This window comes from Juglans microcarpa x Juglans regia, chromosome 8S, assembly GCF_004785595.1.
Source record: "Juglans microcarpa x Juglans regia isolate MS1-56 chromosome 8S, Jm3101_v1.0, whole genome shotgun sequence".
NCBI lineage: Eukaryota > Viridiplantae > Streptophyta > Magnoliopsida > Fagales > Juglandaceae > Juglans > Juglans microcarpa x Juglans regia.
In genome coordinates, this window is record NC_054609.1 from 12,103,007 (window position 1) to 12,175,095 (window position 72,089).

Consider the following 72,089-nt stretch of genomic DNA (forward strand, 5'->3'; position numbering starts at 1 on the left):
GCAATTTTTGTTGGTTAGTAGGGAGGTAACTTAGATTTAGGCATCGTTTGTTTTTTGAGATGAAAATTGAAAGTTGAATAAAATATTGATAGAATATATTTTTTTAATATTATTTTTATTTTGGGATTTGAAAAAGTTGAATTGAGATTTGAAAAAATTGAATTGTTTATTATATTTTCCATGGAAATTTGATAAAGTTATAATAATTAGATGAGTTGAGATGAACTGTGAAAACAAACGAGACCTTAATTTTCTATTTTGCCTCATTAGTTGGTTAATGATTGATTAGTCAGCTTGCTTTATAATTTGGTGTTTAACTAGTTTCGGAGTTAATGTTTAATGTGCTGTTAATTAAATTAGTCTTTTAATTTACTTCTTGGTTAATTAATTTCAGTGAGCTTAGTTTAGTTATTAGTTTACTGCTTTGCATCATGGTCTTTTACTTTTCGTTGCAACACTAAAAAATTTAGAAATATGAATCTAGTCCACAACTAGTGCCATTTTCATTTCTTTTGCACTCTTCAATTCATTGCTCATATCACCACTTTTATTTTCTCTTTATTAATATTTTCACTATTTTACACGAGTTTGATTTTAAACAACTTTTCTCGAGGAGACGATTTACAAATTTTATTCCTAATTATTATGCGACACTTTCCTGCACTTGGAATAACCTTTGTGTGGCTCATTTTTTAGTGAGTCAAGTTTTTGGCGCCGTTGCCCGGAGTAGTTGCTTAACGTAGATTTAAATTCGTTATTTTTATTTTTATTTTTTTTATCTCAATTGTTTCTCCCACTATCTTTATCTCTAATTACACATTTCACTTGTCACCTACTACCTAGTCACTTGAACCTTACTTTTACAATTTGGACTAATGTTTCATGTCTTGGGTAGGAGACAGTTCCAATAGGTTGCTTAGAATTACATCAAGCACTGAGAGTAGTATGCACAGCTCAGAGATAGATACCTCTTCTATCTCTTCTACATGTGAGGACATTGAAATTGAACAAACCATGGCTGCACCTGCACCACGCACTCTTAGGGATTATTTGTAGCCCACTCGCACCACTACACCTTCATGCATTGTTTTACTTGATGATACACCTAATTTTTCTATTAAGCATGGCATGATGTCAGTGATACCTTAGTTCCTTGGGATGGATTCTGAGTGTCCTTACCAATAGAGCCATTGAGCCATTACTAATGAATTTATTAGACTTTGTTTGTTTCCTTTCTCTTTAAATGATAAAGCGAAAATTTGGTTTAATTATTTTAGGTCTAATTCCATCTCTAGTTGGTCCGATATGCAGCGTGAATTCTTACAGAAACTAGTTCAATCAGAGACCTGATGAGATTTTTCTGGTCAGTTGGGCAAGGTTTAAGGATTTGGTAAATATCTATCTGCATCACGGTTTCGAATCATGGAGGCTGGTGAACTATTTTTACACTGGTTTCACTCAGAATGCAAGTAGTTTATTCAGATTATGTGCAACGAGGAATTCTTTAGCAAGGAACTTCAGGAAGCATTACCATTTTTTGACTATCTTGTCAAGAGCGCACATCAATGGAAAACTCGGACTGATCGAGTCACTAAGGGTAATTACTTGTGGGGGCAAATATGAGCTTAAAGAGGACACTAATGTTCAATCCCGAATAGCTGCACAGACTAGAAGATTGGAGGTTATGGACATGGAAAAAGTGAAGGCCGTGAAAGCAGTAAAAGGCATGTTCTTTATGCTCTGATTCGATGCACAAGACTCAGAACTACCCAATTATGCCAGTATTTTAGGAGAATGGATCTGAGCAGATGCAATCAGTGAACTGGGTTAACAAAGCACAAAGTCAGCCTTTCTCCAACACATATAATTTGGGGTGGAGGAATCACTCGAATTTCTCATGGAGGAATGATCAGTTTGGCCGGTCTCCGCCACCTTTTTAGCAGTCATTTCATCAGGCTGCTCCTCAGCACCAGTATCAGCCATATCAGACTTCTTAGAGCTATCCTTTGGTAGCATCTCTAAGATTTCAATCTAATGTAGCTGCATAGAGTTCTCGACCTCAACCATCTGCTCCACCAAAGAAGTCTCTTGACGACAACATGGCACAAATGGCCAATACACTTCAACATTCCATGCAGATTCAGGCCACCACAAATAATCATCACACTCAGGTCATAAATGAATTGCAGGGTACCATTAATAAGATGAGCACGACATTGAGCACTCTAAAGAGAAAGAAATTTCTAACACAGCCTCAACCTAATCCTCAAGTATACTGGCAACGACCATAATAAGTGAATAATGTCTTAAGGGAGGTTATAGATTGTTGTTCTTACTTTGAGAAGTGGAAATGAAGTTTCCCAACCTGAAATGACCATGGACAGACAGGTAGTTGCTCCTACACCTAAAGATGTAATAGAGACTGATAAAGCTGAAAAAGAACAATAGGAGGTGAGACCAGAGCCAAAGAAACCTATGAGTGCAGCGGCCAAATCTAGTGGGGTATCAACTTGCAGCACCATACCCTCAGAGATTGTTGTCAGCTACCAAAAGTATGTAGCAAAGAGAGATTTTGGAGGTGCTCAAGCAAGTAAAAATTAATATTCCGCTGTTGGAGGCCATTCAACAAATTCTCTCCTATGCCAAGTTTTTGAAAGAATTGTGTACAGTGAAAAGACAACTGAATGTGATGAAGAAGGTCTTTTAACGGAACAAGTCAGTGCGATCATTCAGTGTGAGACTTCTGGCCATCAAGAAATTTAGAGACTTTGTGCTGAGGAGCAACTTGATGATGTGACTGCTGAGAAGGTGGAGGAGACCGGCCAGGCTAATCATTCCTCCATTAGAAATTCGGGTGATTCCTCCACCCTAGATTATATGTGTTGGAGAAAGGCTGATTTTGTGCTCTATTAACCCAGTTCGCTGATTGCTTCTACTCAGATCCATTATCCTGAAATACTGGCATAATTGAGCAGTCTTGAGTCTTGTGGTTTGAATCAGTGCATAAAGAACATGCCTCTACTGCTTTCATGGCCTTCACTTTTTTCACATCCATAACCTCTAATCTTTTAGTTAGTGCAGCTATTCGGGTTTGAACATCAGTGTCCTCCTTAAGCTCATATTTGCCCCCACTAGTAATATCCCTCAATGGCTACGCTGTCAACAAAACTCGATCAGTTTGAGCTTTCCATTGATGTTCGCACTCGGCAAGATAGTCAAAAAATGGTAATGCATCAGCAAGTTCCTTGCTAAAGAATTCACCATTACACATATTCTGAACAAACTGTTTGCATTCTGGAGTGAAACTAGTGTAAAAATAATTCATCAACCTCCAAGATTAGAAACCATGGTGCGGACAAATGTTTGCCAAGTCCTTAAACCTTGCCCAACTGGTTTGAAGAGTCTTATCAGGTCTTTGATTGAACTGGTTGATTTGCTTTTGTAAAAACTGAGCTCTCTTAAAAGGAAAAAATTTCTAGAAGAATTCACGCTACATCTCAGACCAACTAGAGATGGAATTAGGCCTCAAAGAATTAAACAAAAATTTTGCTTTATCCTTTAAAGAGAAAAAAAAAAACCGAAATCTAATAAATTTATTAGTAATGGCACTATTGATAAAAGTAGTGCAACCCAATCAAAGTCCGTTAGATGTTGGTAAGGACTCTCAGAATCCATCCCGTGGAACTGAGGTATCACTAACATCATGCCATGCTTAGTAGAAAAATTAGGTGCATCATTAGGTAAAACAATGCATGAAGGTGTAGTGGTACGAGTGGGATGCAAATAATCCCTAAGAGTGTGTGGTGCAGGTGTAGCCATGGTTTGTTCAGTTTCAGTGTCTTCGCCAGTAGAAGAGACAGAAAAGGTATCTATCTTTAAGTTGTGTATACTACTCTCAATGCTTGATGTAACTCTAAGAAACCTATTTGAACTGTCTCTCACTCAAGACATGAAACATCATTCCAAATTGTAAAAGTAAGGTTCAAGTGACTGAGTAGTAGGTGACAAGTGAAATGTGTAATCTGAGATAAAGATAGTGAGAGAAACAATTGAGATAAAAAAATAAAGATACAAATAAAAATAACGAGTTTAAATTTACTTAAGCAACTATTCCCCGGCAACGGCGCCAAAAACTTGATTAACTGAAAAATGAGCAATAGAAAGGATGTCCCAAGTATAGGAGGGTGTCGGGTAATAATTAGGAATAAAATTCCTAGGTCGTCTCCTTGGGAAAAGTTGCTTAAAATCAAACTTGTGTAAAATGGTAAAAATATTAACAAAAAAAATAAAAGTGGTGATATGTGCAATGAATGGAAGAGTGCAACAGAAATGAAAATAGCACTAGTTGTGGACTAAATCCACATTTCTAGATTTTTGAGTGTTGCAAAGAAAAGTAAAAGACCAAGATGAAAAGCAGTGAAGTAATAACTAAACTATACTAAACTCACTGAAATTAATTAACCAAGAAGCAAATTAATAGACTAATTTAATTAACAACACATTAAAAATAAACTCTGGAACTAGTTATACACCAAATTATAAATCAAGCTAACTAATCAAACATTAACCAACTAATGAGGCAAAATAGAAAATTAAATCTAAGTTACCTCCCTACTAACCAACAAAAATTGCCAAACTAATTGCAAGACTTAAAACTAACAATTAAATCTAGCAAATTGAAGTTAAACAATCAAGAAACCGACTAAGCTAAACAATCTTAATTAACAAAAAATTAATTATCAAAATCGAATCTAATTAAGCCCTAATTAACCCTTAATCAATCTAATGTCTAATGTAACTAAGAGATTAACAAAACTAAGCCAAGAATTAAGCTAGATTAGAAAATAATTGTTGTAATACGAGCTGGAAATTAAAAAGTCTCAAAATCAAGTTTCTAGGGTTCATCTTTGTACTCAAATCACAAAGTTCTCAAAATCAATTCATAACCATTGTAATACCTATCTAATGGAAGTTTAAAGGAGCAAGATAAATAACTAAAATCAAGTTAAACAAGCAGAAAATAAAATGGTTCTAAGCCAAAGATCTAAAAAATACACCATGAACTTCAAGCTAAAATTAAATAAAAAGTTAGGGAATGGAGAGAGCAAGCGAGATGGCTAGAGATGGAGGCAGCAAGCAATGGAGGAGGGCTGGGGCAGCAACAATTTGGACCCGTCGAGGAGCTCTTCAAACTGGCAACACTTGGACTCTGCATGCGTTGTTGTGTCAAAACCAAAAGAAAACTTTTTGTCCTTAAAGGTTCTTGATCTTTCCCTGCCACTCTACCTAGAAAATAGAATGCAACTAACAAGAAATCACAAAGCTATCGAACCAGAGTATTCCACATGAACAAGATTTCATTATAGACCTTGTAGAGAATTTTCAAGGATTTCTCAACCTCCAAGAAACTCCAAGAATGATCTACACAGAATAAATCTTCAAGGATCACCACCTTTGCTTAAAAACATGCAGAGATGAACCCAAGAGCATCATAACACATCGTTTCAATACAAAACAGTAACTACCACAACCAAAATGCATGGCTCATACAATTTATAACAAAACTCACCGTTTCATTGAAGCCCCTCAGAATGAAAGAATCTACAAAACGCTCACTCTCTTTTCCCTACAAAGCTCACTGTTTTACTAACCCTCTTCATTACTGTTGTTCTGTTACTTCTTTCCTTTAACAGCAACCCAACAACCACCTTTAACAGCTACCTAGCAACCACCCATCTTCTTCAAGGCCTTGCCCCAAAGCACCTGTGACAATCTCCACCACTTCAAGTCCTTGCATACCCACCAAATGAGGATACAAAGCTCTCAGCTTCCGTAGTAGCTCACAAGAACTATCTTCAATAGAGCACCCACCTACTTTAATCAGCACTTCAGTGGAGGCATGATTACCCACCTTCCTCATTCTTCGATCAAGATTTTTTTAGGCTAAAGCTGCACATTTCCTTCACTATCTATTGGAGGTAAGGTAGGCAATGGTGAAATCTCATCACCAAGCTTCTTCTTTAAGAAGGAAACATGAAAAATAGGATGAATTTTGGATGAGGAAGGTAAATTCAACTTATAAGCAACTGTGCCTATCCTTTCAATAACCTGAAAAGGTCCAAAATATCTAGGGGCCAATTTCATATTATGTCGCATGGCTATAGATTTTTTCCTATAAGGCTGTAGCTTAAGAAAAACCCAATCTCCTACTTCAAAAACTCTTTCAGATATCCTCCTATCAACATACATCTTCATTCTACTCTGGGCCTTCTTCAGGTTGTCTTTCAAAAGTGACAAGACTTCATCTCTGGATCTTAACTATTGATCTGCTGCTGCATTGGCGGGGGTTCCTAGAACATATGTCAAAAGCCTGGGAGGTTGAATCCCATACAATGCTTGAAATGGTGACATACTTGTTGATGAGTGGACAGTAGTGTTATAATACCACTATGCCATTGGCAACCAACTACTCCAATTCCTTGGTTTAGATCCGATGAAAGATCTCCAAGTATCCCTCCACACATTTATTCAAGTCTTTTGCTTGACCATTAGACTGATGGTGATAAGCTGAGATAAAAGCTAAGTGGTACCTTGCACCTTGAATAATTCCCTCCAAAATAGATTGGTAAACACTACATCTCGATCAGATACAATTGTCTTAGGTAACCCATGGAGTTTGAAAACTTCAGCAAAGAAAACCTCAGCTACATTGCTGGCTATGAAAGGATGAGCCATTGGAAAAAAAATGACCAAACTTAGTTAGTCTGTCTACCAAAGTAAGAATCACTGTCATGCCCCCTGAGCTCGGAAGACCATCAATAAAATCCATGGCTATGTGAAGCCAAGGAGTTTAAGGAACGGGCAAAGGTTGAAGTAACCCTGCTGGCACTGCAAATTCATGCTTATTTCTCTAGAAAATTTGACATTCTCTCACCAAATTCTTGATATCTCTTCTCATACCATGCCAATAAAAACCAAGCCTAGCCTTCTATAAAGTCTTGCGATATACAACATGGCCTATTTCTTGGCTATGATGGATGTGCTTTAATACTTTCTGTTGAAATGATGATAAAGGAACGATCACCAATTTTCCCTTTCTAAAGAGAAGACCCTGCTGGAGAGATAGTCTTTAGGAGCTTGCTTCCCTTGCTGTAATGCAACAACAATATTACTGATGTCCTCAAAAGAAACATAATTCTGCTTCAATTCTTCCAACCACAAAGGTGTAGGAAATGATATGAGGACCAATGTAGTTGAATCATCTTCCATCTTCCTTGAAAGTGCATAAGCTACCTTATTATCTCTACCCCTCCTATACTTAACTCGAAAATCATATTCCTTTAGCTTGGAAATCCACTTCTACTGAGCTTTAGTAGCAACTTTCTGTTTTAACAAATACTTCAATGTCTGCTAGTCAGTTTTGATCTTAAAAGTCTAACCCAATAGGTATGGTCTCCACTTCCCAACTGCACAAACCAGTGCTGAAAATTCCTTCTCATATGTTGACAAAGGCAATGTCTTTCCTTTAAGAGCCTTACTAAAGAAGGCTATAGGTTGACCTTCTTGCATCGATACAACCCCTAGCTCCACTCATGATGCATCACACTCTATTGTGAATTCCTTAGAAAAATCTGGTTTCCTCAATACAGGAGGCTGAACCACAACAACTTTTAAATGTTTAGAGGCTTCATCAACTTCACTAGACCACAAAAAAGACTACTTCTTCAACAACAAAGTTAATGGGGCAACTATAGAGCCATAGTTTTTTATGAACTTACGATAGTAACTAGTAAGGCCTAAAATCCCTTAGGGCCTTTACTATTTTAGGCACAGGCCAAACAAGCATGGATGCAATCTTTGTTGGATCTGCCCTTACTCCACACCAGAGATAATATGGCTCAAATAATCCACCTTAGTCACCCAAATCTGCATTTGGATCTTTTTGCAAACAATGTATGTTGCTGTAAAACAGTTAAAACTATCCTCAAATGTGTAAGATGCTCAACAAAATCTTGACTATAAACCAGGATATCATCAAAGAAAACTAATACAAATTTTCTGACATAAGGCTTGAAGACATGATTCATCAACCTTGGAAAGTGGCAGGTACATTGGTAAGCCCAAATGGCATAACCAAGGCATGAGAGAAATACACTATCAGATTAACTTGGTGGGAAGATTTAGTTTACCCAATAGAGTAGCATATTGCCTCAGCCCCAAGGAGTCAGAAGAATTGCAGCACCAAGTGTTGGAATTGTTGGAGAAGGGCTACGTTCGTGAGAGTATGAGCCCGCGTGTAGTTCCCCGCTTGGAACCCAAGAAAGATGGGTCATGGCGTATGTGTGTGGATAGTCGAGCCATTAACAGAATCACCATGAAGTATAGATTCCCAATCCCTCGCCTGGATGACATGCTAGATCAATTGTCAGGTTCTGAGGTCATTTCAAAAATTGATCTTAAAAGCGGGTATCACCAGATCCAAATATGCCCTGGCGACTAGTGGAAGATAGCGTTTAAGATGTAACATGGTCTCTATGAGTGGTTGGTCATGCCCTTTGGACTATACAATGCACCCAGTACATTTATGAGATTTATGCATCAGGTATTGCGGCTATTTTTGGGAAAGTTTTTGGTTGTCTACTTTGATGATATCCTTATCTACAGTCTAACATGTGAGACACATGCAAAGCACCTCTGAGTTGTTTTCGAGACGTTACGAAAGGAGTGTTTGTTCGTCAACCCAAAGAAGTGCTCATTTTTTGCCACTTCTATTACATTCCTTGAATTTGTTGTCTCTACAATTGGTGCCCACATAAATCAATCCAAAGTACAAGCAATTTTTGAGTGGCCAACCCTTAAGGTCCTACATAATGTGTGGAGCTTCCATGGATTGGCCTCCTTTTGTTAGCGATTTATCCTTAATTTTAGCACTCTAATCACTCCCATCACAGAGTGCTTGAAAGGGGGCAGTCATTCTAGTGATCTGAGGAAGTAGAGACCAGTTTTTGGCTGGTCAAGCGAAAGATGATTGAAGCACCAATTGTACCACTTCCTGACCTTGAGAAGATTTTCACAGTGAATTGTGATGCTTTCGGGGTGGGTATTGGTGGCATCTTGGGTTAAGAAGGATGACCTGTTGCATTTTTCAGTGAGAACCTATCAGGATCGGAGAAAAACTACTCTACGTACGACTTGGAGTTTTACGCCATTGTATAGTCCCCGAAACACTAGCGACACTATTTGGTGCAAAAGGTGTTCATTGTAATTACTGACCATGATGCATTGAAGTACATCAACGGGTAACACAAGCTGAGCAGACGACATGCCAAGTGGGTCGCCTATCTGCAAGAGTTCACGTTCTCGCTTAGATACCAATCGGGGAGCTTGAACTAGGTTGTTCTTTGAGAGAGCGCATTATATGGGAACTACATGGCAAGGGGCACTTTGGGCAAGAAAAGACTTTGGCTTTGATTGCTGCAAATTACTACTGGCCCAAATTGACTAGTAACGTGGCACGATACAATGCGAGATATTTAGTGTGCCAAAGATCGAAGGGAACCCTCACCAATGCTGGCCTTTACACTCCGTTACATGTACCTGATGGTCCACGGCTTGAGTTCAGTATGGATTTTGCCTTGGATTTACCCAAGACCCAATACGCCATGGATTCCATCTTCATTGTGGTCGACTGATTTTCTATGATGACCCATTTTGTAGTTTGTAGAATGACCATGGACGCCACCTGGATTGCTTATCTCCCATCCTTATTTCAAGGAGATTGCTTGCCAGGATGGTGTTCCTTGGTCTATCACCTTAGATCGGAATACGAAGTTTATGAGTAATTTCTGGAAGAGTTTGTGGGAGAAATTTGGAATGAAGCTGAACTTTAGTAGTGCCTGCCGCCACTATACGAACAGGCAAATCTAGGTGGTGAATCGAAATTTGGGCATCCTCCTGAGAAGTTTGGCAGGTACTAAGCCAAAATAATGGGACCTTGCCTTATCGCAGGCAGATTTTGCTTACGATCGATCCAAGAATAGGGTAGCTTGGTTGAGTCCTTTTGAAGTTGTGTACGGTTAGAATCCACCAAGCATCCTTGATTTAGCCCCTATCCAGCAGATTGGTCGCCTAAATGTTAAGGCGAAGGAGATGGTAGAGCACCTTCATGGAGTACAAGACCAAGCCAAACAAGTAATTCAGTCGAGCAATGCAAAGTACAAAGTTCATGCCGACAATTGTTGACGCGAGGTACTTTTTGATTGTGGAGAGTATGTTTGGTTTGTGCTAACCCGTGATTGTTTTTCTGTTGGCGAGTAAATAAGTTGAAAGATAGGAAGATTGGACCTAGTGAAGTTCTCTAAAAGATCAACTATAATACATGTAGACTACGTCTTCCCATGCATATGAGGACTTTGGATGTCTTCAACGTCAAACACCTTAGCACATCCTTTGTTGACGCTGGCGTGAACTCGAGGGTGAGTTCTTTCCAACCCGGGGAGGTTGATGCACGGGGATCTGAGTCCAATGAGACTTAGCTGACAAATGCGATGTTAAAAGCACTAGACTACTTCTAGAAGGTGGACCAGTGTAAAATTGGTGGCAAGAGATAAGTATTCCTAGGATTTGGACGAGAAGTAGCAAATTTGGGCGATAAGTAGTATTCGTCAGATTTTGGCAAGGAACGACTTATTACTCGATTAGGCGAGGAATGACTTATTTCTCGGTTGGGTGAGAAGGTGTTAGCATTTCACCCATAATTTTGGATACAAGTGTTAGAATAATGCTCATGACCTTGAATTCGGAAAGCTCTCTTCAGCACGCATGTCGTGGTCACCACGCTTTGTCTGGGGGGCCATTGTCGACCCCAAAATTAATTGTTTTTCCTTCTGAATCATCACTTTTAATTAAATCTTTCATTTTTGGTCAATTTTCTTTTATGGTAATGTTTATTTTTGGTAACTATGTTATTCCGGATTATTAGGCTAGATTTTACCCATAGTTATCTTATTTTGTATCCTATAGTTTGGCCTTAATTACAATTTTGTCATTTTTCGTTAGCTATTTAAGCCCGGCTTGTGGGCTTGAGAATGATATTCGACTTATTAACTCATAAAATCCTAATCTCAAAGTTCATCTCATAGTTTCCTCTGTTTGTGATTTTTCTCAATTTCAATCTCTACCTTTCGTTGTTTAACTAGCCGTCAGAATAATCTCCTATTATGCCCTGACATTATGATAGGTAAGAGAGAGAGAGAGAGAGAGAGAGAGAGAGAGAGAGATATAGAGAAAGAGAGAGAGCTAAGATGACTTTGTGAAGACGAAGAGAAATTTAGTGAAGACGAGGGATTGGGATCAAATCAAGATGTAACTTTGTGTTTGCTATCATAGATCAATTGTTTTACAGATCACTAGAGTAAATTTAAAGATTAAAACTCAATACGTTATATTTATTTTACAATAAAAATAATTTAATAATTTGACGTATCATATCGGACTATGTTAATTTATAAATTTAATTTTATAAAATCTATTTGTCGATCTAGAACATGTCTTGCTATAAATTTTACACACTGACATTAAATTAGCGGCTTAAAAATATTAAATGCTAAATGACCCATATTAGAATTTCTCATCATTTACTTAAATGCTACTAGAATTAGTGTAAGTAAACACGACTGACCTACTAGATTGGAGGATGTGTTGATCTGTTGCCTTACAGCCACCAAACTGCCACACATGCCTCATTGTAGGCATGTTGTGCTCGCCCTCCGCTAATCTTCAAATCCGGTTGAATTTCAAAACCGTTTTCATAGAGGTTCCTTCCTTGACTAGCCAATAAGAAAGGGCTCGAGTCCAATTTATTGATCTATATTTTATTCTGTTTGTATGCACTATAAAAAAAAAAAAAAAAAAACTAATAAAAACATATATATTTTCATTAAATTTATTAAAGAAATTCAAATTTATAAAGGAATGTGAAACACATTAGAGAAGCTAGTGATCTCCTGCTTCTTACGAGGCCGCACATATCCTTTGCTATTGGCATATAAAGTGTGGCTAAAAAATTAAATAAAATATTATAAAAATATTATTTTTTAATATTATTATTTTGAGATTTAAAAATATTAAATTATTTATTATATTTTATATAAGAATTTAAAAAAATTATAATGATGAAAAAAGATTAATCCAACTCTGAATCTAAACTAGCAAACCGGGCCTACATCCTTCTCTCTCTCCTTTTTATTTTATTTTATTTTTTATTTTATTTTATTTTATTTTTTAAAACGGTTTGAATACAAAAGTATGAGAATATATATTTGACTTTGAGGGCCCATCACTGATATCAAGTATCAAGCATATTCTAGGAAACAAAATTTTCCAAAGTAGTAGTCTTCATTTGAGATTGAATATATTATCTGGAAGTTTTCCACCAAGAAAGCTCTTAGTCCCGGTTTGGTTAGTTCATACAGATCAAAACATCTCATCTAGAATTTTACCGTACAATAGTTTTGGCTATTTAAATATAATATTTTATCTCTTAAGTTTTGAAAACATTCATTTAATAAATAATAAATAAAACAGTAAAAATTGATATGAACAATACCAAACTGATGTAAACGGTACATGAACAGTCGTGAACAGTATATAAACAGTACACAGTTTGGATACTCTGTAAAATCTTTTTTCAAATCTTAAAAATTAAAATCCATCTCATCAGATCCCACGCTCCAGGGTATAAAAAAATGAATTAAAACAAAAGAAAAAAAATCGCCACCCGTCTCGTGCACTGTTCTGTAATGGTGGGTGTAGCACTGCTATTAAATTAAATAATTTACTGGTTAGTTCCACTTTGTAATGGGGGCAAGGTCAATCCACTGAAGATGATTCCGGGTCAATATATCAACTAAATTGACCACTGCTGGTCAAATCCAGAGCAAAACATTTGAAAGACTATGGTCTCTTTGTAGAAGTAGATCAGTAGGATCAAGAACATAAAAATAACAACCAGAACTTCTAATGGAATAAGAACCCTTCAATAATTAAATTTGTAATTATTGTCAGCTACACTTGAACGGCAAGAAACTCGTAATTTTACCGAATTTCTTCGGCAATCCGCTATTATTTTTCAATATATTTTAGTTAAGAAAGGTTTTCTTATAAGCAAGTTCACACACCAAACTGTACACTGATACTGACATGACCATACATTTCATATTTGTGTATTAATCAAAGTATTTAGCTAGCTTTCTTGAACATAACCTTGAACGGTACATTACTCATAGCCAAATTCGTTTTCCCGTCCACGATATAAATCCCAATATCTCTGCACAAAACCTTGCAGAAACTGCACACTGTAGGACAGAAAACAAGCTTGTAATCATCATCGTATTTCTCGATCTTAAACCAGTTGCTGGTCGTTTCTGGATCAGGGTTGCAATGTTAGTATTTTTAATATTTACTTTTCTTTCCGTTGGCTTTTGTAGCCGTTGGTTAACGGGCTTATTTTTTATAGCCTCAATTTTCACTTTATTGGTTTTACTTTATTATGGCTTTATTACATTTGGACGTTGGCCTTTAATTCTTTTTCGTTATGTCCATTTCGTCCAGATTTATTCTTTGTTCCGTCTATATATATTTGTTTTATCTTTTGGTACGGGTGTGGCATATATTTGAGGAAAAGTGAGATAAGAAAAATAAGCTTAGCGAGTATATATATTTTTTAGAGTATTTTTCAGATAAAAGAAAGGTGTTCTTTTGGTGGAGGTTTGAGCTCAACCACTTGTGCAGAGTTGGTTCGGGCTATACGACGATCAGTTGGGCTATTGTATCCTGGAGGAGTCAAGTCAAGAAAAAGTTCTGTTGCACCGGTTAATTTGAGACTTTGTACACCGCAAAGGGCTTGAATCTCCTTAAAGAGAGCGATATTTCCGTGCCTCAGTCCAAATTGATTTCGTCTGAATGTTAATTTTATTGTAATTTTTATTACATTATTGTATATTTCACTAACAATTTTAAGGAGAGTTCAGATGGAGCCTATAATTGAAAAGTGCACGGAAAGCAATGGACGTCTCAATAAGCCCTTTCAATTTGTTGAAGGGTGGTGGACAGATTCTGGTGCCAATAGGCATATCTACTATGATAAATGTATGTTTAAAAGTTATACTCCTTTTAAAATAGAGAAAAATATTACACTTGGTGATTCTAGTAAAACCAAGGTTGTTGGGAGTGGTAAGGTTGAACTGAAATTTACCTCTGGGTGTATTTTGATGCTTAAAGATGTGCTTTATACACCATATATGAGGAAAAATTTGATGTCAAGTTTTTTACTCAACAAAGCGGGTTTCAAACAAACTATTGAATCCGATAATTTTGTTATAACGAAAAATGAAGTTTTTGTGGGCAATGGCTATCTTTGTGATGATATGTTTAAATTGAATGTTGAGCATAATGCATCGAATGTTTCTATTTACATGCTTTCTTCTTTAGATTTTTGGCATGCATGTTTATGTCATATCAATAGTAGATATGTTGCTATCATAAGTAGTTTAGGATTAATTCCCAAACTGACAAAGGATTTTCAAAAATGTGAAGTTTGTAGTCAAGCAAAAATTACAAAACGGCCTCATAGAAGTGTTGAAAAAAAATACTAAATTGTTAGATTTACTTCACACCGATCTTTGTGAATTTGAAGAAATTTTAACTCATGGAGGAAATAGATATTTTATCACTTTTATTGATGATTTTTCAAAATATACGTATGTTTATTTATTAAAAAATAAAAGTGATGCTTTTGAAAAATTCAAAGAATTTCTCCATGAAGTTGAAAATCAATTTGGTAGAAAAATTAAAAGATTTAGAAGTGATAGAGGCCGAGAGTATGATTCGAATGAGTTTAATACTTTTGTTCAGTTCTTGGGAATTATTCATGAAACTACTGCACCATATTCACCTGCATCTAACGGTGTAGCTGAGAGAAAAACTAGAACATTAATTGAGTTGACGAATGCTATACTTATTGATTCAGGCATTCCTTTAAGTTTTTGGGGTGAAGCAGTTTTGACTGTTTGTCATGTTTTAAATAGGGTGCCTTACAAAAATTCAAAAACTACACCTTTTGAATTATGGAGAGGGTATAAGCCAAATTTGGGATATTTTAAAGTTTGGGGTTGTTTGGCTTTTGTAAGGCTAACTGATCCTAAAAGGCTCAAATTGGGTGTTAGAACTACCACTTGTGTTGTTTTTTGGATATGCAAAAATAGCACAACCTATAGATTTTTTGATGTTGAATCTGGTGATGCAATTTTTCATGAATAAAAATTTCCTTTTAAATCAAAAAATAGTGGGGGACAAGAATTTAGGAAAAATATTTTTCCTGAAGCTAGTTCTTCTACTCCTTTAGAAAGTGAAGAAATTTTTGAATTAAGGAGTAAGAGAGCTAGAATTGAAAAAGATTTTGGTCCAGACTATTATACTTACAATATTAAGGAAAATCCAAAGAATTTATAAGAAGCCTTTGCATCACCTGATTTTGTATTTTGGAAAGAGGTTGTGGATGATGAGATGGATTCACTAATTTCTAATAAAACTTGGAAATTAGTTGAATTACCACTGGGTTGCAAATCCATAAGGTGTAAATGGGTCCTTAAAAAAAAATTTAGACCAGATGGAACAGTTGAAAAATTCAAGGCCAAGCTAGTTGCAAAAGGTTTTAAACAAAAAGCCAACCTGGATTTTTTTGACACTTTTTCTCCAATTACAAGAATAACATCCATTAGATTATTGATTGCCATTGCAACAATTTTTAATTTAAGGATTTATCAAATGGATGTTAAAACAACTTTTTTAAATGGAGACCTAGATGAAGAAATTTATATGGACCAACCCGAAGGCTTTGTAGAACCTGGCCAAGAAAGCAAAATGTGTAAGTTGAAAAAATCTCTATATAGCTTAAAACAAGCTCCTAAACAATGGCATGAGAAATTTGACTCTTGCATAATTGAAAATGGCTATAAGTCCAATGAATGTGATAAATGTATTTATCATCAATCTTAGAAAAATTCACATATTATTATTAGCCTATATGTTGATGATTTATTGATATTTGGTTCTAATTTGCATGTCATAGATGAAACAAAAAGCATGCTTAGTAACCATTTTGATATGAAAGATCTTGGTGAGGCTAATTTTATTTTGGGTATGAAAATCACCAAACCATGTGATGGTATTTTCCTTGATCAATCGCATTGCGTAGAAAAATTATTGAAGAAATATAATTATGTTGGATGCAAGCATGTTGTTACTCCTTTTGATTCTAGTGTTCATTTATTTTCTATTGAAAATGATGATGATGTGATTAATCTAGAGAAATATGCTAGCATGATTGAGAGTTTACGTTATGCGACTGATTGTACTAAACCTAACATTGGTTATGCGGTAGGAGTACTTAGTAGATTTACTACCAAGCCTGGAAGAGACCATTGGTATGCAATGGATTGGATAATGAAATATTTATCCGGTACAAAAAATTATGCCTTGTTTTATAAAAAGTATCCTGTTGTACTTGAAGGTTTTAGTGATGCTGATTAGAATTCCTTGTCAAGTGATTCTCTTTCAACTACTGATTATATTTTCACATTGGGTGGTGAGGCTATATGTTGGAAGTCTAAAAAACAAACGATTATTGCTAACTCAACCATGGAAGCTGAGCTTATAGCTTCAACAAGTGAGGAAGCAAACTGGTTGAAGGATTTATTACATGAGATTCCCTTATGGGAAAAACCAGTTCCACCTATTTTAATTCATTGTGATAGTACTGCTACTATTGGTAGAGTACAAAACCATTACTATAATGGTAAATCCAAATCTATAAGAAGAAAACACAGTACTGTGAGATCTTATTTAACTGATGGTGTTATTAATATGGATTATGTTAAGTCTTGTGATAATCTTGTAGATCCACTTACAAAAGCTTTGACAAGAGAAAGAGTCTGGAATACATCGAGGGGAATGAGATTAAAACCCATAAATTCATGAGCCATATATGAGGATACCCAACCTGGGGACTAGAGATCCTGAGAACCGGGTTCAATGGGAAAAACGAATCATATGATGGTCGTAAGAAATGCACTATTTATTTTATTTCTCATTCCTATGATGTGGGTGCATTATCTTGTAATGTTGTGGAGGATGAGTTTTTGGAGAAACTCTTAATGAAATTTTATAGCTCTTATGAGTAGGGTGTAAGAATTACAGGAACACCCTTGACAGATTTCACCTATGTGAGTGTGAGAGTGGAGCCGCTTTCTATGAGATTTGGGTTTATTCTCAAATACACTCATGAAATCGGGATTAGCACAAGGTCGTAATGTGCTAGCTAATAAAGCTCATGTCAACACCTGGGTTATTGTGTGTGAGTAATAATTATTTATTTCCCTTAAGCAATCATAGTTCAAGTCTGAGACTACTACTGACTCTAGAGTAAAGGTTTTTATTTCACTAAGTGAGGGTTCAATGCAGAACATACCTTCATGATGCATAATTCTTTGTCTGGAAGTATCTCTTATTTAATTTTTTATTATTATTAAAAATAGGGGGGAAATGTTAGTATTCTTAATATTTACTTTTCTTTCTGTTGGCTTTTGTAGCCGTTGGTTAATGGGCTTATTTTTTATGGCCTCAAATTTCACTTTATTGGTTTTACTTTATTATGGCTTTATTACATTTGGACGTTGGCCTTTAATTCTTTTTCGTTATGTCCATTTCGTCCAAATTTGTTCTTTGTTCCGTTTATATATATTTGTTTTATCTTTTGGTACGGGTGTGGCATATATTTGAGGAAAAGTGAGATAAGAAAAATAAGCTTAGAGAGTATATATATATTTTAGAGTATTTTTCAGATAAAAGAAATGTGTTCTTTTGGTGGAGCTTTGAGCTCAAGCACTTATGCAGAGTTGGTTCGGGCTATATGACGATCAGTTGGGCTGTTATATTCTGGAGGAGTTAAGTTAAGAAAAAGTTTTATTATACCGATTAATTTGAGACTTTGTACACCGCATGTTTCTCCCCACTTTAAGAGTTTAGAAATATAGTAACTTGAGTCAACGTTTTCGGCCTTAGATCACATCTGATGTGCATGCATTAAAGCGGATGAGAACATGACATGACAACCATAGTTCACAAGGGAAAAGTTACGCGAAGGTTAAGGGAGGAGCTATGCATGATGCGCAATGCAAGGGGCTTTACTTTTCAATCAATTAATAAGATATTAAATGTTAAAATTAGTAAAATTTCATCGTTTCCAACCATCCTCATATTTAAATTCTTTTGACTGAATAAGTACCTGAGACTTTTATGGTCAATATAAATTTTGCAAGTTGTGCCATACAAATAGTGCCTCCAAATCTTCAAGGCAAAAACTACAGCAGCTAGTTCTGCTGGAATCACCTTTCAGTCTTGATAGTATAACAACTCATCATCTCTAAGGGTGAAACCTTCATGCCCTTCCTTCCTTTCAACCTTCTGCATGATTCCTAGCCATTTGGGATCTTTCATTTGTTGCTTCTTCACTTCCTCACATTCTATAGGTACAATTTCTTGTACTGTAGTGAGAGATGCATCAGGTTGGAGATCTTTAATTAATAAACTCCTTATACTACACAGGAGTGACTCCATTTTTGGGGTAGAATCTGAACGATCATCCTTTTGCTTTTTACGACTTAGTGTGTATGCTACGATGTTAGTTTTCCCAAGGTGATACTTGATTTCACACTAGTAATTTTTTAATTTGCAAGTATGTGTGTTGTAAGAGAAATTTAAGTAAATTTAAATCTTGGATGTACGGTAGCTTTTTTACCTTTGAAATATCTTGTATTACCTTTAGGTGCTCCTCACAAATCAATTTCTATATAGGATGGGGTTATTGAGAAGATTGGGAGGCGGCTAGTTGGTTGGAAAAAACTCAATTTGTCAAAAGGGGGAAGAGTTACATTAATTAAGAGTAGTTTTTCTAATCTCTCCGCATATTTCCTTTCTCCTTTTCCCTTACCTACGGGGGTTGCCAAAAAAAAAATAGAGGATTTTTCAGAATTTCTTGTGAGATGGTAATGGGGAGCAAAAGAAAATTTAATTTGGTGAGTTGGTACAAGGTTTGTTAACCGGTTTCATGTGGAGGTTTGGGTGTGAGTAACTTAAAGCTTTTTAATAAAGTTCTAAGTGGGAAATGGCTTTGGTGGTACCATTTTGAGACTAATGCATTATGGAGACAAATTGTGGAGAATAAACATGAGAGGATGTGGGGAGCTGGTGCACAAATGAAGTTAAAGGGATGTATGGGGTGGGCTTGTGGAAGTAAATTGAAAATGTTTTTACATTTTTAATAAGTAATTGAAAATGTTTCTGATAATTCAATGCAAAATGTGTTATTCCCTATAGATTTTGAGATGAAAACAAAATTGAGTTATTCTAATTTTCACTCAGTGGGTAGAACACGCCATTTACATTATTTAAATAGTAAGATTTGATTTGTAAAATTCAAATTTTAAAATTTATTTTTCAAATCAAATTATGTCATGTAAACATTTATTAAGTGTGCTTTATACACATTTGCTTAATAATAAAATTTTTCTTTAGGGTTTAATCTGGAAATCAAGGCTAAAAGTTTGAGGGAAGCATATCAGACTCCATACACGGCTCATTCGGGAAGTACAAGGATGTATCAAGATTTGAAGCAACATTTATAATGGGAAGGTATGAAGAAGGAAGTGGCGGATTTTGTAAATAAATGTTCTATCTGTACAGTAGTCAAGGCCTCTTCAGAGACCCATTGGTGGGTTGGATCCACTTCCAATCCCAGAATGGAAATGGGAGGACGTCTCATTGTACTTTGTGGTCAGACTACCATGTACATTTGATTGAGCTGAATTATTGCCTATCTTATACAACTAGAACCAAATACATTTCAATTATTTCATAATATTATTATTAGTTTTAGATAGAAAAATGGTTAAGAGGCATATATCCAAGTTGTGATTTAAATTGATTGATAGCATGGTTTATGCTTAATTTTATAACTTGTGATTTAATTGGGCAATCTTTCTTCACATGCACAACACATTTTAATATTTTATTATTCCCTTTAATTTTTCTGATTTCTACTTTTTTATATAGACCAAGACATGGACTGAGACAAGAGGGGAGGTAACTTAGATTTAATTTTCTGTTTTGCCTCATTAGTTGGTTAATGTTTGATTAGTTAGCTTGCTTTATAATTTGGTGTTTAACTAGTTCCGGAGTTAATGTTTAATGTACTGTTAATTAAATTAGTCTATTAATTTGCTTCTTGGTTAATTAATTTCAACGAGTTTAGTTTAGTTTAGTTATTAGTTTACTGCTTTGCATCTTGGTCTTTTACATTTTCTTGCAACACTTGAAAATCTAGAAGTATGAATCTAGTCCACAACTAGTGCCATTTTTCATTTGAGAAAAACTTTGAACCGGTCGAACTGTTTTTTCTTCAAATAACAGCCCTTTAATAAAAAAGTGCCACGTATGAGTTCTATTTTATCAACATTGTAAATGCACCACAGAGGATTCAAAAATCTTCTCCCCCTCTCGAAATTCTTCTCCGCCTCCTCCCTCCTCTTGCAACCACCTTGCACTGGCGTCGGTCCCTTCCCCCACCATCTTGCGCCGGTGTAGAGCCCTTCCCCCACCCTCTCTCAAAAACCCTCACCCACGAAACCCCTTGAGGCAAACCCATCACACCACCCCCCTAGGTGAAATATGCTACTCGAACCCTCCTCCTTTTTGCAACGCCGTCGTCGAGCCCTCCCCCCACCACCTCGCACCAGCGCGAGCCCTCCCCCCACCCGTTCTCATAACCCCCCCAAAAGAGGCGAACTGGTTCTTCTTTTCTCATCCTAACGAAGGCGAATATGGCATCGTTTAATGAACATGTTTGATTCCCTCCCCGTCTCTCCTGACCATATCCAGAAACCCAAGCAGCGGTGTTCGAATTTGTAGATTCGCTACCAGCCGCCGCCGCCGACAATGTAACCCTAGAAGTCGTGACACTCCGTGGACGGATTTGGTGTCATTAGCCCTCTAGCAGCCACGAATTCCCCAACTATTGTACTGACCTATGAATTCTTCTGTAATTTTTGCTTTTATTTTTGAATTAATCTAATTTTGTTTCTCTAGTGGTAATATGGCTATCAATTTTGACTATGGCATAAGATTGTGGTGTGAGGTTTACAAGAGGAGGGCCACTTGGAAATGTTGGTTCTGTTTGCTTCCGTGTTGGCGTGAGATTGTTGTATGAGGACCATAAAATGGTGTGTGGAAATGTTGGTTTTGTTTGCTTCTTTACGAGGAACATAAAATGGCGACGGAGATGGTATTCAAAAACTAATGATTTTTTTTATTTTTTTTTTCAAAAATTTCAAGAATGAAATAAGGATCACAAGAAGCACAAAAATCAACTAGAAAACCTCCCCGACAACGGCGCCAAAATTTGATGTGCTGTCTCAAGCAACTAAAAATAAAACCTATACTCCTAAAAATACATGTAGTAGTGCAAGTAAGGATTGTTCCCACGGAGAGTATTTAGCCTAGTTTTATGCTACGTGAATAAGGATTGGGAGGGGGAGTTTGAGTATAACGAAAATAATTTTAGGAAGAACAACTAAGAAACAATTCAAATTAAAGTATCGAAATCAATCAAAAGAACAAACCTTGGTCTAAGTCAACATCCACCATCGAAATTTTACAACTAATCATTGATGCAAATATATATTAATTCATACTTTGAATATTCACCATTGGAATTATTTTCCTATCTCTCCTTAGTCGCAGTTAATTAGAAAACAAGCGATCTAATTAACCCTAACTACTAAATAATCCAAGACAAGCGCTAAAGGTTTAATCTAGTAGCCGCCTTAAGAATTAGAGAGATCAATGAAGCTAAACAATACAAGCACAAGCGGTTGCATTTAATTTCGTCGAGCGTTATTCATAAGATCTAATAATTTCTGACACAGCAAATTATCAAATCTTAGTTGCTTCACAAATTAGAGGGATCAAACAATTACGGATTTGATATCTAATCTAGCAATAGATTGCAACGAATAATAAACTAGTAGGCCTCCCAGTAATTAAACGAGACAATCATAAAAATAGGCATAGAAAAACATTCGATACTCAAAGCATAAATTGAACACTAAAAACAAATCAGATCTCACAGTTTTATTGATTCCGAGGTTTCCGTTTCCTTCGACCAATTATGAAAGTTTAGCCACACAAAGCCATCATGAAAACTGGAAGGAAAAGTTAGAGAATAGGGGAGAGAGATGCCCTAGTATGATGATTTTTTCCTTTTACACATTCATGCCCCCCTTTTTAGAATCCTACAAAATCTCCTAAAATATTCTAAACATTATTCTCAAATAACCATATCCAAATCTGATTTAATTAAGAGAAATATTAAAAATAAAATAGAGTCCTAATATAACTAGGAAAGTGGTGTTTTCCAGCTGTAACTTTCGTGCACCAGATCTCCAAAACATATGCAATTAAATCGCATAAAGCCGAACGTTCTGAAACGTCAGCAGTGCAGGTGCGTCAACTTCAAGCCCAATTTCGACCTTTATGCAACAAGTATCTTTCAAAACTCAAAACATGAAAGTTGTAGATCTTTGTATTGGGGTTCTATAGCATCTTGAATCATCTCAATCGGAGCTAGGATGAGAGAGAGTTATGCCCAGATTACGAAGAAGTGTCGAAATTGTCCAGAACCACCCAATTAACTTCGTTTTGCATTAAACGACTCTGTTTGCTTCCTAAATAAAAATATAAGAATAACGATTACATTTAGGCACCAATTAAGTATAAAAGACTAAACATTAAGGGAGAAAAATATGACACTTTGCATTCTCATCATAGATGGTATTCAAAATTACGGGTGGGCAACGGATATGGTGTTTGAGATTACTTGTGGGCGAAGAACTGGTGGTGATGGAACTGGTTGGTAATGGAACATGTGTCGTGCAGCGATGGGAGACGAAGATGGTGTTCTTCGACGGTCTGAAATTTTGAGTGAGGCTGAAACTATCGATTATCCAGTGTTGTAACCCTATTGTGATTTGTGTGGAATCGTTAACGTGGTGGATTACTATTGAGGGCTGTTAAAACCTTACCAACAGATGGACTAGTGAAAAGCGGCTCTTTTTTCATTTCCGTTGCACTCTTCCATTCATTGCACATATCACCACTTTTATTTTCTCTTTGTGAATATTTTCACAATTTTACACGAGTTTGATTTTAAGCGACTTTCCCCTAGGAGACGATCTTGGAATTTTATTTCTAATTATTACACGACACCCTCTTGCACTTGGAACAGCCTTTGTACTGCTCATTTTTGAGTGAGTCAAGTTTTTGGTACTGTTGCCAGAGAGTAGTAGCTTGACGTAAATTTAAACTCGTTATTTTTATTTTTACCTTTATTTTTATTTATTTTTATCTCATTTTTTTTTCTTACTATCTTTATCTTTGATTACTCATTTCACTTGTTATCTACCACTCAGTCGCTTGAACCTTACTTTTGCAATTTGGACCGATGTTTCAAGTCTTAGGTGAGAGACAGTTCAAATAGATTGCTTAGAGTTACATGAGCGCTTAGAGTAGCTACACAGCTCAGAGATAGATACCTCTTCTATCTCTTCTACAAGCGAGGACACTAAAACTGGACAAACCATGGCTGCACCTGTACCACATGCTCTTAGGGTTTATTTACAGGCCACTCACACAACTACAACTTCATGCATTGTTTTACCTGATGATGCACCCAATTTTTCTATTAAGCATGGCATGATGTCAGTGATACCTCAATTCCACGAGATGGATTTTGAGAGTCCTTACCAGCATCTGACGGACTTTGAGTTGGTCTGCACTACTTTTATCAATAGAGCCATTACTGATGAATTTATTAGACTTCGTTTATTTCCTTTCTCTTTAAAAGATAAAGCGAAAATCTGGTTTAATTCTTTGAGGCCTAATTTCATCTCTGGTTGGTTTGATATGCAGCATGAATTCTTACATAAATTTGTTCATTTTCAGAGAACTCAGTTTTTACAAGAGCAAAAAGCTAGTTCAATTAAAGACCTGAAGAGACTTTCTAGGCCAGTTGGGAAAGGTTTAAGGATTTGGTAAGCATCTGTCCACATCACGGTTTCGAATCTTGGAGACAAGTGAACTATTTTTACACTGGTCTCACTCTAGAATGCAAGCAGTTTGTTTAGACTATGTGCAGTGGGGAATTCTTGTTGTCAGCTACCAAGAGTAAGCAGCAAAGAGAGAATTTGGAGGTGCAAATTGAGTTCCTGTAAAAATTGAGTTCCCCATTGCACATAGTTTAAACAAACTACTTGCATTCTGGAGTGAGATCAGTGTAAAGATAGTTCACCAGCCTCCAAGATTCGAAATCGTGATGTGGACAGATGTTTACCAAATCCTTAAACCTTTCCCAATTGATCTGGAAAGTCTCTTCAGGTCTCTAATTGAACTGGCTGATTTGCTCTTGTAAAAACTGAGTTCTCTGAAAAGAAAAAATTTTCTGTAAGAATTCATGCTACATATCAGACTAACTAGAGATGGAATTAGGCCTCAAAGAATTAAACCAAATTTTTGCTTTATCCTTTAAAGAGAAAGAAAATAAACGAAATCTAATAAATTCATCAATAACGGCTCTATTGATAAAAGTAGTGCAGGCCAACTCAAAGTCTGTTAGATGTTGGTACAGACTCTCAGAATCCATCTCGTGGAACTGAGGTATCACTGACATCATGGCATGTTTAATAGAAAATTTAGGTGCATCATCAGGTAAAACAATGCATGAAGGTGAAGTGGTGCGAATGGGCTGCAAAAAATCACTAAGAGTGCGTGGTGCAAGTGTAGCCATGGTTTGTTCAGTTTTAGTGTCCTTGCTCGTAGAAAAGATAGAAGAGGTATCTATCTCTGAGTTGTGTATACTACTCTCAGTGCTCGATGTAACTCTAAGCAACCTAGCGGCCTTTCTCCCAGCTTCAGTCATCAGATGACAATCATGAAGAAACAGAGGCTTGTCGTCCAAGATGCTGGGTCCCGCAAGTTTTCCCTTTCTTTTAATTTCTTCCCCGCGTGCTTCTTTGTGTGTTTCATTTCTTTTCCGCATGGGTTGCGTCCTTTGAATTTTTCCCAGCCACCGAATGAAATGCCAGCCTCTTCCTACTTTTTATTAATTTGTTTTGTCTTTTGCGTGCAGGTTTTGTCGAGAACGTGCGTGAGTGCTCTTCTTTTCTTTCTTCGGTTTCCTCTTCTCTTCATTTGTTTTATTTCTTCACACCTCTTCGTTTGGCGTCCGTAGCTTCCTTCCATCCTCTTGTGTGTCCGTAGCTTTTTAGCCTTTTCGTGTGCTTGAGTTTGGCCTAGTAGAAGCCAGAAAAATTAAATAGAAGAATAGAATATTAAAAATGTGTTGTGCATCTTAAGAATATATTACCCAATTAAATCACAAATTATAAAATTATGCATAAACCATGCTAGTAATCAATTTAAATCACAGATTTATAGTTCTTGACTATTTATCCATCCAAAAACCAATAATAATGTTATGAAATAATTGAAATATATTGGTTCTAGATGTATAAAATATGCAATAATGCAGCTCAATTAGAGGCTAGATACGAAAAACTAGGTTTTTATTGCTCTAAGTGTTGCAGACAAGGGCATACATAGGTGGTTTGTCGTATGGGGGAGTCTCAGCGTTTTACGGAGGGGAAAGGGAACCGAGTTTCTCAAAAGAAAGTGTGGAAAGAAAAAACAAGTGAGGAAAAGGTGGAGAAGGGACACGATGAGGAATTTTCGAGTTCAAAAAAGAACTCTCAACCTTCGTCTTCAGAAGGTATACCGGCTCGAAAGGAAGAGGATGGCAAGATGCTGGTTTTGGTTGATGCAGATGGGAGTTTGAAGAAACAAGATAGGGACCAGTCTTATTTTGCAAGAAGAGAAAAACTCTACCGATCTTGTTATTAGACTTGTTGTGGTTGATTCGAGGAATGCGTTAAGCCTTGTTTTACTGGGTGCGGGACATGATGCATGTTTCTATGTCATTGTAGGAGAGGGTGGATACACTTGAAAAGGAAGGAGGGGTAGTGAAGTTCATCTTGCATTGGGAGTCCAACTGTAGAATTGTTACCTTTGGAAGATGTCCCTTCAAGAGGTGATTTTGAAGGGGGGCAAACTGCACTGATATTTGAGATTTTGGACTTGGAATGTAGGTCCAATACAGTGGTCGATGACAATGCCGCAATAGGAGAGGACCAGCCAGTCTCTCATTTGGAACCTGAGGATGGAGGCAAATCTGAAGCACTTGCTCGGGAGAAGAGTTATGACTCTAATCCTGAGCCAATAATCATGACTTCTGATACCAAGAAACTCATGGTGAGACAATCACAACGGGTTTTATCCGGACCCTCTAAACTGAATTTATGATTGACAACATTTTGGTTTGGAACTTGAGAGGGTTAGACAGTTCTAGAAAAAGATTAAAATGTTTAATTAAGAAGCATGGAGTGACTATTGTAGGGATTTTGGAACCTTTTGCTGCGGTTGATAAAATGCCTCACTTGGCTTGTTTGTTGGGGCTCCCACATTATTGTAGTAATGAGGCTATGGATGGAAAATTTTGGATTTTCTGGAGTGATATATGTGAATGGGAAGTGCTGTCCATGACTAATCAGATTATCACTAGGTGGTTTCGGATTGGTGAGGACAAGCTACTAATCTTATTTGTCTATGCGAAGTGTAGTCGTCTGGAGCGAAGAGATTTGTGGCAAAGTCTAGAGGAAGTAGTAATCGAGGCTTGTTGTGGGGGACTTCAATATCATTTAGGAAGATGGTGAAAGAATTGGTGGTAATCCGAGGCCTATCTCTTCTATGGAGGAGTTTAATACTTGTCTTGATAACTGCGGTTTATTGGACCTCCAGGCCGTTGTGGGATGTCGACTCTTATGGTGTAATGGCCAAAAGGGTAATTCAAGATGTTGGGTTCAGCATGATAAAGCGCTCATTAATATCCCTTTCGCGACTCATTTTCCTACCACTTTCTTTGAATATCAGGAGAGGAAGTATTCGGATCACAGCCATATGCTCATTCAGTTTCAAAAATCGATGTTAAGCTACGACCCTCACCCTTTTTGCTTTCAAAATATGTGGTGCTCTCGTGCAGATTTTAAGAGTTGTGTGGAGGATGTTTGGAAGGAACCTACTCAAGCAAGGGGCCTCTTACGGTTGGAAGAAAAATTGAAGAAAACAAAACTGGCTCTCCGAGCTTGGCTTTCTAAGACCTCCAGCCTCTCTTCCAAATCCTTAATTGTCTGCTCAACATGCCCGAAAACATGTCTAGGTGATCAGCAAAATTTTTCCATGCTGTGGCTAATCAATGGAGGAAAAATAAAGCTATTTCAAACATGAGGCTAGAGGATGGCACACACCTGCAGTCTCCGGAACAGGTTCACCAAGGAGCTCTCAATTATTTTCAAAATTACTTTTCGGCTCATTCTTTTGTTGAACAGGTTGATCTCTTGCCTCTCATTCAGAGTTCTATCTCCAAAGAAGAAAATTTGTCGATTGGCATTGCTTCGACTAAGGAAGAGGTTTTTGCATCCTTGAAGTCGATTTCGAAAGAGAGTTCACTTGGATCGAGTGGGTTCGGCTCGGGTTTCTACCTTAGATGGTCGAGGTAGCAAATGATTTCTTCTGAGGCTGTCCTTTATGTAGTTTCTATATGGCTTCTGATATTGTTTTGATCCCAAAGGTAGAAGATCTCAAGAGTTTTGATAAATTTCGACCTATCAGCCTATGCTCAGTGGCGTATAAAATTTTTTCTAAGATATTTGTACGATGAATGACTCATCTTTTACCTCAATTGATCTCTCATGAGCAAGGGGCTTTTATTCCAGGCCACAATATTTTTGAAAATATCATTTTGGCACAGGAACTGGTACATTCTTTGAATAACAAAACGAAGGGCGGAAATATTATGGTGAAAATTGATATGGCCAAAGCATATGATCAAGTGGGTTGGAATTTTTTGTTGAAGGTGCTAGAGTGCTTTGGGTTTTCTTCTCAGTTTTGTAATTTAGTGAAGGAATGTGTTAAGCCTTCATGGTTCTCCATTACGATGAATGGAACTTTCAAGGGTTCCTTCCAACCACTCGAGGCCTAAGGCAAGGTGATCTGCTTCCACCTTATTTGTTTATTATTATGGAGGAAGTGTTGTCAAGATTACTTTGAAAGAATTTTGAAGAGGGCATAATTGATTGTTTTTCACATCCCATGGGTGCGTCGTTAGTCTCACACCTACTATATGCTAATGACTTCTTAGTTTTTGTGAATGGTGGCAAGCGCTCGGTACATAGGTTGATAAAAACGTTGGAAGTTTATGAGAAGTGGTTCGGCTAACTCATTAATAAGGATAAATCAGCTTTGTTCTTCTCAAAGTCCATTACCTCTTCTAGACATCTAAATTAATGAGATTAACTGTTTTTGTTGAAGGCAAGTTTCCTATCATTTACTTGGGCATCCCTCTTGTCTCAGTTCATCTCATATCAAGGGATTTAGAACCTCTTATTGAGAAGATTCGGAACAAAGTGGTAGGCTGGAAATTGAAGCTACTTTCCCAAGGTGGCAGACTCACTCTTCTTAAACATGTTCTATCAAGTATGGCAACCCATCTCTTGACAGTTTTGAATGTCTCGTTGAAGGTTTTCAAAAAAATCAACTATTTGCTTTCAACATTTTTGTTTGGGAGAATTTAATGGGAAACCGAGGATGAAATGGTGTGCTTGGGATAAAATGTGCAAATCGCACAAGGAATGGGGTATTGGCTTGCAGAATTTTCATGAGGTTCAAAGGTCACTCCACATGAAATTTGCATGGTGACTTTTATCAGTAAACAATCTATGGACACAATTCTTTCGAGCTAAATATGTAAAGAAGGGTCACATTTTATTTGCCGAGGTTCGTCGAAATGCATCCCATTTATGGAAATCAGTTATGAATGTTCTTCCTGATGTGTTCGGTAACATAAAAGTGAAGGTGGAATAGGGTGGGTCTTCATTTTGGTTTGATAGTTGGTTGGCGAGTGGACCTCTCAATGCTAGTGGGGATGCTATACCTGCTGATATTCAAATACAAGATGTTTGGGTGGATGGATCATAGGATGAAAATTATCTGGTTGAACTGGTAAGTACAGAAATCGTGGCAGGTAGAGAAGGCAAGGATATTACAATTTGGAAATTGATAGGGGATGGACTTTTTATGTCTTTAACTGCATGGGATATAATTCACATCAAAGGCATGAAACAATTGAGCATGGATTGGATTTGGCACCATCTTCTTCCAAAAAAGATTTTCATGTGTATGTGGAAAGCCAGGTTTAATGAACTAGCTGTAGACTCACGGGTGCAATCTCTGGGCATTCCGTTGGCCTCTCGATGTGATTGTTGTCTACAAGGCCAAGTCGAAACTTTGAACCATGTTTTATGTTGTGGAAGGTTTGCATTCGAAGTCTAGAAGATGGCTGCAACTACGTTGGGCATACCACATTTAGCAAAGAAATCGAGTCACAGGAGTATTTTATTTGGCATTTTACCTTCTATTATAACATGGCGCCTCTGGTTGTGCCGTTGCAAGGCTCAAATGGAAAACTCCTAGGAATTGGTGCCAAGAGTTTGGTTGGCAGTTAAGGTTTGGCTAACGAAGATCTCATCTCTTATGGTTAAATACTGGCCTCTTTCTAAAAGAGATGAAGGGATTCTTCGGGTTCTAGACATCCATTGTATGTCTTGTACAAGTGTACGTCATGGTACTTATGGGATTTTTTGGATGATCTTTTGCTTTTACTAAAAGATGTGCAATTCACCGTTGAACATCAATTTAGAGAAGGGAATAGTGTCGTGGATTTACTTGCATGCCGGAAACTTAAGGTTTGTTAAGCCAGTTCGAAGTTCATCTAGGATTCTTAGCAAGCCCTCTCGGCTGAACTTATGATGTGTAATCCTTTATTTTGGAATATATGTGGGTTGGGTACGTCAAAGAGGAGATTACGAAATTTAATGAAGAGAAGGAAATTGAATTTCATCATGCTAGCAAAGCCTTTTGCGAATGAATCAAAGCTGATGTTGTTGAGGAGTTTGTTGCAATTTGAGTGTTGTTTTTCAAACTAGAGCCATGGAGGTAAATTATGGTTGCTTTGGGGAATTGGTTTACAGCTTTCAATCCTGAATGCAAGTACACAACTTTTCACTGTGTCGTTGCCATTTGAGAATAAGAGGCTTTTTTTATTTCGGTAGTTTATGCAAAATGCTGCTATCAAGAGCGTAGGGAGTTGTGGTGGAATTTAAAACAAGATATTCTGAGTGATGAAGCTTGGCTAGGCCTTGGTGATTTTAACGTGATTCGTGGGGATGAAGAGCATCGTGGAGGAAGGCCTCGGTGAGGGTAGCAATGGAGGAGTTTAATGAATTTATTGAGCATCGCATTATGTCGAATGGTGCTCGGATTCTTCTGTTGTGACATGTTGTTGCTAGTATACCCATTCATCTATTTTTGGTGGTACATGCGCCTAAGTCAGTTTTGACTAAATTAAATCGGCTTATGAGTAGTTTCTTTTGGGGGTCTTCTGAGGGCAAGCCGTAAAGGAAATGGAAATCTTGGAATTTTCTTTGTAAACCGACAAGGGAGGGGGTTGTGGGTCTGCATAGTTTGGAGGAAGTTCAAACGTCACTCTTCATGAAGTTTGCTTGGAAAATTTTGACTTAAAATTCTTTATTGTCTCAAATTTTCAAAGCTAAGTACATTAAAGGCAAACATATTTCTTTGGTTGAGGCTCATAAAGGAACTCAATTCTGGAAAGACATCATGCTTTGTGTACCAAAATTCGGGATGGAAATGTTTCTTTCAAGTGAGATAAGTGGCTGGAGAGTGGTCCTCTTGTGAATAAGTTTCATGTTATTGATCGACCATTGCTAAAAGTGTGCGGGTGCAGGATCAAAAGTGGATGTGATGTGGAGTTATTACGGGGTCTGGTGGGGGATAGTGAGTTGGAAGAGATTTTAGATTGCCTTGGAGAGTATAAGGAAGGTGTTGATTTGCTGGTTTGGACTCCAAACTTAAATGGCAAATTCTCTTCAAAAAGTGCTTGGGAGTGTGTGAGAGTTAAAGCTTCAAAAATGAATTAGTTAAATTAGATGATGAACGCTGCTCTCCCAAAAAAAATACTAGGTGACAATGTGGAAGGCGATGAATGTTTGTCTTAGTGTTGATGATAGAGTAAGTAAGTTGGGTATTCCAATGGTATCAAAATGTGAATGCTGTGCAGGGGGGATTTTGGATGACCAGGATCACGTATTGGCTGCGGGCAGTGTAGCTACGTAGATTTGGCATAGGATTTTTGTGCAAGTCATGCCATTTGTCCCGAACAGGCTTTGGAAGGATACAGTGGAGTCTTGGTTCCAACATGCTGCTCGTTCATCCCAAAAAGGTTGCTTAATTGGCCTTATTCGGTCTATTTTAACTTGGTCTCTATGGCTGTAGAGAAGCAAAGCACGAATGGAAGGAAAATCAGTTTATGTGAAAGCTTTATGACACTAGGTTATGGCTGCTATTGCTTGGGTTGGACTGCGGCTAAAAGCTAGGAATAAAATACGGTGTGGGATGAGAAGGTGTTGGCTGCTTTGGCCTTACCGTTTAAAGACCACAAGAAAAAAAATTGTGCGTATTGTTAAATGGCAAAAGCTGGCCAGTGGATGGTTCAAATTGAATGTTGATGGAAGTTGTCTCGAAATTGAATGTTCAAATTATATTTTAGCAATGTAAGTAATTTTTTAAAAACTTTCTTGAGATTTAAATATATATTTGCACTAATAAATCTTCTGCAGTCTAGTTGGCAGTTTCGAGTTTAAATATTGGTATTTTGAGTTTGACATTAGTTATGTTGGATATTGATAAATTTAGAAAGTGATGATATTTAGAGTTAAGAGAATTTTAAGAATCGAGGAATTAATAGGTACTTCATGTATAAATATAAGATATCTGTTATTTGGAGATTTATTTAAATTACATAAATTTTCTATAGGTGATGATTGATATGTGTTTGACACTGTTGTGAGGAAATTTAGAGAAGCAAAGAAGTACGAGTAAGCGGGATTCCTATATTAGACTTTGCATACAAATAAATAAACTGAGGTTGATTTTTGAAAAATATGCATTTTTTGTATGAAAAGAAATTTGAAACGACCTCAGTTATTTGTTCTGCATTATTCATGAAATTCTGTATAAGAATAAGGTATTTTTCTAGCATGATTTGTGTAGACATGAGCTTATCTTTGGCATTATGTTATTGAATTGAGAAAAATAAGCGAATATTTTGCATGTGACATGAAGATATTTTGAATCTATTTTAGAAAATGTGAAATGATCTAAATTTTAGTACTCTATTTTGATATGATGTGACATTTGAAAACCTTTGACATGACTTTATTATTCTGTTCTGACTCTGATTCTGATTCTGTGCTGACTCTGGTTCTGATTCTGTTTTGACTCTAATTCTGATTTTGTTTTGACCTTGTTTCTGATTTTGTTCTAACTCTGATTCTGTTTTGCTATTATATGTGGCCATGTCACGGGATATAATAATGATTTCCGGTCCACCACGGGATATAACAGTGCTTTTCTGTTTTGAGTGCAATCGCTTTGATATTCATGGTTATTTATGTTCTGCTTGACTTTCCGCATAATGCACAACCCTATCACGGGGGTTAAACATGAAATTCTATTCTGATATGATGTTTTAGTTATGCTATGCCAATGAAATTTTGAATAAGAATGCTTTCTAAAAGTTTCGCTCTTATATTTTTGGTAACATGTTTCGATTTTGCATTCTGAAAACAAGTATTCTGACTCTGCATCCTAGAAGAAAATATTTTGTTTAGCATTCTGAATTTTGATAAATGCTCATGTTTGCATACTAGTATATGTTCTCTGCTTACTGAGTCATTGATAACTCACTCCCATATCTCTAATATTTTCAGATGATTTTAGATATTTCAGTTAAGGATTAAGATTATGAAGCATTGGGTGAGATGACTTAAGAATAGTTGATTAAGAATAGAATGTTTCGATGAGTATTGGTGATTTTTGTTAAGAAATTTCTATGTTCTGATGACGTGGCATTTTGTGGAATTAATTATATTAAGGAAATTAGTTTGAATCAAAATTTATTTATAATATTGGGAATTTAGAGTCTATAATTATATTATTAAAATGTGAGTTTAAGTGACTTGTAGAGAAGTTGATATTTTTTTGGGTTACTATATCGAGGATTTGATATATGAGTTCGTGTGGTTAATAAATTTGAAGTGTTTACGTTTGATTTGAAGCTTTTTAAAGTATATTAGCAGTGTTGGACCTTTTCTCGTTGAGAAAGCCGTTTCCGGCATTTTCCCCAATTACCTGATTTTTGCCGCCATATTTGCCGCCGGATTGTTATAAGCGGCGATTAATTATCTCTGGATACCTAATTATTACATGTTGAACGTCCTTCTGAGACAAACTCCTGCACTGTAGACCAAAATTCTTGAACAAAATTCAGCATGACTAGATCAGTTCTTGACACCTATCTTCCAGTGAGTGCGCTTGCCAGCAAACTTTCAGCCCAAATGATAGCCAAACTGGCCATGAGAAAGTGTAGTACAATAAGCGTTGGGTTCATCGTCCGTTGTAGTGGATGGTCAAGATTTGATTGTTTAACTTTTATTTGAACAGGAGTCCAGTAGGAGTTTTTCATTGAGTTTGATTATATGTTCACGAATAAGTCATTTAATATTCAAGGCGAGTTCGAATTTGTTCACGAGTTATTTCATTTTGACAAAGCATGGGTTTTGACAAAACAGATTCTGACTTTTTGCTATTATCTTTGTAAATTGTATATATATGCATATCAATGATTATTTCATAAAAAAAAAAAAAAAACAAGTAACATGTTAGTATTATTAGGAACATGATTTCCTCTAATTTTTTAAATATTAAAATTATTTTCATTTTAAATATAGAGATAATACTATAAAAATAATAAGTAGGAAGTTGTTCGAGTGTATACGAGCTTTGTACGAGTCGAGCTGCATTTTACACTAGTTCTATTTGAAATTATCCAAATACCCCTGTAACGAATCAAACTAAATTTGAAGTTTCTAAACACCTTGAACATCTGAAATCAAAAAACAGAACTTTTTAAGCACCTTCTTGACAGATCTGATAGCTATACTAGCTATTGACATAACTCGTTAAGCACCTTCTCTTTCTCTTTATTTTCTGAAAGAGAAATATTCATCAGAGAGGTAGGTACAGACTCCCTACTACAACTACAATTCATATTTTCAATCAGTTAAACAATGGATTGCTTGAGCAGTAAACCATAACTATTCATATTCATAATCCCACTTAAGTTCGTTCTTTTCCCTTCTTCGTCTTTGCCAATGTGGTGCAAAGGATGAGCTGATAAATGTGGATAGTTAGGCATAGACCATAGAAGTAAAACATCCATAGCGTGAGTAAGCTGATGGAATCATACCCACTAGAGGATCAAAATAAAAGCAGTCACTTTTACTGAAATATGACATCCCTTTACGAAAAAGTTCTCACTTTTTCAATATCTCAACCTACATGAACTTTGTAAAGTAGACCTTGAAGTGATATTAAGATTACGATCTATCTCTACTCATAGGCATACTGCTAATTGGCATAGAGAGAAGGCCTTTGAACATGCAATTTTTCCATACCAATAATTGGCATATTGCTGATCTTGACAAAATCAGAAGATCAATATACAGTTACGTAGCTTTCTTGGACCCCAATCATTCCTCAAGTTCGTCAAGATGAGCAATTTACCAATTTGTAAGGAAAAACTGCATGTTCGAAGGTCTTCCTTCTCTCTTTACTTTGTAATTTGGGAAATTTGACAAACACCTGTTATGTCGTCAGGCAAACGAGAAGTAAAAATCACAGGAAGAATATTTAGACATTTAGCATACCACCTAGAGTAGCAGCAAGTAAGAGGAGTGACGGGATCTCTACAATACCGCCATTGAACATTCGAAGGACCTTTAGATCAGAACCAAAACAAACTTATCATTGGATTTATTCCTCTGCTGCTGTCATAGATGTATCTCCGCCACTAATTTCAACATAAGGGCAGCATTGTGCTGGGGAAAAAAGGGAATTGAGAAAAACGAATCAGAATCTCAAATTGGTTTGAACGTAGGGAAATCAACCCATCACTTTCTCAGACTAGTCCAAGGCAATCTAGAACTTCACCCCATATTTTTGCAGCCAATGACAGAGAGTATGATGGTATAGTTTGCTCTTCTAGCGTGCTTCTTCTGTAGTTCTAGATTGCCTTCTGGCGGCCACTGCCTATGGATGTGCTTGGCCTGGGAACTTGAGAGCTGGTTATTGGCTTCTACAATGGCTTCAAAGCAACCATGATCTCAGCAAACGTGGGTCTCAATTTTTGGTCTCTAAAATGTTAAATTGGATCTTTTGTCAGGAATGCAGATATGAGTTTTGAGTATACTCGATACACTGTAACAACCATGATAAACACAGAAATAGAATTCCGACCCACCACTACTAATTCATAAGAGAATTTAACCTCTTATGACCTTTCTAATTGGCTCTATCATTATCTACTTGGGTAACAGTTTATACTCAAGTTTTTTTTAAAGAGAGCAAAGGGATCATTCCTTGTCCATACTCGGTAGGAATGAATTGGACAAGGAAGACAGTTCTTTTGGAGAAAAGAAGATAAGATGACAAGCCTTAACCAATTGGTTGCAAGAAGTGGTAGTAGTTTATATTTGGTATTAACAGTTGAAATTCAATCATTCGCGATGAAACATGAATGGCAAAATTAATAGCAAGAGAAAAGCAATATTACTTGTACATCCATTTTTTAGATAGTAGTCGAAAGTTGCAACAGCTTGCATCAATCTTTTGAACAATCTGCAAGCATTGAACAAATAAATATTCATCAACCTATATATATATATATATATTCATATTCTTAATCAGTAAAATAGAGGATTTTTTTCTATACCGATTTCTGTATTTATATGTTTGTGAAAACATCCTTAACCATCATATTCATAACCCAATGTCATGCAATCGATGATCTGACAAGAAGCAAATCCATAAATGAAAACAAAATTCCTTAGCAGTTGTCATACTGCTGATCTTGACAAAATCAGAGGAACAATATCTAGTTATGTAGCTGTTTTGGAGTCCGATCATTTGTCAAGTTCAGCAATTTTCCAATTTGAAAAAAAAAAAAATTGCATGTTCGAAGACCTTCTCTCTTTGCTTAGAGATATAGAAATCTTGACAAGCACTTGTTATGTCATTATGCAAATGCAACGAGAACAAAAAAACCACAAGAAGAATAGTTAGACAGTACATTCAACATAACAATCAGAATCGCAGCATGCAATAGGAGTGGTGGATATCTCCAATGCCACCATTCAACATTCAAAGGACCTTTGGATCAAAGCCAAAACAAACTTATCTTTGGATTTATTACTCTGTTTCTTTGTCGTAAATGTATTCCTCCGTTTTTGTATCGTAAATGTCTATGCCATTAATTCGAACACAAGGGATGTCAGCTATCCTGCGCCACTCTCCTCTCTGATCTTTCTTGCAGCGTTCTTCCAGCAGAGGACATCCATTGATTGTAAGTTTCTGTAGTGAGGGAGGTAGGCCATACTTTGGTAAGGACATCAACTTTTAGCATTTAGAGATATCAAGCTCTAAGAGTGAGGGAGGCAGGCCATCCTCTGAAAAACACGTTAGCTTCTTGCATTCAAAGATCCACAATGTTTTAAGAGAGGTGAGTTTTCTTAAGCCCTCGGAAGACAGGCATTCCAAATTCGAGAAATCTGAAATGCTGAGGCTTGTTAGAGAGGCAGGCAACGTCATATCTGGAAAGGACACCAGATGGTGACATCCACCAATTTCAAGATGATCTAGGTAAGTGAGGTTGTCCAGCCCCCAATCGAACAAGGCTTCAGTGATTTTAAGATAAGCGATCGAAAGTGTTGTTAGGTTTGTGGGAAAACCTTCTTTGGAAAATGATAAAATGCTCGGACAATTCCGTATTTCCAAATCTCGAAGAGAGGTGAGGCTATGTATGCCATTCTGCAGTCCCTGCATTTTCTCACAATTATTTATATAAAGGTGTCTCAGGTTGGAAGGGAGCAACTCTCCACCATTCAAGAATTGAAGATTTTCACAACTGGAGATGTTGATACTTGTCAGAAACGAGTTATGATGAAAACTCTTAGCTACTGACTCCAGCTTCGGACAACTGTAAATATCGAGGCATTGAAGTGTGGCGGGTAATTCTCCGCTTGATGTTAAGAATTCAAGACATGGACAATTGCTAACGTACAAGACCTCAAGAAGAGATGAGATGCCACAGCTGCAACTACTGTTGTTTGTATCATTATCATCATCCTCTACCAAATTACTCATACTTTTGCAGTCGCTTATATATAGCTTCTTTAAAGCTGGAGGCAGATGGCTTCTGGCAAAATGCGTTAGCGAATCACATTTCTTTATTTCAATAAACTGAAGACACATGTTGTTGTACATCAACGCCTTGGGTAATGATTTCAAGGCTATGCAATCACGTATAGTAAAAGATGTGATTCCGAGTTGGAGACGCTCTTGATCAACTTCTTCAGCCACCAAAGAGACTAGTTTGGGACAATTATAAATGTCGAGAGAATGCAAAAATGGGAGATGTGGCAATGATCCCACCTTGTCTGACCACAAAGTCGTCAGCTCCTCACAGCTTTCAATACTTAAATTTTCTAACTCTGCCAATCCTTCCATTTCAACCCCTTGATCTGAAATTGCTGAAAGTGAAGTGTATAAAGTTATTGATTTAAATGTAACCTTACTTTCACACACCACCCCTTCGAATTCCCCAATATTAAATTTGCATTTATCTGGAAAGCATGAAATTGAGACCACCAACTGCGCACAATCAATTATCTCAACTTTGTTTAGTAAAGGAAGGTTGTTTGGTAACTTCCCTAATAGTTTCGGACAGAGACAAAGGGAAGCTTACGTAGATTTGGGAGTACTTCACAAGGACTCCAATTCTCCCACTCCTCCATGTCATAGAAATGCAAAGTCTCTAAATTACCGCCACAAAATTCAGAACCAACACTCTTCACGTTAGCCATGCCCTTGATCCAAAGATTTTTGAGTGATGGCAAATATTGCCCCAATGGAGGTAATGATATGCACTTGTAGCAATTTTCTAATCTCAAGGACACCATATGAGGAAATGTAGATGTTAACCAATTAGGAAATTTTGTACCACCATAGTTAATTATAACCAACTTCATCAAAGCGTTGTGAGGCCATAGCCCATTTAGTACCTCTAGTTCACTTGTCCTGTCTTTTGACTCATCAATGTATTCACTACATTTCAACCACAACTCACTAATTTTTGTCTTTTTAATCAATTCAGCATCCTTTGCATCCTTCGGATCCATCACATTCTCTAATCTTGAAATGTGGAGTGTCCCTCGAAGATGCTTCAAAGGTCCAAGCTCCTTTATTCCTGAGCAATTGTCTTTTCCCAGAACTAGATTAGACAATGTTTGAAGACAAGTTAGTTTACCTATTTGCATAGGCATTCCTTCCAAACTATCTGCACCTTCAATGTTGAGGTGGCGCAGGTTGACCAAGTTTCGAAACATTAAAGGTAATTTCTTTAGACGAATATAGTTCTCCAACAACAATGTTTGTAAGTTGCAAAGACTAGTTATTGATTCTGGCAGGAGTCTTATTCGAGTTTCTGAAAGGTTAAGGTACCGCAGATGCTTCAAATCACCAATAGAATCTGGTAGCTCTATTATGCAGTATCCATTGAAAGATAACTCTCTTAAACAACATAATGTTGGAACCAATTCAAAAGGAACAAGATGAGCCAAATAGCAATAACCTGGATCTGGTAGCATGAGAGGTAAGAATGTACGTAAACTTGTGAATTTTGAAAAAACCTCAAACTTTTTAGTTACATCAAATTTGCTTCCCAAATAAGATGAGTGGCGTGCCTTCTTTTGAATATCCCCATACTGAGTACCCCCAACTCTATCTTCCATTCTAAAGCATGTATTGCCTGCAACCGACTGAGCCAAATCATTGATGAGGTCATGCATCACATATCGTGATTCATTAATACGTGACTGTTGGAAAAATGACCTTGACAACAGATTGCAAAAATATTCGAAACCCAAATCTTCCATTTCCTCTTCATCTTGTAGAGGTTGAATTAGACCTTCTGCCATCCATAATAGAATCACCTCCTTCTCCTCAAATTCATAGTCCTTTGGTGGTATTGAACAGTAAGCAAAACACCTCTTCAAATGTGAAGGTAGATGGTGATAACTTAACATAAGAGCAGGAACAATTTCACTTTCTTCCACTGAAATATCCCATATTTTATTCTTCAAAACTTTTTCCCACTCATTGTGGTCTTCATTTTTACTGTGTAAGACTCCTCCAATAGTTTTAACTGCCAATGGCAAGCCTTTACACCTTCTAACGAGTTCCTCACCAATATCTTTAAGGTTTGGATGCACACTGAAGTCTTTTGAATCCAATGCATGTTGGGTAAATATGGACAAACAAGCTTCATTTGACAACTCCCCCAACTGAAAAGGCTCAACTTCCTTGTTTCGCATTAGTGACGAGACTTTCTGGATACGAGTTGTGACAATAATACTACTTCTTGGAGCCCCTACTTCAAAAGGAGCACGTAGAAGAGTCCAATCATTGTAGTTCTCATTCCAAACATCATCAAGAATTACTAGAAACCTTTTTCCAAGTAGTTTCTCCTTCAGTTTGACTTGCAACGAATTTAGATCTTTGTCATCACAGTTTTCCGAGGTCAAAGACTGTAAAATTGTTTTTGTAACTGCAGCAACATCAAAATCTTTTGAAACACAAGCCCAAGCTTTCAGTTCAAAAAAGCTCTCCACTTTTTTATCATTGTATACCAGTTGGGCCAATGTTGTCTTTCCGATGCCCCCCATACCAAGGATAGGAATCACATTGGGTACTTTATTCATAGCATCACTATATTTTTCACTGACCAATAATTCAAGTACAGCTCCTGTGACTTCCTCCCTACCATATATGTGACCTTCGGTCACCAAGGAAGTTGAGGGAGGTCTCTCTCTTCTTTTGTTTGGCCCCGGACTAACATTTTCCTTCAAATTAAGTTGATCTTTTTGTGTCATGAGATCATTAAATCTTGTATTTATTTTCTCTATCTTTGACTCCAACCTAAACTTGATCTTAACAGCACTTGGAGTTAAACAAGTACAACAAGCAGGGACGAGATTTCATACCATACTAGCGCTAGCCTGACTTTCACGGGCCATCAACTTGCATTGCAAAGCTTCTGTGGCAAACTCATCCAGTATATCTTCCACGTCGTATGCCAAGTCTCTGAGATCATCAAGCCAAGCTTTCACTGTCTTTTTAGCCTGTTGCTTCTCCTCTGCATCATCAAGCACCTCTCGAATTCTTTCCATGGTTTCGCGCCACTTGTCCAGTTGTTTTCGAAGTCCCTCTCGACGAGCAAATTTCAGCAACTCGGGAGAAGCCACTCGATCAAACAACACTTCAAGGAATGCAGAAAGAAGGAGCTCTGCCATTGTTTTCGTCTGAGAAAGGAAGCGAATTAAAGGAGAAAGTATGCAAATTAAGAAACACTGTTTTAGCCCTCTTTTTGTTTTTGTGAGAGAGAAAAGAAGGAAGCAAGAGTACTTTTTATTTTCCAAGTGCATGCCATTTGTTTCGTTCCCAATTTGTAAAAGATTAATGCGCTCTGTGAATTCTACAAAAGTGCTTGAAGATTTTATTTTAGGAACTAAATAAAAGATTTTATTTTATTTTAAGATTTTGTTTTCGTGAGAGAAAAGATGGAAGCAAGATTATGCATCAGTAACTATTCACTCTCACACTCCACATCTATAACTTTTTCATAAGGTGTGTGTGTGTTTTATAGGGTATGAGAATTTTTTTATGAAATATGAGGTGTGAATAGTAAATAGTGACTGAAGAGAAAAAATTTTCATACCGAGAATCCCAATTTTTGTTGTCGTAGGAACGTGGGTGGCTTCTTTCTCGTGTGTATATATGCTTTTTCTCTTTCTGTGATGATTCTTCTTTTATTTGGTGGTTCAGTCACATGGTGGAACGTACCACAAATTCATTAATCAACGTCGTACCGATATTTGTTCTTCTTTTATTTCAACCAATGATACTTTAAGAATTATGAAAACAAAAAATGGCAATGGATATTAAAGCATATATAAAGGTAAGGATTTATTCCTCATCTCACTATGCCATAGTGATAAGGGCATCCACTTTTATATTGAAAAAATGATATTTACAGTCATAAAATGTGCAAGTGTCATATATATATTTTAAAAAAAGTAAATAAATATAGAAACTACACAAAAAAAATTAAATTCTTATTGGTAGACTTCACTATTTTTTAAAAAGAATACGTAACACTTATACAACCCATAATTCTATCTAACATTACTCTTTATATTATGGCATAGAGAATATAATGGTGTGAAAAAGGACTTGTCTAATTTACCAATTGCAGCCCACTCATCTAAAGGAGTTACGATCAAGACCAACTCAAAGCTTCAAATGCAATTAGTCTTTCTTACTTGGAAACTATATATGTTAATTTCGTGAATAAGAAAAAAAAATAGATATATATATATATATATATATCTATACATATATAGTGTAAAATATAGTTTATCGTCTAAACTAAAAATATTATTCTTTATCTTTTTATCCACAGTCAAATATAACGATACAACGTACTTTTAAGTGGTTTCACATATCAACCACTTTTATATATATGTATATATATATATATATATTTAAATATCATAAAAATACAAATATGGTAAATTCTAGTTCAAAAAATTCAATAAGATATGTATAATAAAGGATAGATCATAATATAATAAAGGATAGTAATTGCACTTATTTCTAAAAGGGTAGTGGACTTTTTTACTAAATGGGGAGGATTATACGACTATCAATAAATATGTACTTCAAAAGGAGGAAAAGGAACCATTAAAATTTGGATGATCCCGAAAGGACAATTGACGTACGAGCTTACTATTTTATTTTTCAATTCATGCATTGATTCCTTGAGCAGCTAGGCATTCATTTATAGTAATTTTTCTTATTTCACTCAAAAACTTAATTATTGTCTCTGATAATATTTAATTTATATTCTAATACTCATCCGCTTTCTCTACTTGTTATTCCTTTTTCTCTGAAAAAATTTAATTGTAAGCGATTCTGCGCACTAATACGCGTACCCATTCAATATGATTGGTCAGAAAGTAGATTTTAATGAAAACAGTGCTAATTTGAATTTAGAATATGAAAGAAACAACATTAGTGCGCAGATTGGTACCCAAACTTGCTTGTACATAGCAAAGCTCTTTTTCTCTTCCTAGTTGTACTGTTCACCAAACCCGAGAAAACAATTTTGCTGCCCGGCTCGAAAAGTCACATGAATTCTGAACAAACAGTTTCGAGCCGAATATATACCCTTTTTTTTTTTTTTTTTACCTGAATCAAGTATAGAAATTTGAAGCTAAAAAATCCAAAACTGAAAGTTCAAAATCAGAGTCGGATCGGAGCCTACACAAGTTAAAATCGAAATCAAAGTTGGAGTTTGGATTCGAACTCCGACAAAGTCAAAGTTAGATTTAGGAAAATCCTACTCCAACTAAGTCAGTACTCACCCCTAATAGTCAAGAAAGTTAGGGTACGTTTAGAAACTAAACCAAACTCAACTCATCATTACAACTTTTTCAAATTTCAACACAAAATATAATAAATAATTCAACTTTTTCAAATCTCAAAATAATAATAATACTAAAAAATAATATTCTAACAATATTTTATCATCTCAACTCAACTCCACTTAACTTAGTTCAATATTTAAACGCAGCCTTACTATAACCACCTCTAAATGATACAGCTTTAACTGGATCAAAAACTAATTTGTAGGGAAGGAATCGAAAAGAAAAATATTATAAATAGGGGAGGTGGAAAAGCATACACAATGAATAAAGGGCTCCCAAGTATCGAGGAAATCAATGGAAAAGGAATATATGGTGAAAGTTTCCATTTCAATAATATATAGCATCTTTATCACTAATATATTCTAATACTCACCCGCTTTCTCTTCTCATTATTCTTTTTTCTCTTCTTAGTTGTAGTGTTCACCAGATTCGAGAATACAGTTTTGCTGCACAGCTAAAAAAGTTACATGAATTCTGAACAAACAGTTCCGAGCCGAATATATATCCCTTTTTTTTTTTTTTTTTTTTTACCCGTATCAAATTTTGAAGAAATCGGATTTTTCGACCCGACCTATTTTCTTAAAAATACTTTTGATTTTTTAGAAATATATACAAGAAAAATAAACTTTTATGATCAATTTATTGTAATCAAAAAACTATTTACAACCAATTTTAATTGTAAATAGTCATTACGCTGGAATTAACTGATCGTAAATCAGTAATTTTCTTGTAGATATAATTCTAGATCGGTATGCTAGAAAATTCTGGAGGTAATTGTATGTTTGTTGTGTGTACGTTTTAATTAAGTTGCAGTTATTGGGTTGGGTTTGGATATTCCATGTATCTCTATATTTGGCCAAAAATGGAATTTGGAGATTCCCCGGATGCAGGGAAAATGTAATATCCACAATGAATATGATAATACTGACTCACATATATTTACATTTTAGGCAAAAAACAACCAAAGGTACGTAAACACCAAATATATCTGGTAACAAATTTAATTAATCTCCCAAATCATCAATATTATTTGTGATGGGTAGTCAGTAGAGCTGAGTAAAAATATGAAAATCCGACTTTGAATTCGGAGTCTGATTTTTTTTTTTTTAATTTTTCAGTAGGAGTCGGAGTCGGAGGTGTCTCTAGACACCTCCGACTCCAACTCCGACTTTATGCTCTGACTCTGACTCCGACTCTAAATCTGACTCCGATATGGTACATATATTATAAAATATGTATTTATCTATACATTTATCATATATACTAGTATATTTATATAATTATATAACTAGAATTTATATAGTTAATTATTATAAAATAATAATTAACTATATAAAATAATATAAAATAATTAACTAGTATGAGCTAATTATTATAAAATAATATATTTATACTATAATATAAATAGACTAATGATAGTTTAGCATATGTAAACATCATAGTATTACTATCATGCATAATGATCAAGTATATAAATAAATTAGACACTAGTCCTAGTATAATAAATTAATACACATATACTAATAATTTGCTAAAGTATAATAATATGTCGGTTGGTAAAATGAAGATGAAGCATATGGTACCTTGAAGATTATTGGGACAGGATACAAGACATTCCATCTAAATTGGAAATTAAGATTATGCATGTCTTTAGAGAAGATAATGCAGGGGTGGGTTTTCCAGCTCGTTGGGCTTTGGATAAAAAATCTGGAGCATGGGCGAACTTCAATGATGTTCCTTACAATCTGAAAGGGACGTTAAAAGTTGACAAAATGGGCCATTATGCCCTCTGAAGGTAGTGTCCTATGTTGTTTTGCTGTCCTTTTTTCTTGTTGGTTTTTTGATGCTTTGTTGTTGGTTTTTGGTTATAGCGTATAAGGTCCTTTTTACACTGGGGTTTTGGATGTTCCTTGTAGCCCCCCAAGTGTTTGGTTGTTCCACGGTTTTCTTCCGCCATATGTAATGGTTCTTTGAATAAAATTAGAGAGTAGTCACTCTTGGACATGTGGCCCCAACCTCTTTATAAATAATGATAATAATATGTTGGTGCTCACCTCTAATAGTCAAGAAAGTTAGGGGAATCCAATTTAGGGGAATACGACTTCGATTAAGTTGGTGCTCACCCCTAGTAGTCAGGAAAGGTACTATAACCCTCTTTAAATGATACCCGCTTTAACGGGATCGAAAACACATTTGTAGGAAAGGAATCGAAAAGAAGAATATAATTAAGGGAGGTGGAAAAGCATACGCAATGAATAAAGGGCTCCCAAGTATGGAGGAAATCAATGGAAAAGGAATATATGGTGAAAGCTTTCCATTTCACTAATATGTAGCATCTTTATCACTTTGAAATTGATCTCCTGCTACACATCTCTCTGGTCCATGCATGGGTACGTCATACTTATTTCTCATCCCTCCAATTCTTTCTATCAAATTTCAAGAATCTGATGCGCAAATGTTAAATCACCAATACGCACATCATTATTCTTCAATATCAAATTGGCAAAATATCAAATTAGCAGCCCTTGAAATGGAACCTAGGGCTGGCATGTCTGGAGCCCATATATTTCCACTTCTTGTAGAGCAGTTTCTTCTGTCATTCTGCAAGTATTAAAAGCATCATCCGAAAGATATATGCTCATATCAGAAACAAAAATAATAGCTAATTCAAAATTGCTAGAATTTCAATATATATCATGAAAACAAACCCCATCAATTCATCAATTTCTTTCAACCCTTAATTGGCAATGAGTTTTAAAATATGTGCACAACATCTTATGTGCACAAACTCATTATTTAATTCCATACAATTTCCAACTATGGTCGTTTTTCTCAAATAATCAACGGCTATTTTATTGGAAGACGTGTTCTCGACAATGATGGTAAATATCTTCTTTATATCCCATTGAAGTATGGATGACTCGATCTCTCCTATTGTTGCCTCTTTATGATAAAAAAAAAAGTTGCATAAATTTTATTATTGTTTTATACAAATTTCAATCATTATCAATAAAATGAGTTTTAATGCACATATAATTAAGATTTTGAATCTGCCTATCACTCCAACAAGAACAATCAGTCTGCCCCATCTGTAACTTGGCCGAATAATTTGCCTTTCATATTTTTCTTTACTATCCCTATTCTAGAGTTTTGTAGAGACAATCCCCATGGCCCCTCGATCTCTCCTCCATTGGCAACCATGACATCAGCACCTAGATCATGTGCATCCTAAATCCTGAAGCCAATCTCCAAATTGATAAAAAAGACACATAAATTCGAACTTTTTGCTATGGTGGCCATGGATAATCTCTGGTTCTACTGAAATCAAGTGGTCCATAACTCCAAAAAAATGACTATCAATTAGTTTATAGTGCAAGTGATCAATCAGTCCTTTAGGGACCACTGCACTGCTTGGGAATCAAAAGATTGGCAACAAAATATTGATTGGATCCCTCCCCACCCAGAGCAAACTTCCATAACTTTTGATGTAGTAGTTAGATTAAGTGGCAGCACATCAGTGGCGATAGGCAGGTCGCACAACGAATAAGTATCTTTCATTGTAGCAGCTTACTCAACCAGCTACAATACGTACCAAGTAGAAGCAATGGCAGCATACATCGGGGTGAAGGAAGCTAAGAAACCAATTGAAGAAAATTAGACTTGAAGGTGACTCCCAAATAACAATAACAACATTGAATGACTAAACAGAAAGTCAAGATTAGTTAGTGGAAGGAATAAACCGAGACACAACTCATGCTGAACAACTTTGAATCTTAGGAGGCAATCAAAATACATTGAACCCAAAATTGATGTGCGTATGGAATAGTGCAATGGCAACCTCCAATAATGCATTCGGAAGCATACCCCTTATTGAAGTTCTACAATACCTCTTAGATTTTCATAGTGGCAAAGATCCACCACCCTCTTGTGTATAATTAAATTGCTTTTATGAAGACTATCTGTAATGTGGCATTTTTATTAATGCATAAGTATGTTTTCTAAGAAAAAAAAATTGCCCTTAAAATAGTGGTGATGCAAATGTTATAACTAGATATCATGAGCATATCCCATAACTTGTTCTTTTCTAACTAGTAACTTTAAAAAATCTTGCATAATAGTAATATTGCGAGAAGGGATTGGAAATATAGACCCAACTATGACTATAAACTCTTTAAACTCTTGACATTCAATCAATCTAAATGGCAACTAATCTAGAATTATCATATTAGCTACAGCCAAATAGTTTCACTACAACAAATAACGTATTTTGGAACAAAAAGTTTCGTATAAAAAGACTGGCAATTAGTCCTAAAATATTTTTTGGGATGAAAAATAACTGTCCCAAATTCGTTCCTATAAAACCGTCCCAAAAGGTATTTTGGGACGAAAATCACAAATTCGTCCCAAAAAATATCTTTTGGGACAAAATTAAGCTGGAACGTTCGATCGCGTTCGAACAGATTTTTTTTCTGGGAGGAATTAAATTCGTCTCAAAAATACGTTCGAACGTTGGAAATAACGTTCAAACAATGAGGAACTGTTCGAACTGGTATTTCATGACCGGTCGATCGATATCAGTCCGTTTGACCAAATACACATGAAGAAACGTTCGAACAAAAAAATTGATAATCGAACGCAAATAGTGAATTAGTTATACTAAAGCGTTTGAACGACGCGAAATTTTTTACCATTCGAACTCTAAATTTCAATGTTCAAACGGTTATGTCCGATTTATCTATGTTCGAATGTTTGAAGAGAGTTCGAACGGTTATTATTTTCTTAGACAATACTTAAAACCAAATAGATATTTATATTTAAAAAATACATTACAAATTGTTTAAAATAAATAATACTAATCTAATAAGTCGGAACTAAATAAATAAAATACTAATAATACTAATAAAATTATCAGTACGTAATATATAATTGTTCAATATGCAAAAACACTTTTAATGAAATTCAATTGTTTGGAAGCCTGAATTCTTGCATAAGCATCTGCATTTGAAGTTGCATCTGTCTTTGTTGTTCTTGCATTTGGAGTTGTAGCTCTCTTTGTTGATCTTATTGTTGTTTTATGCGCATCTCCTTGTCTGCTTGTTTCGTCAATTAAGCCTCTAACTCCTGCTGTTTTGCCATCAATTCTTAGATCCTAGAATTTGCATTCTCTAACGCAATGGCAGTAGTGCTTGAGTTAATAAAGAGCCTGAAGGCTTTACACAGCGACCCAAACCCCTCAAGTAGCCCGAACGTTGCCCCAGAACTTGTGTAAAAATTTCAACATCACTTGTTGATGAATTATGATCTGATGTAGCTTCAGCACGGAGGGCAACCATTTTATCCTACACACAACATATAAAATTAATATTGACATAATAATTTATATATGGTTAATTAAAAGAAATTATAATACTTACATAATTCTCACGAGCATTGGGATAAGTCCACTCACCATTACTATTAGTATGTGATGCAGCATATAATTTTGTCAGATCAAAATTGGTGTCTGACTCTTTCTACAAGAGACATTGTTAAGATATAAAGTCTATTTTAAAAACAAACTACATAGAATAAAAAAATTTAAAAAAAAAGTACATTACCAATTTCTGAGAGAGCCGATGGAAAGATCTTGAGCCTGCATGATAATGAATCTTTAACTTTGATCTATTCGTTTTGTTTATAGAACTTCGCTCCTGCATAGAATTGTAAAAGTTAGCAAGTGAAAAATTACAAATATGATATAAAGAATTCATTTAATTTACCTTATACTTATATGATGGATCCTCAAACATGTCGCAAAGTTTTCCCCATTCTTCAGGTCGAACATCCTGAAAAAGGATGCTGGCATGCATCTTCCTTGTTCTCGTACTTCTTATAATGCTCATGACATCTCGCCTTATACTTGCAGAATGCATTACACATCAGCTCTTCAACAATCCTACGCTTCTCTCTCAGGCCAAAATTTAGTTCGAAGTCATCCTTGAAAAAGTATATACACAAAGATATTATCATTTAGAATATTAAATAATATCAATAAAAATTTATCTTTTAAATATTACGTACCAAACAACGCTTCTTTATAAGCTCTTTCACATCTTGAGGGACTTTATGCCATGAACTCGTAGTCAAATGTGCATAAGTCCGTGTAAGAGCACCCACATGCGAAGCAAGCCAAGCTGCTTGTTGTCCCTCGCCTCTGGTATGTTCGTCAGGAATGTTAACCTTAATCTTACCTAATTTACGATATTTCTCCAACGTCACGCCTCTAGTAGTGCCTCGTCCGTGATGAGATTGTATTGTTATCTCTATAAAATAATATTAGTTATTTACCTTGTGTCAATTATCATATATCTTAATAAAAAAAATGAGTATTAACTATTTACCTTATTCCATAGAGTCAGTCTCTAATGGTGAGTCAGATGAAGAGCTAGGAACATGTGGAGATGAGATGCGAACTTCCTTCCTCTTTGGTGGCATAATTGCAAGATACTGTATAATGTGAACACAAAACCGATTAATCATCTGTATCAGTTTCATCTATAGATTCGCTCTCATCATCTGTAGATACTTCAGATGAGTCAACACTTTGATCAACTGTCGCCTCAACTATTTCAGCCTCAATATCTTCCCTATGTAATGGGATCATCTCATACTAGCTCAAATCCACAAATAAGTTAAAGGCAGGTTGACTCTCTTGATATGCTTCTTGAGTAGAGGGATCATTTTCTTCTTCATCTTGTCCCTCCGCCTCAGAGATAACGTCATAAATATTTTTAGGAGAAATTTTATACTACTTGCCATTGATTTTCTAACTGAGGATCGTCTAAATAGAATATTTGAGATACTTGAAAAGCCAAAATAAAAGGATTATCTTCATATCATTTTTTTTTATGTATTAATACTTAGAAAATATTCATCCTGGCATTTTTCCCTTCGATGATTGCTTAAATCCCACCAATCACACTTAAATATATAAACCACAAGCTCCCTCACATATCTCATTCCAATTATATCTATGATAACTCCATAGAAATCAATATTGTCTCCATCATGACTCCCTTCGACAATGACACCACTATTTTGTATTTTCCTATAAAGTTCTCGATCAATTGTGTGATATCTACTTCCTCGAGAAATACAAGCAGAATATCGAGCAGCGCGTTTCAAGGGGCCACGCGCCAGTGCATATAGTTCGTCTGATATATCGTTCTGATTACTCGCATGCATTTGTACAACCTATATATTAAATAAAGTATAAACACTCAATCGTTAACAATAAAGTGAAAGAGAGGAGAGAAAAATAAAGTGCGGACTGATGGCGTGCGGGAAGATTATAAGTTATGACCATCCATTCGAACGTAAATAAAGTGCGGTCGAACGTGAAAAATTTCAGCGCGCCAATTTTCCCGCCCGAACAAATTTCTGGATTACCGTTCGATTGGCTAAAAATTACGTTCGAACGGTAATCCATGAGTCTTTAATTGGCGGGATATTTTCCCACCACTGCAATAATCCGTTCGAATGTAACAAATAACATTCGAACAGTTATACAGAGTCATTAATTGGCGGGATGTTTTTCCACCATCGCAATAATCCGTTCGAATGTTTTTTTCATAAGTTCAAACGCAAAAAATGTGTTCAAACAGTTTACAAGTACAGTTCGAACACATCACCTTAATGTTTAAATATATTTTTTTCATCATTAAATGAAAAGTACTATAAGATCATATATATAGTAATATATACTATCATATATTTAGTAATCTATACTAAATATTATAGATATAGTATAGTATACTAAAGTATACTATCCTAATGTAAGATGCAGATAGCTATTAGTAATATATACTATCATATATATTAATAATATATACTATATATCATATATATAGTATCATATATATTATACTATTTTAAATTAGTATAAAGGAAAATATATTAGTAATATATACTATATGATATATAGTAATCTATACTATATATCATATATATCATATCATATATATTATCCTATACTAAAGTATAGTGGAAAATATAAGATCATATGTATTAGTAATATATAATCACATATATATAGCCTCAAATATACTAAGATCACATAGTAAAGTATAGAGAAATTTATAAGATGAATGAATATTAGTAATCTATACTCTATATATTTAGTAAAGTACAGTATCATATATAACTTATGTAGTAAAGTATAATGGAATATATAATATGATATATATTAGTTAAGTATAAACTCATAGCATATAGTACTATATGCTATCATATATATATATATATATATATATTACAACCTCATATATAACACTTTGATAGTAAAATATTATGATATATTACTATTATACGATAATAAAATACATATAAGTTATTACGTTTTCATTTAAAGTATTATACTATCATAATATATATTATAATATTACATATCTATATTACAGTATATATAATCTATTATAATAGTATATATATTATATTAATTTATAGGATTATAAATATAATATACATTTAATATGAATTCTTACAAAACCTAAAACAAATACCGTTCGAATGGTACAATATAACGTTCGAACGGTTATGCACATATAAGTTATCGCAAACAGATATTTCTCTCACGCCGCCGTCCTCACCATTTGAAAACGAGAGAAAACGTTTGAACGCCCATCAATCGCCGCCGTCTGCCGCCGTAATCAGCAACTACGTCAAATGCACTTCCTCCCAAGCGAATGTATGCATTTTAAAAACTATTTTACCGTTTATTTTATGATTTTATGGTTTTATTCATTTTTTTAAAAAAAATTATATTTTTTCATCAATAGTTACCGTAGAATACCATAAATCTACTGTAGGATGTTTAGAAATAAAGAGTAGTATGTATTTTGTTGAAGAAATCACGGAATCGATGGATTTTTTTGTGTTTTCATGGCCGCTGAGTTGACTCAGCCATGTCCGAGTTCAATCTGTTTTCCGTTCGAACGCGTTCGAACGATTTAACTCTTACGTTCGAATAGCTTTGAAACGTTCGAACGTATTTAATTGTACGTTCGACCATATATTATATTCGTTCGAACGCTTGATATTAAATTCGAACCATTTTGTTTATATTAGCTTATTAAATTGTTCTATTAATTAATTTATTAAAGTATATAATTTTGTAAATCTTTTCGTTGTAATTAGATTTTATCACTAATGTTGAATATATATTTTATTTTTATAATTCTAGGTTCATAATAATGTCTTATAGGAGCCGTAAACATGGTAGATCAGAAGAACCTTCCATCCAAACAGTTCGAGAGCGAACTGTTTTACTTGAGCGACAGGTAAAACTATCTGATTTTGTGGCTCTTATATGGGCGGGTCATTCCCTCCCATCAGTATTCAATGATCGTGGTTGGGTACCAATCTTAGATCAGCGAGAAGAAGGAATGGAGCTCATTTCCTACATTGAGATTGTTACTAAGTTCTATAAAGAGCTCGGTGGTGCCAGCCCAGACGATAGAGGGGCATACAGGATCTGTGTACGAGGAGCTCCTATTATATTTTCAGCGGACGGACTCGCTACATATCTGGGTATTCCTAGGCTTCTTGATGCCTATCCGAACCTGCAGCCTAGAGAGTCTGATCCTTCAGGTGATGCAGAGATGTCTCAGGACGAGGGACTAGTTTACACAGATGAGATCGATACACTTGCTGATCATGAGGTCAGAGACTTGATTGTTGGTCCAAATGCTCCGGTATACGATGGGACAAAGAGTATTAGGCAAGCAGATTTATCTTCTTTCTTCAAGATCATGAATTTTATCATTGCGAACAATACTGACCCTTGGCAGCACAAGACTGAGGTCGGCATGGATCGAGCTAGATTTATGATACGGGTCGCTCGTGGCATCCCCATCGACCTCGTGGGTTATATATTTGAGAGGATCCGATAAAAGGTACGGTTCATTATGACAGATATACTACCGTTTGGGATCCTCATCACTCGATTTTTGCTACATGCCGAGGTCGTGCCCGAACCTGCCGAGCGTTCCTGGGAGCCGATGGGACCAATCAACAGCACCACCCTATCACGGAGCACAGGACACTCGAGATTTCGTTTTCATGGAGTTGTTCCTGACAAGGCTGGAATTCAGTGAGATGCACAGCCGGGAGATACTGGAGTACCAACTGGTGAGACATCTGCACAAGCCAAGGCATCACGCACATGTACTCGTGAGGAGATGGTTGACATATTGCGTGTTGTGATCGGCGTACACACATCAGCAGTGATTGATGCAGTGCATACTGTCATGTCTGAGTTGCGTATAGAGATTATGGCTACCATCTCTGGGTTACGTACAGAGATTAATGAGTTACGTACAGAGATTAATGCTAATAATGCAACTCAAGTCACGCTCAGTACTCGTCTGGCACAAGTAGAGAGACAATTAGCTGCAGTCGAAGATGTGTGTAGAGATCTCGCATCACAGTAGTTTCTATTTTTTATTTATATATTTTTTTGTTATAGTTATGGACAATATATATAGTGTTTTGATAATTTACTTTATTTGTAAATTAAATATTTTATCTTTTTTGGAGTAATTATTGATTTATATTATGTGGTGTATGGTTGATAATATTTATTTAACTAAAAATCTTATTTAACATAAAAGAAATTATTAAAATATTTTTAAATTAATTACATAAAATTAATCACAACACAACAAATTATCGTTCGAACGGTTGTGAACTTTCCCCGCCATAATAAATTACTTTCCCGCCAAGATTTTAATGTTCTAACGTGTTTTTTACCGTTCGAACGGGAAAACCTTTTTGAGACGATTTAATTCGTCACAAAAAAAATGTTCGAACGGTAATTTGACCGTTCGAACGATTTTGTAAAGTCATCAATTGTTTGGGACAAAATTTAAATTTCGTCCCAAAAGATGACTTTTAGGGATGAATTTTTTTTCATCTCTAAATAATTTTGTCCCAAAAACTCAAATTTGTTGTAGTGTGTATACGTTAACCTGGACGTGTTAATGTTTTAAAATCTACTTTAAGATTCTAAAAAACTATTCATATACTTTAAAAATATATAAAAAATAATAATCTAAAATTTTGTCCCTAAATAATTTCGTCCCACAAACTCAAATTTGTTGTAGTGTTTATATGTTAACCTGGATGTGTTAATGTTTTAAAATCTACTTCAAGATTCTAAAAAACTATTCATATACTTTAAAAATATATAAAAAATAATAATCTAGCCTACACAAGAAAAAAATAAAAACACGAAAATCCAAATGCAATGTCTAGACTATTTAGTTTATTAGTTTGGAAGAAAAAGAGTATTAACTTAAAAGAAAAATTATTTTGAAAATTCTCATTTTTTTTTTTATAGTTGATCCTTCTTTTTCTTTTTAAAAAAAAAAAAGGCTTGTACAGTAGTATTTCACATTCTAGACCTATATCTGGCATTATTTAAGATATTAAAAAAATTGGCGTTCATTGTTTAGAGAAGCAGAGTCTTTCATCTGAGAAAAGGATGACTCTTGGAGAAAAAAACAGCATAGCAAGATTATAAATAATGAGACTACAATCTGTCCATTTCTAAGAAATTATGCTCTTAAAAAAATATGATTTTCAGACGAGAAAATTCATGGGAATGATTAATTATGATCACTAATAAGCTAAATCATCAATTTGTATTAGGGAAGACCTTCTAGTCAAGCTTTGACACATAAGCATAAATATTAAAATATATGAAAATTAATAACATCGGGAAACAACCATGATATCTTTTCAATTCCTCAATGTTTTCACCTGTAAATACTATGTACCCTCCAAAAAAAATGACAAAGAAATTGCTAAAAGTACTGCTAAAAGAACCACTTGCTTCTCCTCAAATTCATAATCTTTCGAGAGTATAGAAAAATAAGCAAAGCACCTCCTTAAATGTGAAGGTAGATTGTGATAACTTAACATAAGCGAAGGAGCAATTTCACTTTTCTTCTCAAGTATATCCCATATCTTACTATTCAAAACTTTTTCCCACTCACTGCGGTCTTCTTGTTTACTGCGTAAGACTCCTGCAATAGTTTTCACTGCCAATGGCAAGCCTTTACACCTTCTAACGAGTTCCTCACCAATATCTTTAAGATCTGGATGCGCACTGAAGTCTCTTGCATCTAATGCATGTTGGGAAAATATGGACAAGACTCCCTCATTACGAGTTGTGACAATAATACTACTTCCTTGAGCCCCTGCTTCAAAAGGAGCACGCAAAAGAGTCCAATCATTGTCGTTTTTGTTCCAAACATCATCAAGAATTACTAGAAACCTTTTTCCAAGTAGTTTCTCCTTCAATTTGACTTGCAACCAATTTAGATCTTTGCCGTCACAATTTTCCGAGGTCAAAGATTGTAAAATTGTATTTGTAACTGCAACAACATCAAAATCTTCTGAAACACAAGCCCATGCTTTCAGATTGAAAAAGCTCTCCACTTTTTTATCATTGTATACCAGCTGGGCCAATGTTGTCTTTCCGATACCCTCCATACCAACTATAGGAATCACATTGGGTACTTTATTCAAAGCATCACTATGTTTTTCACATAACAATAATTGAAGTACAACCCCTGTGACTTCCTCCCTACCGTATATGTGACCTTCGGTCACCACGGAAGTTGAGGGAGGTCTCTCTCTTCTTTTGTTTGGCCTCGGACTAACATTTTCCTTCAAATTAAGTTGATCTTTTTGTGTCACGAGATCATTAAATCTTGTATTTATTTTCTCTATCTTTGACCCCAACCTAAACTTGATCTTAACAACACTTGGAGTTAAACAAGTACAACAAGCAGGGATGAGATTTCGTACCATACTAGCACTTGCCTGACTTTCATCGGCCATCAACTTGCATTGCAAAGCTTCTGTGGTGAACTCACCCAATATATCTTCCACGTTGTAGGCCAAGTCTCTGAGATCATCAAGCCAAGCTTTCACTGTCTTTTTAGTTTGTTGCTTCTCCTCTGCATCATCAAGCACCTCTTGAATTCTTTCCATGTTTTTGCCCCATTTGTCCAGCTGTTTGCGGAGTCCCTCTCTGCGAGCAAATTTCAGCAACTCGGGAGATGCCAGTTGGTCAAACAACACTTCAAGAAATGCAGAAAGAAAGAGTTGATCTACCATTGTTTTCGTTGGGGAAAGGAATAGAATTAAGGAGAAACTGTGCAAATAAAAAAACACTATTTTAGGCCTTTGTTGTTTTGGTGAGAGATTATCGTTATCAATCTGAGCTGCTCAATTAATGTTGGGTCCTAGCTAATTTGTAAAAGATTAATGGTCTCCGTAAATTTGTAAAAAGTGCTTTAAGATTTTATTTTAGAAACAAAATAAAAGATTTTATTTTATTTTAAGATTTTGTTTTCGTGAGAGAAAAGAAGGAAGCATGCAAGACTATAGAAAGAATCCCTCTTTTTTTCTTTTTCTTTTTTTTAGGAACGTGGGAGAGTACCTAACTTGCTGGCTTCTTTCTCACGTGTATAAATGCTTTTTCTCTTTAGGTGATGGTTCTTCTTCTTTTATTTGGTTCATGTGTATATATTCTTTTATAGACTTTACTCTTTTTTAAATTAAGTAGTACGTAACACTTACACAATCTATGATTATATCTAATATGTGTAAAAAACGACATGACTAATTTACCTATTGCAGCCCACTTATCTAATGGAATTACGATCAAGACCACCTCAAAGCTTCAAATGCAACTCTTTCTTACTTGGAAACTATATATGTTAATTTCGTGACTAAGAAAAAAAAAAATATATATATATATAAATTAAAATATAGTTTATCATCTAAACTAAAAATATTATTCATCTTTTCATCCACCGTCATATATAACGATACAACGTACTTTTAAGTGGTTTCACATATCAACCACTTATATATATATATATATATATATATATATATATATATATATTTAAATATCATAAAAATATAAATAAGGTAAATTCTAGTTCAAAAATTCAATAAGACATGTATAATAAAGGATAGGTCATAATATAATAAAGGATGGTAATTGCACTTATTTCTAAAAGGGAAGTAGACTTTTTTACTAAATGGGGAGGATTATATGACTATTTATGAGAAATGATACTTGCAGTCATGAGTGCGCAAGCGTAGTATAGTCATTTTAAAAAAAATGAATAAATACGAGACTCATATGAAAAGAAATTAATTTTTTAATAGTAAACTTTACTCTTTTTCAAAATGACTGCACGACGTTTGCGCATTTCACGACTGTATATAGTATTACTTATCTATAAATATATAAAAGGAGGAAAAGGAAGCATTAAAATTTGGATGATCCCGAAAGGACAATGGACGTACGAGCTTACTATTTTATTTTTCGATTCATGCATTGATTCTTTGAGCAGCCATTCATTTATAGTAATTTTTCATATTTCACTCAAAAACTTAATTATTGTCTCTGATAATATTTAATTTATATTCTAATACTCACCCGCTTTCTCTACTCATTATTCTTTTTTCTCTTCCAAGTAGTACTGTTCACAGACTCAAGAATACAGTTTTCTTGCCCGACTCGCGAATATATACCCAAATTTCCGACCCGAATCAAATTTCGAAGAAATTGGATTTTTCGGCCCGTTCCCTTTTTTTAAAAAATACTTCTGAATTTTTTAAATGTAAATTCTAGGTCAATACGCTAGAAAAATTTGGAGGTAATTGTATGTTTGTTATGTGTACGTTTTAATTAAACTGCAGTTATTGGGTTGGTTTTCATGTATATCCCATGCATGTGTCTCTATATTCGGCCAAAAATTGAATTAGGAGATTCCGCGGATGGGAAAATGGGATATATCCATAATGAATATGATAATACTGACTCACATATATTTACATTTTAGGTAGAAAAAGCAACCATAGGTAAACACCTATATATTAAATATATTTGGTGACAAATTCAATTAATCTGCCAAATCATCGATATTATTTGTGATGGGTAGTCAGGAAAGTAACTATAACCACCTTTCAATGGAACAAAAACACATTTGAAGGGAAGGAATCGAAAAGAAGAATATTAGGGGAGGTGGAAAAGCATACGCAATGAATAAAGTTCCCAAGTATGCACTTCAGCAGATTGGGGCCAATTGAAATCAATGGAAAAGGAATATATGGTGAAAGCTACACTATTCTCTGGTCCATATACTTATTTCTCATCCCTCCAATTCTTTCTTTCAAATTTCGAGAATCTGATGCGCAAATGTAAAATCACCAATACTTCCATCATTATTCTTTAGTATCCTTATAGCTTTCTCAGCCTCCAAGAAACTCCAAGAATGATCTACACAAAATAAATCTTCAAGGATCACCACCTCTACTTATAAACACAGAGAGATGAACCCAAGAGCATCAAAAAATATCGTTTCAATACAAAACAGTAACTATAACAACCAAAACGCACGGCTCATACAGTTTATAACAAAACTCACCGTTTCATTAAAGCCCCTCCTCATGAAAGAATCTACAAAACGCTCACTCTCTTTTCCCTACAAAACTTACCGTTTTACTAACCCTCTTCATTACTGTTGTTCTGTTACTTCTTTCCTTTAACAGCAACCCAACAACCACATTTAACAGCTACCCAACAACCACCCATCTTCTTCAAGGCCTTGCCCCACCGTGACAATCCCCACCTCTTCAAGGCCATGCCCACAAGGCACACGTGACAACATCATAGAACAGTACCCACCAAATGAGGATACAAAGTTCTCAGCTTCAGTAGTAGCTCACAAGAGCTATCTTCAATAGAAGCACCTACCCACTTAATCAACACTTCAGTGGAGGCATGATTACCCACCTTCTCATTCTTCGATTAAGATTTTTTTTAGGCTCAAGCTGCACATTTCCTTCAATATCTATTGGAGGTAAGGTAGGCAATAGTGAAATCTAATCACCAAGCTTCTTCTTTAAGCAGGAAACATGAAAAACAGGATGGATTTTGGATGAGGAAGGTAAATTCAACTTATAAGCAATTGTGCCTATCCTTTCAATAACGTGAAAAGGTCCAAAATATCTAGGGGCCAATTTCATATTATGTCGCATGGCTACAGATATTTTCCTATAAGGTTGTAGCTTAAGAAAAACCCAATCTCCTACTTCAAAAACTCTTTCAAATCTCCTCCTATCAGCATACATCTTCATTCTACTCTGGGCCTTCTTCAGGTTGTCTTTCAAAAGTGACAAGACTTCATCTTTGGATCTTAACTGTTGATCCATTACTGCATTGACAGTGGTTCCTGAAACATATGTCGAAAGCCTGGGAGGTTGAATCCTATACAATGATTGAAATGGTGGCATACTTGTTGATGAGTGGACAGTAGTGTCATAACACCACTCTGCCATCGGCAACCAACTACTCCAATTCCTTGGTGTAGATCCAATGTAAGATCTCCAAGTATCCCTCCACACATTTATTCAAGGCTTCAGCTTGACCATCAGACTGAGGGTGATAAGCTAAGATAAAAGCCAAGTGGTACCTTGCATCTTGAATAATTCCCTCCAAAATAGACTGGTAAACACTACATCTCGATCAGATACAATTGTCTTAGGTAACCCATGGAGTTTGAAAAACTCCAACAAAGAAAACCTCAGCTACATTGCTGGTTGTGTAAGGATGAGCCATAGGAAAAAAAATGACCAAACTTAGTCAGTCTATCTACCACAATAAGAATCACTGTCATGCCCCCTGAGCTTGGAAGACCATCAATAAAATCCATGGCTGTGTCAAGCCAAGGAGTTTGAGGAATGGGCAAAGGTTGAAATAACCCTGCTGGCAATGTAGTTTCATGCTTATTTCTCTGGTAAATCTGACATTCTCTCACCAACTTCTTGATATCTCTTCTCATACCATACCAATAAAAATCAAGCTTAGCCTTCTGTAAAGTCTTGTGATATCCAACATCGCCTGCTTCTTGGCTATGATGGATGTGCTTTAATACTTTCTGTTGAAATGATGATAAAGGAATTATCAAAATTTTCCTTTTCTCAAAAGAAGACCCTGCTGGAGAGAATAGTGTCTATGAGCTTGCTTCCCTTGCTGTAATGCAACAACAATATTACTGATGTCCTCAGAAGAAACATAACTCTGCTACAATTCTTCCAACCACAAAGATGTAGGAAATGATATGGGGACCAGTGCAGTTGAATCATCTTCTATCTTCCTTGAAAGTGCATAAGCTACCTTATTATCTCTGCCCCTCCTATACTCAACTCGAAAATCATATTCCTTTAGCTTGGAAATCCACTTCTGTTGAACTTCAGTAGCAACTTTCTGTTGTAACAAATACTTCAAAGCCTGCTTGTTAGTTTTGATCTTAAAAGTCTAACCCAATAAGGTTATAGGTTGACCTTCTTGCATCAATAGAGCCCCTAGCTCCACTCATGATGCATCACACTCTATTGTGAATTCCTTAGAAAAATCTGGTAGCCTCAATACAGGAGGCTGAGCCACAACAACTTTTAAATGTTTAAAGGCCTCATCAACTTCACTAGACCACAAAAAAGACTACTTCTTCAACAACAAAGTTAATGGGGCAGCTATAGAGCCATAGTTTCTTATGAACTTACGATAGTAGCCAGTAAGGCCTAACAAACCCCTTAGTGCCTTCACTGTTTTAGGCACATGCCAATCAAGCATGGATGCAATCTTTGTTGGATCAGCCCTTACCCCACACCCAGAGATAATATGGCCCAAATAATCCACCTTAGTCACCCCAAATCTGCATTTGGATCTTTTTGCCAACAATGTATGCTGCTACAAAATAGTTAAAACTGTCCTCAAATGTGTAAGATGCTCAACAAAATCTTGACTATAAACCAGGATATCATCAAAGAAAACTAATACAAATTTTCTGAGATAAGGCTTGAAGACATGATTCATCAATGCTTGGAAAGTGGCAAGTACATTGGTAAGCCCAAATGGCATAACCAATAACTCATAGTGGCCCTCATGAGTTCTAAATTCTGTTATAGCAATATCATCCTCTCTCACCCTTGTTTAATGATTGCTAGATATGAGATCTAGTTTGGAAAAGACTTTTGCACCATAGAGTTCATCAAGTAACTCATTAATGATAGGAATGGGGAATTTGTCTTTGATGTTTCTTGATTGAGGGCTCAATAATCAATACACATCCTCCAAGTTCCATCAGGTTTCCTAACAAGCAAAACAGGTGAGGAAAATGGACTTTGACTCAGCCTTATAACACCATTCTTCAACAAATCTTGCACAATCTTTTCAATTTCAGACTTTTGGTAATGAGGGTATCGATAGGGCCTTACTGAAACTAGTGCAATGCCATCTTTCAACACAATCTGATGGTAAAAGGCCCTAGGTGGAGGTAACCTCACTGGCTCATCAAACACAAACCTAAACTCCCGCAAAACCCCCTCCACTTCTATTTGCAACTCCACATGCTGTACATTTGATTCCACTGCCACCAATTGTAATAGCCAACCTTGCTTCCTAATAAAAGAAGACTTCAACAAATTTGCATCAACTTCTAACTCAACTATTCCAAAAAAAAGCCCTTGTAATGATAACTGCATCCCATTCACCTCAAACTTCATAGACATGTTTGTAAAATCCCAATGAATGGGACCCAACGTTTTAAGCCACTGGACACCCAACACAATGTCACACCCTCCAAGAGTCAGTACATGAAAAGGAGGCAAAAACTTAGTCCCTTGAAGTCTGATCAATTCCTCACACTTGCCTTGATTGAGAACCTTAGCACCATTTGCCACTTTAACTTGAAGTCCATTATCTTTCACCACCTTCAAATTTGTTACCTCTACCACCAATGGATCTAGGAAGTTATGAGTACTTCCTGGATTTACCAGAATTTCCACAGAGAATGTACCAATCTTGCCCAATAGTTTCATTACATTATTATTAGAACAACCAGATATAGCATGAATTGAGACCTCGAGCTCTTCAAAGTCATTTTCCTCAACTACTTTAACATTTGATACCAATTCTCCCATCACATTATGTTTCACCTCCTCTTTTGTACACTCCTCCATATGTATCAAATACACTTTAAGGTTTTTGCACACATGACTAGGGTTCCACTTTTCATCATAGTGGTAACATTACCTTTTCTTTATTTTCTCATCCATTTGAATTGAAGTGACCTTTCTAACTGGAGCAGCACTTCCTTGCATCCTACTAACTGCATCAATTGCATTATCAACAGGCCATTTGTCACCAAAATTCACATTTTTTTTTCGAGATCTCCTCGAGGACAAAACATATTCCTCCTGGACCTTTGCCAATCCAAAAGAAACCCCAAGATTCACTGGATTGAATATCTTCACTGGCAATCTGATCACATCTTTTAAACCACTCAAGAAACAACTCAGTTTATGCTTCTCAGATAAACCTTTCAACCTATTTGACAAGGTTTCAAAATGTGCTTTATACAAAGTCACAAAAGTAGTCTATTTTAACTTTGTTAATGCCTCCATTGGGTCATATATGCTGATGGCTCAAATCTGACTTGTAAAGCCATAACTAAAGATTCCCAAGAATTGAATTGCCCCGAATCTAAGGCATTTTGGTACCATGCCAAAACCTCCCCTTCCATATGATAAGAAGCCACCAACAGTTTTTGATGAAAAGGTGTTTGATTGTAATCAAAGTACTGAGTGGCTTTAAAAATCCACCCAACAGGATCACTACCACAAAAAGTGGAAATTCCAAGTGAAACCCTCTTTGAACAACTCCTCTATCCTCATGACCACTCCCATGCCTCGGTTCATTAGTATTAACATGTGATGAACCAACTAAAGAACGTAGCATATTAGTAAGTTGATCTAACCTTTCTGATATGCCAATACTTGCTTGTTGATGATTCTCCAATTGTCTCTGAACAACTTTTTGATGCTTTTGTAAACCATCTTACTAACCCATCAAAGCGCCTCTCATGCCTTCTGCCATCATAGGATCAACGACTGTTGATACCACTTCTAAGGTTCTTGATCTTTCCCTGCAACTCTACCCAGAACACAGAATGCAACAAACAAGAAATCATAGAGCTATCGACACATGAGGATTCCACAAGAACAATATTTCATTATAAACCTTGTCGAGAATTTTCGAGGAATTCTTAACCTCCAAGAAACTCCAGGAATGAACTACACAGAATGAGTCTTCAAGGATCACCACCTCTGCTTATAAACATGTAGAGATGAACCCAAAAGCATCAAAACACATTGTTTCAATACAAAACGGTAACTAAAACGAATGGCTCATACAGTTTATAACAAAACTCACCGTTTCATTAAGTCCCTCACCCCAAAATGCACAAAAGAATGTACAAAATGCTCACTATGTTTGCCCTACAAAACTCACCATTTTACTAACCCTCTTCATTATCGTTATTTTGTTACTTCTTTCCATTAACAACAACCCAACAACCACCTTTAACAGCTACCTAGCAACCACCCACCTTCTTTTAAGGCCTTGCCCCCAAAGCACCCATGATATGTCCCCTTGCTTTTCATGTTTGGCCTCTTGCATTTCGTGCTGTCCAAAGATGAAAAGTTACCTTTTTTTTTTGTTCTTCGTGTCTTTTTATTTTATTTCTTGTCGCCCATTTCTTTTCTAGTTCTTCACGTCTTATTGGCCTCCCAACATGAGTTTTTTTTTTCCTTTCCATTTGTGTGAGTCATCGTGTGTTTATTTTCCTTCCGTGTGAATTCTTTTGGTTCTTTTTCTCCCTTCTTGTATCAGTGCATGTCTTGGCCTATATGAAAGGTAGAAACTAGAAAAACTAAAAGGAAGAATAAAATATCAAAGATGTGTTGTGCATGTGAAGAAATGTTACCCAATTAAATCACAAGTTATAAAACTAAGTATAAACCATGCTATCAACCAATTTAAATCACAACTTGGATTTATGCCTCTTAACCATTTTTCCATCTAAAACTAATAATAATGTCAAGAAATAATTGAAATATATTAGTTCTAAATGTATAAAATATGCAATAATTCAGCTCAATCACACTCCCCAACTAGCATTTTGCTAATCCCTGAGTAAAATAGTAAAAATTAATTGAGATGAATATTGCATAAAGTTCAAAATCCAAACAGGAACAATCAAATACAATTCTAAATTCTCACAAAAGGTGACCGACTACTCAATCCTAGGAGCTATATCCACCAAGACTGTCTCAACAACCCTTCACAAAGAATTGGAAAAAATGTCTCAGAACTTATATGTGTGTGTGTAGCTAAATGGTTGTGTGTTCCTCATTACTAGGCATGATTTGTCCTAAAATGTTTCAATCTTAAGATTAATCATTGCTGATTCTAACTACCTCGAAGCCCAAGGGATTAGCAACTTTCACGCCAACTCTATTTAAAGAACACTCAACCCCCAAAGTTTTGGGTAATTGTTTTTAGCCCTTTACTTAGGAAAACTTCATAAGGCGCCTTCATCCTTTTATCCTATTCTTTTCGAATCCTTTTTTTTTCTCTTTTTTTTTTTTTTTTTTGAAAATGGCTCAGTAGTCTTGCAGTTTACCGATATATAGATGTGGTCCAATTCCTCATTGGTTTAAATAAAGTCTCAATATGTGCCAATTTGTGTACAAATCTTATCAACACATGTCTTCGACCTTCTCTCTTTGTGATTTTTATTCTCGACATTAGGACAATACTCTTTTCAATGTGAACTGTGGCGCCCCGTTCCTTAATAAAAGGCCTGGCAAGGTTTCATGGTGCTAAGATGGCCAGCCAATCAGCAACATCAAGGGTTTGAGTCAGGTAAGGCGTGGAATATTCACGAGGCAGTGCACATGTCAGGAACTAGATATTTGGTTTGTAGCAGTAAAGTAAAGTTTTAGTCTGAAGGCTAAATGTTATAGTACCAGAAGTCTAAAAACCATAAATACTTTCTCACAATATCCACAAGTCATTTCATTCCTTAAATAACTATACACATGTCCAAATGTTTTATTTATATACTCAAAATGAGGCCGATTGAACACATATGGTCACCTAACTAATAGTTACAAATACAAATCCCATGAACGAACATGTTTTACAATAGAAAACATGCTTACACACTTATTGCTTGGTCTGGATTAGCTAAATGAGTCGCTTCCCTCTAGGGCTACTTCAATTTCAATTGGTGAAACCCATCTAATGATGGTATTTACTAAAATTTGGTATCTTGAACCTAGGTGAACACATATATTAGTGTGTGGCGAGGAATCCCTCCCAAGCAAAAACACATGTTTTCGTAACCATGACGAGGAATCACTCTATGAGGAGTTACCTTTGTACAATACTCGATACGTCTATATATATAATTGTATATGTCGACGAGGCAAGGAATCACACACTTCTCGACAACATAAAACCTGTCACACTAATCAAATAGTTGTTCACAACTATCATATAGGTATTTGCCACACAAACATCCATCGTCTGATGGGTCAACAGGGTGAGCAGCTTCACTGCTCAAAATCGGGGAATCTCTCCCACCTGACCAACATGGTGCAAGTGAACTCGTATGTCTCCAAAACAAGTCGACTCTCAATCAAAGATATAAATGTTGCATGGAGAACGTCTTTCCGACCAACCAACTCAAAGACACCTACAACTGATATGCCTGGGGATACCGCCCTACCCCAATCACTCATAGGGACTTTCTCTACCCGCATGAAGCTCAGGTCGACACACTACAGGAAGGGTCCAGAGAATCCTCTGTCCCATCCATGATGATGGACACATGATACAATTACTCACACAGTGATAGTACTAAAAACAAATGCATTCAAATATCAGAAAACACGAAATAAAAATATTCTTAAATGTAATGGCAAAAACATTTATTATTTCATTATTAGAAATGGGGAGATTACAGAGTATGCATATGTCAAAATCTCATAACATCCTCACACAACATTTACACTTATTCCTCGCACTTTCATAGAAGCTAACCTACCTCACTACCTTAAAATCATGGCAGCGCTGTGCTGTTCCTTTCTTTGTCTCTTTTGAAGTCACTTGCTTTCTGCAAAGAATCTAACTCTAAGAGCTCTCAGGTGTTCACAATCTCAAAAGTGAGATTTTGAATTTTACCTTAAGCCTTTTATAGTGTGGGTTTGCTAAGTGTCTTTTTGATGTTCTTTTGACTCTAGACGTGCTTGAATAGGAGTCTTTTAGTCTCGATCATCCCATTGCAGAATGGTAGAGACAGATTGGCAGGGCATGGCTCACACGTCCTTACGATTTGCCTTATATCCAATCCCCAATCTCTCTTCAAGTGAGGGTCTCTCAAGTGGCGTTAGACGTGACACTTAATTGGAGTGTGGGCTTTTGTGTACGACACTGCCACCTTCTGAGCATTTTTTTATAGTCTCGGTAAGCTCATACGTCAGTAAGGTCTTGTTGTTTGTTGTTGCTCGCCTCAAGCTCATTTCTCATCTTCATTCGTTGGATAGTTTTTCTACTTCGCCTACCATAAGGTGAAAACTTCTTTATCACCATGCATCGGGACATCTCAACCAAACTTTCTATACAATGTCGCTCGTGGTTCACCCATGTGTTGGACTAGCTGCACTCTATGGCACCTGTGGCTATTTTTCACCCAACCAATTGAGTTTCTTCTCGTCTTTCCTTCCACTCACACCTAATTAGTGGTCTGTCCTCCTGCATTGTCGTGGTCGTCACATGAACTATGACCTCCATGAGTCCCAAGATGACTTGAACTAACGATACTGTATGATTTACATTAAACTTCAATTATTGGCCCATATGATTTTTAATGAAACTTTTTGTTCTTTGTAATTTACAAAAAAATCTAATTAGTTTCTTGGTTAAACTTCAGTTAGAAACTACTAACAATGGTTAAAAATGAATTACTTTAGAAGTCACACGTGCAAAAAGTGACAAAAGATTGAAATGCTAAAAATAAAAATAGAAAAAGGTAAAAGAAAAAAGAAAAAAAGCTTCAAAAACCTAAATAAAAAAAACAAAAAAAAATATAAAATATAAAATATTACAAATTGAAAAATCATTGACTAAAAATAACAATAATTTTTTGCAGGGACCAATGCGTGCCTGCAACCATGCCTTGATTTTTCAAAAAAGAATCTTATTCTTTTTTTTCTCATTTTATTACACTTTTATCTTTTTTTTTTTTTTTTTACAAATCTTCTCTTAATTTTCAAAAATAAATCTTAAAGCTTGCATGCTACACCATCAAATGTAATGGTTTTATTAAAGGATCAATTTTATCATCTTATAACCACTCAGAATAAAAAGTCCAATTCAAAAGTATACGAACAAGCCATTTTACTTTTAGACAAATTATAAGGACTACTAGTGAGTTATTCTACTTGTAAGTCAGCGATTTTTAGTGTCGTAAAAAGTCATCGTTTCTATTGTAAAGCCTCTATGTTGTTAACATGACAAAACTTGATTTGTAAGAGAAATTTAAAAAATTTACTTTCAAATTAAGGATTGCCATGTCAACAATATGTTACACACCTACTTACATTTTTGAGGTGGGTGGGGTATTTTTTCTCATGGTTCTTCAATTGACGTGAAGCGTACATGACAACTCGTTCTTCCTGCATGACTACGCATCCAAGTCCTAATTTCGACGCGTTGGTTTGTGGTGTTTGGCTTGGGAGAAAACTTGGTCAAGACTTCATGATGGCTTTGAGGGGTTCATGGGGATTGGAGGGTAAGGGAGGTGGCATGTGGTGTTGGCTCAATCAAGAGCAGAAATTCAAACAAACACAATGCCACTCGGTTTGGCTTCAACTAGACTTCTAATGGAACCGGCTAGGTCTTTTTGGTTTGCTTCCTTGGAGCCAATTTGTCCAATAATCAAAATGAACTAAGAGGGATAATGGAGGTGTTAAAGGATGAAAATATCCTTGAGAATAAGGTGCAATTGGCGTGGAATTGGGGCTGAATTTGTGCAATGCACAAAGTGATGCATCAAGGTCCCGATTGTGGGTATTGACATGTCTTTGCCTCTATTGACATGTGTTGGGTCAAAATTAAATTTCTAATTTAATCTGATAATGATGAAAATCAATAATAGAATCAATAAATTTCAGATAAAAAATGTGGAAAAGAATTAAAAGGAAAATTAAGCTCAAAACATGGTATAAAGGTCACTAATCATGTTTAAGTTGATCAATGCCCTCAACCCAAGCTAGAAGCTTAATTATGGTCAAGTGTGGCCTTAGGGGCATGGGGTACTTCTTGGGCTTGGGGGAAATCAATGGTATGGTATATGTGGGCTTCAATTAGAAGTGTAAAAATGGAAGACAAGGCTTTTTGGCCTTGTTGGGCTTGAAGGGCCATTTGTGTAAGTTTCTTGGTTTTGGGCTCTTGGTGTGGGTCATTGAGTGGACTTTATGTCCAAATTTGAGGGCTTCTATGGCCTCAAATGTCTATCAAGATTGAGTCAAGGGCCTCTACTATTACCAAGTTAGGCCCAAGGCTTCAAGTCTTCTCAAAGTTTGGGCCTAATTTCCAAGGCTTGCCAAGAAAGGCCTAAGCTTTTTAAATCCATATGAGTCTTGGCTTATGTCATCTATCCTTAGCCCACCACATTTTTAGTGATTGAGGGCCATAGATAAAACACTATTGGGCCCACACCTAAATCCACCCATACTTAGCCCTTTTTGCTTAGCCCACTAAAAATGCCAAGTGTCATTCCCCTATTAGCTTCTTGACAATTAATCAAAATAAATACTAGAAATCTTCCAATGATGCAAAATGTTATTCTCATGCTAAAAGAATCCCAAAAAAAAAAATTATAATTCAACAATAACAACATACACTAACTAAGATTAAGGGAGGTAATGGTTAAGTCCTAACGGGCTTTTTAGGCGGGATGTTACATTTAATGAGTGTTTTGATGAATGTCAATTGTTGCCCTTAGGAGATAACACAACGTAATATTATTGTTAATTGTTAGGAATGTAATCTTGATTTTATGTATTGGGGGATCATCTTTAAGTCTATCCATTGTTAGGAATGCATCTGTAAATTCCTAGGACCAGCTTCAATTCTCTTTGGTTGAAGGATTGACTGGAAAATGCTTGTAAACAAAACAAGACTTGATTTGGATATTGTTGGTTTCTATTTTATGTTTTTCCAATCATGCTATTATGGTATAAACATTGGTTACTGTTATGGATATTTTTGTTGTGTTTTCATGTTATTAAGTTGCTTTTAGAACCATTGTAACATGATTTAGTGTGCATGGGTTTTGAATTTAGTATTTGTTACGATCTGGCTTTGGTGTGGTTTATTAAACTTGTTTAGTTCATGTCTTAGTTTCAGTTTATTAAGTTGTAATTGACATTGTTAAATTGTAAATGGATTTAGTTTGGTGTGGTGATAAATTGGAGTGTTGTCTTGGTTTCTGTTTGTTAAGTTGCTATACATGTAAATGGTTATACTTTGGTATGGTTTATTAAACTTGGAGTGTTGTCTTGGTTTCAGCTTGTTGAGTTGGTATTCAAGTTGTTAAGTACTAAATGTGGCTGTTTTTAGCCCAAAAGGAAACCTTGGTGCTTTCCAAAGTATGAAATTAGAACTGAGTATCAGTTCCAATAATCTACATGACTCATTTTAATGGCCTTACAAAGACTTTGGTCCTTTATGAAGCTGCTTCAGAGTAGCTTTAAACTATATTTTTTCAGTCACTCTTTTTTTTTTTTTCTTTTAATGTTGTACATAAAATTGGTATTATAAACATGTTCTAGCTAGCATGAATGCAGACATCAAAGGAGTGATGGCAAGAATGCAGACTTTAAAGTGCTAGAAAAATATATTTATAGAGAAGCAGGCTTTATAAAATTGCTGCTCGAATTTCATTGGTTTTTTTTATAGCTTTCTGTTGTAATGCTAAAATGAAAAGCACCTTTCTGGAAATGCTTTTATCATATGTTAAGATTGTAATGCTCTGTTAATTGTGTTCATTTAATTGTATGACTCTTTGTTTGATTTTGTAAAATTATACTCTCTTCGAGGACACACCATTTGATGAAGATTCATTCTTGTCACTCTCTTATAAAGTGGCGAACAAGGTATTAATAACACCCCAATGGCTAGCATACGTGATAATGTTGTACTCCAAGCAACAAATTTTGAAGCTAAGAAAAGGGTACTAAGAAATCTCAACAAGGAGTCTTTCACAATAGAGGATGACAATCTCCTTGTATCGAGTTGGCTCAACATTAGCATGGATGCTATTTAGGAGATTGATAAAAAAAACCCACACAAATATGGGAGAGAATTCATTATTATTATAGTGAGTATAAAAAACCTAGCAGTCTAGAATGTTAATTGTATCATTAACCAATCGATGACCCTCAATCCAAAAATGCACAAATAATTTTTGTGTTGCTATAGCCCAGTAGAATTATTGCATCCAAGTGGTGCCACATAGCAAGACAAGATATATGTCATTTGGCCTTTTTAGATTGAGAATGACAAAATCATGTACAAAGAGATGCAAGAGGCCAACTACACCATGGAACATTGCTGGAATTTATTGAGACATCAACTAAAATGACAACAACATATGTCATAGATGTCAACGAGAAGAAAACCACTTAGAAAACGCTCAACTATTACAGAGTCGACTCCAATTGGAGACGACATTATAGATGACAACATCGATGTTAGTTATGAGAGACCTCCAGTGTAACATCCAGATCAAAATAATAATAATAACAATAATAATAAGTAAAAATAGGCAATAAAATAATTTTGATTTATTTACCTTATTATTGTTATTATTATTAAGGATAAATGTTGTTAAATCATTAGTTTAGGATTCTTTCTTTCATTTTAAAATCATCACTGAATGAGTTTTCCTACTCAATTTCAGTCATTCCTAATCCTACCTTAAATGAACTACTAAAGTATTTTGTTTTAGATTTCAAACTCTATTATTGGTTGATCACTACCTAAGTCCAAATCAAACTCTCCATTACCCTCCTTATCTTCTCAACAACCATGACAGCTACAGTTACAAATGGATTTCCAATCAAACGTATCAAAGGCCTTACTCCCATCTTTAAATTCTCTCCTCTTTCCACAAATCCTCCAAGAAAACCATAGCAATATTCTCCTCAAAACATACCTTTCTCACATCCTCGGTAGCAAGCCACCTTACAAAACCCCAGTTCCCATCATCAACAGCCCAACCCAGCTTTGCAAGCCACAGCATATCATTTTTCACAAACCTGAAACAAAATTGTGAGTCCCCCTTTAAATGAACTATTGATTTTATCTAAAACTATTCCGGTTATTAGAATCTTAGCCACTGACCAAGTCTTCTTCCTATGGAAGCCAGTGATCGACTTTAAGTCTAACACATTGAACCATTCCTCCCAGCTATATCTATCTCTTCTTCCTCTGCAATTTCAAAACACAACAACCCAATCATAGCATCGTAGCATTCCTTCCTAAAACCAAGACAACCATTAACCTCTCAACCAAACCATCCCACCAAAAACCACCAAAGGTATAACACCCCATTCCCAATAAGGTCAGTTTTAGAAATCTTAGGGAAACGGTCTGCTACTAAACTTGACTTTACAATTTTTCTTTTTAATGAAGCGCCAAATATAAAAGATTCCATAAATAAATAAAGTCAATCTTTTTTAAATACTTAAAATTCAAAACAGAGTTTGCGGAAACACTTATTTAAAATCAATAAAGTCTCATGTACTTGTCAAAATAACTTATTAAAATAGCACTTATAAAACAGAGCATGACATAAACTGTCTAGGCCGCTACCTCGCCCCCTGGGCCAAGTCCTATCCTTCAGCACCATCCAAATGAAAACCCTCACTTGGGGAGGTTAAAACATAAAAACATACAAAATGAGTCGAATACTCAACAAGCAGCATATCCATACAATAAACATAATAAACATAAGGTTTCTGAAAAATATGCATACTCATAGATACATGCAGAAATAATATGAACATGACTTGATCTGTACATGA

The 72,089-nt window shown here is 35.7% G+C and overlaps 2 protein-coding genes across 4 annotated transcripts; both read right to left on the minus strand.

Moving 5' to 3' along the window:
• Positions 1-36,699: 36,699 nt before the first annotated feature.
• On the minus strand, positions 36,700-37,983 carry LOC121244612 (putative disease resistance protein At3g14460). Of its 3 annotated transcripts, none has more exons than XM_041142761.1 (2): positions 37,802-37,983; positions 36,700-37,759 (listed from the first exon to the last, which is right to left on the minus strand). In XM_041142761.1, exons 1-2 carry the CDS (start codon positions 37,981-37,983, stop codon positions 36,874-36,876), a joined length of 1,068 nt encoding a protein of 355 aa, XP_040998695.1. In that variant the 3' UTR covers positions 36,700-36,873. The 3 variants fall into 3 exon arrangements, with proteins under 3 accessions (XP_040998695.1, XP_040998697.1, XP_040998696.1); XM_041142763.1 differs by having other exon boundaries at positions 36,700-37,311; positions 37,384-37,983; XM_041142762.1 differs by having other exon boundaries at positions 36,700-37,131; positions 37,180-37,983.
• A 203-nt stretch (positions 37,984-38,186) lies between these two features.
• LOC121244229 (putative disease resistance RPP13-like protein 1) lies at positions 38,187-56,267 on the minus strand. Its single transcript, XM_041142250.1, has 2 exons — positions 55,218-56,267; positions 38,187-39,860 (listed from the first exon to the last, which is right to left on the minus strand). Exons 1-2 carry the CDS (start codon positions 56,184-56,186, stop codon positions 38,187-38,189), a joined length of 2,643 nt encoding a protein of 880 aa, XP_040998184.1. The 5' UTR covers positions 56,187-56,267.
• Positions 56,268-72,089: the final 15,822 nt, after the last annotated feature.

What these genes read in the sequence shown, in the direction of transcription:
- LOC121244229 (XM_041142250.1), bottom strand. Translation starts at nt 56,186, where the DNA reads ATGGTAGATCAACTCTTTCTTTCTGCATTTCTTGAAGTGTTGTTTGAC. An exon ending in TCACAACTCGTAATGAGGGA is followed by an intron (nt 39,861 to 55,217) that starts GTCTTGTCCATA and finishes CGTATCCAGAAA; the next exon opens with GTCTCGTCACTAATGCGAAA.
- LOC121244612 (XM_041142761.1), bottom strand. Translation starts at nt 37,983, where the DNA reads ATGGAAGGATTGGCAGAGTTAGAAAATTTAAGTATTGAAAGCTGTGAG. An exon ending in GATCAAGAGCGTCTCCAACT is followed by an intron (nt 37,760 to 37,801) that starts CGGAATCACATC and finishes CATAGCCTTGAA; the next exon opens with ATCATTACCCAAGGCGTTGA.